Source organism: Bidens hawaiensis, unplaced genomic scaffold, assembly GCF_021521415.1.
Source record: "Bidens hawaiensis isolate Kalapana, Puna unplaced genomic scaffold, B.hawaiensis_p1.1 tig00000055_1, whole genome shotgun sequence".
Classification (NCBI taxonomy): Eukaryota; Viridiplantae; Streptophyta; class Magnoliopsida; order Asterales; family Asteraceae; genus Bidens; species Bidens hawaiensis.
The window spans coordinates 2,176,044-2,248,132 of NW_027491016.1; the positions used below are offsets into that span (position 1 = coordinate 2,176,044).

At 36.5% G+C, this 72,089-nt stretch overlaps 4 protein-coding genes and 3 pseudogenes across 6 annotated transcripts in view; 6 read left to right on the forward strand and 1 right to left on the reverse strand.

Moving 5' to 3' along the window:
* Positions 1-338: 338 nt before the first annotated feature.
* On the forward strand, positions 339-1,649 carry LOC143635119 (malonyl-coenzyme A:anthocyanin 3-O-glucoside-6''-O-malonyltransferase pseudogene; annotated as a pseudogene).
* An 8,780-nt stretch (positions 1,650-10,429) lies between these two features.
* On the forward strand, positions 10,430-12,637 carry LOC143635213 (GDSL esterase/lipase LTL1-like). The gene is made up of 5 exons (XM_077103122.1): positions 10,430-10,678; positions 11,314-11,451; positions 11,551-11,793; positions 12,079-12,331; positions 12,408-12,637. The coding sequence occupies exons 1-5, from the start codon at positions 10,430-10,432 to the stop codon at positions 12,635-12,637; spliced, it is 1,113 nt and encodes a 370-aa protein (XP_076959237.1).
* Positions 12,638-14,705: 2,068 nt separating this feature from the next.
* On the forward strand, positions 14,706-16,272 carry LOC143635312 (uncharacterized). Its single transcript, XM_077103202.1, has 2 exons — positions 14,706-15,050; positions 15,796-16,272. Exons 1-2 carry the CDS (start codon positions 14,706-14,708, stop codon positions 16,270-16,272), a joined length of 822 nt encoding a protein of 273 aa, XP_076959317.1.
* Positions 16,273-18,858: 2,586 nt separating this feature from the next.
* On the reverse strand, positions 18,859-29,701 carry LOC143551163 (ubiquitin C-terminal hydrolase 12-like; annotated as a pseudogene). Its single transcript, XR_013138458.1, has 31 exons — positions 29,638-29,701; positions 29,273-29,342; positions 28,480-28,627; positions 28,242-28,399; positions 25,753-26,018; positions 25,452-25,670; positions 25,267-25,375; positions 25,077-25,192; positions 24,870-24,968; positions 24,559-24,668; positions 24,043-24,117; positions 23,195-23,506; positions 23,033-23,113; positions 22,824-22,943; positions 22,021-22,143; positions 21,724-21,801; positions 21,496-21,584; positions 21,270-21,378; positions 21,119-21,187; positions 20,920-21,030; positions 20,765-20,820; positions 20,493-20,670; positions 20,307-20,408; positions 20,146-20,217; positions 20,007-20,072; positions 19,858-19,923; positions 19,653-19,736; positions 19,450-19,566; positions 19,284-19,358; positions 19,107-19,193; positions 18,859-19,031 (listed from the first exon to the last, which is right to left on the reverse strand). The product of XR_013138458.1 is annotated as a ubiquitin C-terminal hydrolase 12-like (transcript).
* Positions 29,702-49,436: 19,735 nt separating this feature from the next.
* On the forward strand, positions 49,437-52,862 carry LOC143623938 (fasciclin-like arabinogalactan protein 17 pseudogene; annotated as a pseudogene). The gene is made up of 4 exons (XR_013152006.1): positions 49,437-50,239; positions 50,345-50,820; positions 52,421-52,525; positions 52,802-52,862. The product of XR_013152006.1 is annotated as a fasciclin-like arabinogalactan protein 17 pseudogene (transcript).
* An 8,055-nt stretch (positions 52,863-60,917) lies between these two features.
* Positions 60,918-64,848, forward strand: LOC143624027 (calcium-dependent protein kinase 1-like). The gene is made up of 4 exons (XM_077094808.1): positions 60,918-61,611; positions 61,869-62,012; positions 64,436-64,588; positions 64,661-64,848. Exons 1-4 carry the CDS (start codon positions 60,918-60,920, stop codon positions 64,846-64,848), a joined length of 1,179 nt encoding a protein of 392 aa, XP_076950923.1.
* Positions 64,849-69,055: 4,207 nt separating this feature from the next.
* Positions 69,056-72,089, forward strand: part of LOC143635403 (calcium-dependent protein kinase 1-like) — a 3,079-nt gene continuing 45 nt past the window's right edge. The window contains exons 1-7 of the mRNA XM_077103274.1: positions 69,056-69,926; positions 70,346-70,489; positions 70,593-70,745; positions 71,087-71,202; positions 71,274-71,441; positions 71,551-71,772; positions 71,995-72,089. The exon at positions 71,995-72,089 is cut by the window's right edge and continues 45 nt beyond it. Coding sequence (XP_076959389.1) covers positions 69,167-69,926; positions 70,346-70,489; positions 70,593-70,745; positions 71,087-71,202; positions 71,274-71,441; positions 71,551-71,772; positions 71,995-72,089 — 1,658 coding nt within the window. The 5' untranslated portion in view covers positions 69,056-69,166. The remainder of the gene's footprint in view (positions 69,927-70,345; positions 70,490-70,592; positions 70,746-71,086; positions 71,203-71,273; positions 71,442-71,550; positions 71,773-71,994) is intronic.

Here is a 72,089-nt window from a genome sequence, read left to right on the forward strand (position 1 = left end):
CAGAAAGTTCTGCTCTTGTGGTGGTATAACGATTGTCAAGTGGCAGTCGGCAGTATGATTTCTGGGGAATATAGTCTGGCCAGAGTGGAGCATCGGGGCTCTTCAAATTTAGAGAGTGCGGTAGCCTAAATAAAAAAAAGTTGTCGTTCTAAAAAAATAAAATCAAGGCACATAACCCAAAAAACAGTGAAAGTGTGTCTAATAACCAAAAGGTTTGTATGATTAAAAATGCAAAAGCAAACCATATAAAGATTCCTATCCATTTATTTAATCTTTATAAATAAATTATGTTCTTCCTGGTCATTTTAGGAAGAAGCAACAACATACCATACCATACAATGACTTCCTTTCCCATCTTGACTGTTGTTGAAGAGTCTCAAGTATCTCCACCTGCGGCCACTGTAGGGGACAGCTTGTTGCCGCTTACCTTCTTCGACTTCCAATGGCTAAAGGAACCTCCTATTCACTATCTATTCTTTGATCACACTCCCATCACACAAACTCAATTCATGGATAATATTATTCCCACTCTCAAACGCTCATTATCAATCACCCTTCAACATTATTTTCCTTTCGCTGGTAACTTGTTTGTATATTACACTTGTTCCCAAAAGCCAGAAATCCGTTATGTTGAAGGTGATTCTGTCACGGTCACTTTTGCAGAATGCACCCTTGATTTCAACGAATTAACCGGGAACCACCCCCGAGACTGTGGAATGTTTTATGACTTTATACCTCTATTGGGTGAGGCTGACAAAATGCCAGATTTCACAAAGATCCCAGTCTTTTTTGTTCAAGTGACACTTTTTCCGAACCATGGAATCTCTATTGGAATGACAAATCACCATTCCCTAGGTGATGCTAGTACTAGGTTTAATTTCATCAAGGCGTGGACATCGATTGCTCGATTTGGTAACGATGAGTGGTTTCTAAGTAATGGAACGTTACCATTTTATGGAAGAGTTGTCGAAAATCCTACGCTAGATGAACGTTTTCTTAAGCGTGCTAATGTCGAAAACTTTAAACAAGAGTATCAACCACAGAGACTATGTCGACCAACGAATAAACTTCGAGCGACCTTTGTATTGCCTCGGGTTGTACTCAATAAGTTCAAGAATGTGGTTTCAACACAAGTGCCAACATTAGCATATGTATCATCTTTTACGGTAGCGTGTGCTTATATCTGGAGTTGCGTAGCGAATACACACATTAAGGATGAACTAGAACAGTTTGGTTTCGCAATCGATTGTAGGACACGTATGAATCAAGTGATCCCAGCAGCCTACTTCGGCAACTGTCTTGGAGGGTATGCGGCTGTTGAAAAAACCACACGGTTAACTGGAAAAGAAGGGTTCGTGACGGCTGCAAAGCTGATTGGAGAAGGTCTACATAAGAGGTTGGCTGACAAGGATGGCGCGGGGAAAGAAATGGAAGCATTGGAGGCCTTGTTTTCTAACGGGGTTCCAACAACAATGATCTGGGTTAAGCCCAAAAAGATAGAGACGATTTCTATTGATTATAATCATGCGGTATCCATCAACGCCTGCAAAGAAAACGATGGCGGTTTGGAGATTGGCGTTAGCCTTCCGGGTAAGGAGATGGAGTATTTTGTCCGTGTCTTTGGAGATGGGTTAGGAGCATACGTTTAGATCAATCATCCATGTAGTGTACGTACTATTAGTGGCATGTGCTTGATGTGGTTTGAACGAGTACTATAATTTGTCGGTGTTCTTTGTAATATAACTTATTCTCAACCATTTGACATAGTGGCCTACAAGTAACAATTTCATGACACCACCTACATCTACTTTTATAGCATTTTACCACTTTCAATCATTAATCGTTTGAATAATAATTGTTCCACTATTTTAAGAGCTAGGGGTTTTCTACAATGATGGGTTTCTCTCTTGATGGTGTTCTTGAGTGAGGAGCCATACTTAAAGTATCAAAATTAGTAGAATCAAACCGATTCTCGAAATGCCTTTCTGGATATTCCTCAATGTCCCGGCTATTCACGGAACGTGAGAAGCAGATGATTAATCATATGCTTCCGGAAGAAATCGAAGAATTTATTGGGAATCCTACAAGATCCGTTCATTCTTTTTTTTCTGGCTGATGTTTGGTAGCCTCTTAACAGTCATTAAGAGGCCACCTCTTAATGGCTCATAGCCTCTTAATGGTTAAAAGATATTCTTAAGTCTGAATGGTTAAGAGACTACCTCTTAATGGTTAGGCTGAGGGGTGTGGGGGGCGCGAGAGGGGGCGCGAGTGGGGGTACCGCCAATAATATTGTGACGTGTGGCAGAGAGAGAAACTTGATAAGATGGGTGTTGGTTGTGGTGCTCGCGCCCCGAGCCCTGGTGTGGAGGGGCGCGAGAGGGGGCGCGAGCGGTTTTTTTTTATTTTTTTATAAATGTATTAAAAAAACGTATTATTAAAAAAACTCATAAATTATTTAAAAAAACACACATTAATTAAAAAAACACATTAATATCTAAAAAAAATTAAAGTACTAAAAAAAACATTATTCTTATTCTTCGGCTTGGTCTTCTTCGATCAACCTCTTCCGGATACGTTCCTTTTGTTTTTCCATCAGCATTTGGTCGACCGGATGTAGGTTACTGAAGTCTCTTGTAAGGAAGTCCAAATCTCTCATTCTTTTTTTTTTCCTTTTTGTCATTAGAGACCACCTCCATGGTTTTGTTGAATTTATTGAGGGATTCAACAAGATCGGTGATGTTTACGGCTTCCCCCTCAGCCGGTTTTTTCCCCCTGGCGTCCCTTCCCAATGGCCGCCTCCTCGGCGGTGAAGACATTTCCTCCCCCGCAACGTTTAGGTCGAATCCAACCCGGCAATCCGACCCAGCGGAAGTGCTATACGCTCCAGACGAACTAGTTTTAGTCCGTTTCGGCCCTACTTCTGCATCAAGGTCCGGCGCCACCAGCTCAACCCACTTAGAACACCTTCTCAACCTCTCCCACACCTTTACATCGTCCCACGTCTTCACCGTCCCATACCTCCGCAGGCACTCCTGCTTCCACTCTTCGACAGTGAAATTATAAACCGCCAAATCGTCACTGCCACTTGGTCTCATACGACCGGCGTTCCTGTTGAACAGATTAGTAAACAAGCCGACAAATTTTCTGATTTCGGTCCACCGACCCGAAATCATATCGGCGTTCCGCTCTGTACTCCCAACGACCCAATAGAACGTCTCCCTAACCTTTGTCCAAAAGACCTTGCTCTTTTGGTAGTCCGCTGCAAAATGCATAAATAAATTTGTAAGTCATTTAACTTTTTTATTTAACTTTTTTATTAAAAATCATTTTTAAAAACGTTAAAACAATTACCGCAACGCCGATCCTCAGAAATGACTATCCAAGCCCGACACAGGGCTTCCTTCTCATCCGATGACCACGGAGTGGTTTTCCGTTTCGTCCTTCCAGTCGAAGCCGAACCCGACCCGTCCGTTGCAACTAGTTTTTTCCGGTGGACGCGTCTTCTTTGTCCCGCAGCTTCACCTTCTGGTTCTTGTGTCTCCGGAACAACAAAGTTAGGAGACGGTTGTATGTTGGATGGTTGAAAGCCGGATGATTGTTGCGACCCCGAATAAAACATCGGTTGGTCCGGTGCCGACCATAAATCGTCGTAACTGTAATCTGAATCTAGGTTTGGGTACCAATTTCCAGTCATGTTTTTAAAAAAAAGTTTCGAAGATGGGGTGATTTTGGGTTTTTTTTGAGGTTGTGGTAAGTATTTTATGTGATTTTGGGTGTGGTATGTGATATTGGGTTGATATTGGTTTATATAGAGAAAAAAATTTTTTTTTTTAATAAACTTAAAGAGCCAACGGCTCTATTTATTAAAGCCCCAACGGCTATGCACGCATTCCCAAGCCACTTTACGCCCATTTTCAGCCGTGATCCCCCTTGCGCCTGCCTTGGTCTGCGTGCTCGCGCCCCTCTCGCGCCTCGGTGGTGTGGTGCTCGCGCCCCGGGGCGCGAGCGGAAGGGCTCACGCGCCCCCTCTCGCGCTCCACACCCCTCAGCCTTACTTCTTAACCATTCAGATTTAAGCATATCTTTTAATCATTAAGAGGTTATGAACCATTAAGTGGTAGCCTCTAATTAATGTCCGTTAGAGACTACCAAACATCCCCTAATAAGTATAAATGGTTAACATTCTAAATGTTGTTTAAAGGGTAAAAGAATAGGGAAAATGGAAGATGATAAAGACAAAAGGTTAGAAACAAACGAGTATTTGTGGTTTAAATTAAACGGTTGGCCGGTGGCCAAGGGGAGTAGTTATGTGGAGAGGTCAACCGAAAAGAAGTTACAAAATTGAGAAAATATTTATTTATTTCGATAGAAACAAATGGGGCATTTTTGAATTCTACAAGCATACAAAATTCTCAAAACGAAAGGTGAAGTCGTTTCATGTGATTTGTCTTATCACTTTATCGTGTTTTTGAAAGGCTGAAAACGATATGGTGTACGATGGGGTGGCGGTATCTATTGGAAGCGTGATGGTGAGTGTTCAAACGTTAAGTTTCCTTTGGATCAAAAGTAGCCCGAGTGGGGCTGAAATTTCATGGACACATTGGAGTCGGTTTGATTTGTAATGTTGAGTGAATGTCTTTATTTTTTGTGTTTTCTGTGCTGGGTTTAGCAGCTTGCTAGGCTGGTCGAAATGTATTATTGTTTTTGTCTTTTGATGGTTAATGTTATTTGCTTTTTGTTTACCGTTTAGATAAGAAAAGAATAAGATTTTAATAAAATATTTATTTCAATATAAATTTAGAAGTAAAGCACACGTATCTTGACTCATTATCCATTTATGTGTCATGCCTAGCACGTTGTTTTATGGATTAATACAGGGGCGTGTAAGAAATCGAAAAAACCGTTTCAAAACCGAAAAAACTGAACCAAAATAAAAACCGACGGTTTGGTTTTATGTTTTTGTGAAAAACGAACTAACAATTTGGTTTTAGTTTTCCACGAAATAAAAACCGAAAAAAACAAACCTAACCGAATTCTTAAATTTTTACTTTTTTATCTTTTATTTTAAATAATTTATAAAAATTTAAGAAATTTGTAACTCAAATATATTTGGTCAAATATATGATAGTCTTATTAGTTAACAGTTAACAAAATTATTATACCTAAATTCACTATTTTTTGCGATTTTTTTTGGCCTAACTTTTCAAGCACAAAGGCAAAAACCGAAACCAATAAGAAAACCGAAACCGAACGGTTTCAAATAATCCATCACGCACACCCTTAGATTAATCCCAGACAACTTTGACAAATTGGTCTAACAAGTTGTTTGACTTTATTACTATCAATCTTTGACTTTGCCGTATGTTTGACTTTATGTATATAAACGAATTTGACTTTATTACTAACAATCTACACTCATTTATCATGTATGTGTGAATGACCTTTATTCATTTTGTTGGTTTTAAGTATAGTTTTAGGTATGTTTATGCATGTTTGGTCGACCCAACATCTTTTCTAGCTCATGTCGACCCAAAAAGCTACATAAAAAGAATTCAATTTACATGAATGGCCCCTATGTCAAAACAGTTAATACAAAAACAGATAAAATGGTCACTTAATAGGTTGACTGTATAATCAACGTTAGTATGGGTTTCGTCAAAAGTTTAGATTTCCTTCACCCAACAACATTTACTATAGCCAACGATCTTGACTCTCCGTCTCCCCAAATGCAACAGTATGACCTACAAAAATGAAACAAGGCCGTACACATTTTGATGAACATTGCTGTAAGGATCGACTAAAACAAGATTCCGTTATCTTACCAAATTAAGAATGCGAGTGAAGAAATTGTAGAAGGGAGCAATCCTATTTCACAAAGTCTCTCTAAATTAACAAGCTCAGGAATCATAAACGAGATCTAACCATGCATGCTTTGAAACTTCCGATAAAAAATGTGAATTCTTATTTAATACCTATGATGTATTATACGAACGTATAGTGTACTACATGTTGGAACTAATTGGATTAGGTAACATCGATAATTTTATGGTAACTCGCTACAATTCTTCAATATTAACCTAAATCTCTATTTATACTAACAATGACTTATATCATACTCTAACTCTAGTTCCCAATAATACTCAAACAAAACCGTTGATAAATAAACTTTATCTCTAACTCTAACAATGAACTCTATATCTTCATCATTATCTTTTTTCTCTTTCTTGATTATCTTGATCACTAACTTTTAGGTAGCTTTTGGTAATCAGAAATAACAGGTGGAATGAAATCAATCGTTATGAGAGAATTGAAAAAAAAATGTTTGATTGATCAATTTGATGGGATGAACGATTACAAAAGCAATCTCGTTCCACCGTCTTTCATTTCCACCTCTATTTTTTTTCATTACTCTTTCACCTTATTCTCTCGACTCCGTCACCAAACACCACTGTCGCCACCACCACCATTGTTACCATCGCCAACACTAGCACCATCGTCATTGCCACCACCACTGCCACCACTAGTCCACCACTACCACTACCATCGCACCACCACCGTTGCCACCATTGCCATTTTTTTATTTTTGGTAAATTTTCTAGGTATTTTTGCCATTTGTATTTCATTTGCGCTTCTTTATGCGTTTACTCAACATAAGCTCATAAAATAATGACTCATTACATTCTCAGGTGTTAACTAAACAAGACAAATAAATGATAATGATCCACTTCATTTACTTGTTTATTCCATTAATTCCCTTCTTCATTCTATTCACTTTCCGATTCATTACTCCATAACAAAAAGATCCTTAATCTTTAACCTTCTTTCTTGTTTTAACCACATAGTCCTTTTACTTGTAAACCATTAGAACTAGCCCTTCAATGCTCACATATAAAAGGAAACAATTGTCGACTTTATGCATGCCTTTAGGTGTAACACTAACACACAAAAATATTTAAATTTTTTTAATCCCTAGCTATCACTTAATCACCATGCATGCATTATATATGTTCATCAGTTCATGTATTAAGCATATACAAAACTAACCAACTGTTTTATGTTGTACTCGATGTGAGGTATTCATCATTCAATGTTGCATTTTTTTTATCTTGAGTTAACTAATAGCTAGCTATATATTAGTTGTTTTTAATTTTTTATTAACATGAATTAAATCTTCCAGCAACTGTCCACCAATAACCAATTGTATACATTTGAACCGCCACGCTACATGCACATAATTGATGGTAATGCTTATTTATAAGTTATAACTGTGCTAGCTCATGCAGCTAGCTAGAACGTACTGACATTATTTTTAATATTAATATTCAATAGCAATCAAATAACTAATTGCAGATGCAACATTGAATGTCTTTGTGGACTGCAAAGCTAGAAAGCAGTAAATTTTGTACCGCAACAAAAGGAAGATGCAAGTGTTGAAAGTTCACTTTAATTTAGTTTAAATGCAAGGACTTCGTAGTAATCACTCCATGTTGAAAGTTCGAAACCGGCAATTGTTGCATGTGCTTTCCCATGTGCCTTGACTGGCATGCTCGAAACTTGTAAGTACTATACGCATCATCTGGCCTTGTTAGACCACCTGTGGTGGTCATGCTGTAGGAGCAAAATTAGCTTCAAAACTAGATGAGTACTGCTACGCTCCTTCGTTTTGAGGTTAATTTTGGGTGGGTTCGTTGTGTACACAACGAAGATGTGTGTGTGTGTGTGGCGGGGGGGTTGAGTTGTTCAATCAGTTGTTTTTAATTTTTAATATACTTACATTAAAAAAAGTAAAAAGTAATAATTGTGTAATGATTGAAATGGGGTTATGGCGTAAGGGCATATTACCACGTCACTTTTTGTAAAACTAGTCATTGCTAACTGAAACGTTACGTGTCAACACCCCCCCCCCCCAATGTGCTTACTTGCCATTACGTGTGGTCTTAGAGGTGCGCATTCACAAGGTTTGAGGATCCAAAACGGGTTTTCGATTAATCTAAAACTGATTTTGAAGCTGGTTCCAATCCGATCTGATCCACCATTTTGAAATCAAATTTGATAATATATCGGTCAAAAGCGATTTAACCAGTCCGGATTTTTCCACTTGTAAACCGGTTTTTAAAAGGATCCGCTTTGAGCTGCATTGGTTTTGACTTCGCTTGACTTGATCTAAACCAGTTTTAAAGTTGATCCGGTTTTACCCAAAAATCCTATTTATGCACCTCTAAGCCATGTTCATAGACCATCCTATGGCTGGCAATAACTAGGTAGCTTGTTTCTCCAATATGGGGCTAGGCCCTGGGGTGTCAATGATCACCCAATCTACAAAGATTGGCGATTTAAATTTTAAAAAAAAATTGCATATAGGTCTACTCAAATTTATATAGATAATATAGATGTGAGGGATGACCCTGCCAGGGTTCGAGTCCTGATCTCACCCGTTTTTACCGGCTTCTTGCTGTCGTGTCGTTTGGCGGGCGTGGGGGTCGGGTTTTATCCAGGGAATCCCTCAATTGGTGAACCGCTAGGGGCTCTATCCGTCCGGACTCGTGGCCGGCCCGGGCTACCTTTAGCCAATGGAGACCGCGTACGAAGTACCCGGCGTTACTTAGTTGGTCGTTCCAAAAAAAAAAAAAGAAAACAAACCGCTCTAACAAAACTTGCTTACTTAAAACGGTCAAGGGTCTCAACACCACCAACAGCCATTTCTTGTTGCCACAACCCTCGCCATCGACATAATCGGTTCCACTACCGCTGAGACCCGCCATCACCGGCACTAAAAAAAAATTTGACATAAGGCAACATTTATTTTACTAAAACAGTTGCATCAGATGAAGTTACATTAGACCTAATTGAGGCAATATTTTTGTTACATAATGCAATTATTTTTCTTTTTCTTTTTTTTTGTAAAATAAAGAGTTGTAATAAATGTTGCATTAGGTCTAATGCAAATATAATTGTAAACTAAAGGGTCATTATGCCAATTTTTTTGTAGTGGCCGTCGCAACCTCCACCACCACTATCACGTACTGCCTCTACCGCAACAAACACTGTCACGGCACCACCACCATCCCATTACTGCCATCGATAAAACCGCCATTGCCACACCATTGCCCCATTCATCGCCGTCTCCACCTCATTGGCCCCGCCATTATTTGTTGCCTTCATCTTATTCCTCCATCGCCTGCCGGCCCAACACCACATTATCATCACCACTATCATTGAAAACACCACAACTCCGCCATCACCGTCTGGGTCGCTCTCTCCTTCGTTGTCGTCGTCACCACGCTTCCCACCTTGAAGCCACCCCCGTCGTCACCATTTGTCTTTTTAAACGACCATTTGAATCACTAACGGAACATTTATTTTTTTAGTATTAATCATTATCTTATAACTTGTTCGATTGGTTAGCTTTTTGTTACGGGTCATAATGACAGGGGTCTTAAATGTAACTTCTATAAGTGAGGGACTGTTCGTGTAATTGTGTAATAGATCTTAGTTAGTTACAGTTGGTAGTTGATAAGCTGTACTTAACCGAACGAGATTCGGTTAATGAAATATTGATCAGTGGAGCTTTCTTGTTATCTTTCTCTCTCTAGTTTCTCTCACTACAACTCTGTATGTATCACTTTTTCTGAATTTTAAATAGGTATTGGATGATATCAACAACTTGTGATGTCAATTCTATTAGCTACTATTTACTCGATGTAATTTCCTTTCATTTTGATTAATCAGATATCTGAGTTTTGTTTCTCGTTCTTCTTGTCTTGTGTTCTTGGAGAAGTGGTTCACCTCGAATTAGAAACATAACATTGAAGCTCAGGTTGTCACAAGGGCCGTTGCAACTATATTGTGACTTGCCAGGGTCATCTTTGAGAATCGTTAAAAATTTTTGTGCCTAAGGCGAAATAAAATTGGGCTTAGTAAAAAGGTTTTTTATTGCGTTTATACAATTAAATTTTTAAATGAGTTTACTTGGTCATAATTTGGTTTGTACCAAAAAAAAATTATAAAAAAAAGCTTAAATGATTTAAGTAATTGGGTTTAAATATTAAAAATACATACATACATATATACATACATACATGCATAACTTTTATCCTCTATTCCACTCAGGCCAATGCATCATTTATTAATTTATGGTTTGGAAATTTCGACTAAATGTTACACTTTATAAGGATTGAACACATAACCTTCTATTTTACATCTTAACCACCTTATCATCCTATTAGATGGGAATGCATGGAAAGTTGAAATAACTTTGGCATACACGAATAATCATATATATATATAAGTACCAACAAGCCCAACCATCAAATTAAATCACCTTCATTTCATTTACCATCTTTTGGGTCATTATTGGTCCTCATTTACCCCTATAAAACCCTGCATTTGTTTCATCCAGAAACCAACCATAACACTCTTCTTCTCACTGATGGCTTCAGCTAGTATTGGTGTCACTTTTACCATATTATTGTTAGCCTTAGGACTATTTTTTACTCGACCTGAAGCTGCAACGCCAGCATTTTTCGTGTTCGGAGACTCGTTAGTTGACTGTGGCAACAACAATTACTTGGCTACCACTGCCCGAGCCAATGCACCTCCTTACGGTATTGATTACCCAAGCCATAGAGCCACGGGACGATTCTCTAATGGCTACAACATTCCTGACCTTATCAGTTTAGTTTCATGTTTAATTAACGATCATATTAATCAATAAGCATGTTAGCCGAATTTACTATCTATAAAATATTCTTATTAATTTGATTATCATTTTTCTATAAGTTTGTTTGTTAGTCATTATTATATCTCTACTCAAAATATTAGTGGCACTCAAACAATATTTTAGATTTGAAACCAAACAAAAACCAATGCTTTGGTTTCATGTTCTCATAAAAAGCAAATTTTCAGTTATGTTTCAGTTTTGCATGTAATTAAAATCGAGAAAATTGAACCGAACAAAATTTATCAATTTTATTTTAATTTTAATGTAAACTAACTTATTAGAACTTAACAAATAATAACCCAAATTAATTATTTTAGCACAAATTTATAATAATCAATTAGTCAAAAAAAATAATTATGCCCAAATTCATTATTTTAGGTCGATTTCTTTTTTTCCCACCTAAATTCAAGCCCAAATGGTAAAAGCGTAACCAAATGAACCTAAATCAAAACTAAAAAGACTGAAGCCGAACAGTTTCAGAAACGTAAAAATTAAATTTTTGATTTTTGGTTCTGTTTGAGCCATGCACACCTTAGTATAGTTATTTACGTTTTATCACTATCTTTAGTTTCAAGATATTTACTTGACTTAAGTTAATCGCAAGTCAAAGCATCGGATCCGAAGCCACATTACCATATTTGAGCCCCGAGCTCAGCGGGCAAAAGCTTCTCATCAGTGCCAACTTTGCGTCTGCAGGAATTGGAATACTGAACGACACGGGGATACAATTTGTAAACTTTTTAATAACTTAGCTTGTTCTACTACTATTAAATTCAAAACATTCTAATTATCTAGTTAGGATGATGATGTGTGCCATGTTTTGTTTTTAGGTGAACATAGTTCGTGCACCGGTGCAACTCGACTACTTTAAACAATACCAAGACCGTGTTAGCGCACTAATTGGACAAGAAAAAACAAGACAACTAGTAAACACTGCGCTTGTGCTTGTGACACTCGGTGGCAATGACTTCGTTAACAATTACTACTTAGTCCCATATTCTGTTCGCTCTCGTCAATACAGTCTTCAAGATTATGTTCCTTTTATCGTATCCGAATATAAAAAGCTTTTATCGGTATGCATGCAACTCCGGTTCATATATTATATTGTTAGCTGAGTTTATTATCTACTATAGTTATTATTTTATTTTTATCATTTATCTTCAAGATTAACACCTTTAATGTATTAATTACTCTTTAATTTTTTGTACCATATATCCTTAAACGGTCGCAACTTGGTTTTTTTGTTATTCAACGCGTAAGAAATATTATTCACAATACGGTTTTTCAGTTCTATTGAGTTCTTTCATCCACAATGCTGCAATTTTTTTATTTTTTTACATATTTTTCATTTAATGCAGAAGCTGTATGACTTGGGGGCAAGGAGAGTGCTCGTAACTGGAACCGGTTCACTAGGGTGTGTGCCAGCCGAACTGGCTCAACATAGTCGAAACGGTGAATGTGAGTCCGAGCTTCAAAGGGCTGCATCTTTGTTCAACTCTCAACTAGACTATATGCTTATAGGTCTTAATGAAGAACTCGGTAGCCATGTGTTTGTTGGTGTAAACACAAGGAAGATGCACAATGATTTCCTGAGCAATCCAGGAGCTTATGGTGAGTTTGAATATAAATTACTTGTATGGATAATTGTTTTTTATGTAAATAGCATACTTTTTTTGTAAATATGTAGGGTTTGTTACTGCGAAAATAGCATGTTGCGGACAAGGGCCATACAATGGGATCGGAGTCTGTACACCATTGTCGAAAATATGCCTGAATAGGGATGTTTATGCATTTTGGGACGCGTTTCATCCATCCGAGAAAGCAAATAGACTTATTGTAGACCAGATTATGACCGGAACAACTGAGTACATGAAACCTATGAATTTAAGTACCATTCTTGCTTTAGATGCTAATTAGTTGTACTCGATCTCTAGCTATGTTCTTGTGTGTCTAATAGATCGTTACTCCAAATTAATGTCTTTATTTTCTTGAGTTATGTTTGATCCGTATGTACGTGTTATGATATGAGTTGAAGATCCTTGTATTTGTTGATTTGTTCCTATCTTTTCGAGTGTAATAACTAAGCTTAATGGTTGGTTTGGTTTGATATTATATCGATCACATTTTATTCTACGATATATATTGATCTCCTTTTAACATTTGTATGAACGAGTTTGTGTTTGGATTTATGTTTGTAAGAATTTAGGGATTTTTCGTTTTAGATAAAAAGAAAAAGAAAAATGAAATAAAAGTGTTTATTTATATTGAATTTTTTTTAGAAAGAGAAGAGATGGATGAAAGGAAAATAAAACTAAACCCAGCCCACCCAACCATCGAGTCGCCCCCTCATCACAAACACAAACCATCATGTTACTCCATCACCCGCCTCTCTTATGGATGTTCTTGACCAGGGTCAGCCAGTTAAGTCATGAGGTGAGGGCGATTCTTGTCGGGAACCAACCTTGGTCTGAACGACCCAACAAGTGGCAATGTATATATCTCATGTATCTCCTGGGACTCGAACCCACAATAATGTTCTCAATGAAGATTTAATCTTGATTTGTTAAGTGATTAAAGTTTGGGGTTTGTTTTGTTAAATTTTATATTAATATTTGTTTAGTATGGTAAGAATATTATGGATTATTCTATAATAAGTTTGTCTTGTTTCCAAGTTAGGTTTGTCTTAGAGAGCAAGTTTAGTAATCTATATAAATAGGGGTCTAGGTTATTATTTTTGGTGAGTCAAGAAGTCTCTTCTCCATATAAGTTTGATAAGTTCGTGAAGTTCGTTTGTTATGTTTGTTTGATTATATGAAAAGAGTCGAGGGTTGTCACCCAATATCTCGCGTTCGTTTGTCCGTTTGTTTGTTTGATCTGATTATTTGATCCGTCTAGGCCAACACTCAAACATTCTAGATTTGAACTAATATGACTTTTAATCAATGTTTTAAAAACCGGTTTGAACCGGCCGGTTCAACCGGATTTTGGTCACCAACCCGGTATTTAGTGCCCGCTTTATTTTGTGCGGTTTGAGGGAACATTAAACCGGCCGGTTTTAATAAAAAACCGGTTCATACTGTTAAACCAGTTTAAAGCCCACCATATTTTTAAGCTGTAGGCCCAATTTTTTTTTTTTACAATTACCATTAACCTAGCATAACATTTACCAACGGCAGTTTCATTCGATTAAACAAGAATTGCCATTGAAGCTTCAATCTAAGGTTAGTTTCTAATATGCTATTAAATTGATTATGCCTTTTCATTCGTTCCAATCATGCTCCAGTACGTACACATCATCACATGCTAGTTGTTTCTTTTTAAGTATTTCACATTCTAGTAGGTTTATTAATTTCATGGGTAAGTTAGTTTATTAAATCCATGGCTTAACTTTGTTTAAAAATCAAGTGCTTTGGTATTGTGTTTTGAATAGGATTGACTATTGCATGATATTTTATATGGAATTATGTATTTTGTTTGTTTTTTTAGCCAAAGTTAGCATTAATATGAATTACAGGGTAAACTATACAAGCCGCTGGTTGAACCTTCCGGTATAACCCGGTTCAACCGGTTGTACCATTTTTATGAACCGGTTGTACCATTTTTAGTCGGATCCGATACGAATAAAATACCGGTTTTTAAAACATTGTTTTTAATTAGGTAGTGAAAGTTTTGTTTGTTGGAAATATGTTGTTTTCGTAGCCACTTTAGTTTGATCCTATGTGTTTAGTTATTAATTACTCTTTCTTTGTTTTTTTATCTTTCACCCGTGGGAAACAAACATGTCCATTCATTTCACTTATCCATGAATTGGCACACACGTAGGAAAAGTTGTATCCACTGATTTATATACACACTCAAACCTTAAACTTGGCCTACTCACAATCACAAACACAAGTTTATTTCTTGTACTCTCACGTCTACTTATATAACACATTAATATTATAGGTGGAAAAATCCAAAAACTTTGAGGAAAAAAAAAATAATAATGGTGATATCATTCTTGACAACGCTCTTATTTCCGCCACCGTCTTCCTTGTTCGTAAACACAATGTCGATAATAAGCAGTCTTTCTCTCGCAAATGCGGGGTACAAAGAAACCAAAGGCAAGCACATGCAGTATTCCAAGTTCGTTAATATTAATGTCACAACTTCGAAGAAACCAGCAAAGGATCAAGAAGTTAAGTTGGCTGGTAGAGATGGGATGTTGTTATTCTATGCACCCGCGTTCCTCATAGGTCTTGTTTCTTTTGTGGCTTTTCACGATGGAGATCTTCGGCTTGTAATGGTTATATCTGCTCTTACCGTTCATTTCTTCAAAAGGGTCATTGAGGTAAAGTTGTAATTCTTGTTTGAATCTGTCAATTCATGCATACTGTTTTCACTGCTTCTTTTGTGCATCTACACCGTTATTTCTAGTAAAATATAGGCCTTTTAAAAGTTCTTGGCTCGTGGCTTGCTAGAAATCGGCCTGGTTTGTAAATGATCTAAACCCGAACTGGGGTCAGCTCGCTCATTGGCCCACATTTTGGCTCGTTTAAATTAAGCACAAATTTTAATATACGCGTATACACACATATATACACATACCTATATAACCCGAAATTATAACTCACTTTTTAATATATGGAAATTATAATTTCTTTAGTTTATAAAGTATGTATTGTTAAAAATAAAAAAAAAAATTTGGTTTTTATACGTGTAAAGATAATAAAAAATTTTATAACTTTAAAACTACTATCGAGCCGGGGGTCTCACCGGAAGCAGCCTCTCTATCCCTATGGGATAGAGGTAAGGCTGTCTACATCTTACCCTCCTCAGACCATACTATAGCATTGCTATTGGTGGGATATACTGAGTACGATGATGATGATGATGATGATGATAACTTTAAAACTAAACGAACTCGCTCGAGCTTTTGAGAGGCAAACTAGTTAAGCTCAACATTTCAATTCATTAAGATATATGATCCAGCTGTAACTACTAGCCTGAGCCCAACCTGGCTAGGCTGAGCTCGGAATATTACAGCCCTAGTAAAATAATATACTTCTTTACATTATTGTTGTTTTTTTTCATAGGTCCTTTTTGTTCACAAATATAGTGGTTATATGTCACTTGAAGCTATAATACCTATCACTCTAAGTTACACCATCTCCACCGCGACAATGATTTACGCACAATACTTATCCGGAGCATTTGCTGAGCCTTCGGTCGATCTCAAAAACGCTGGAGTTACGTTGTTCTTGATTGGAATAACCGGAAACTTTTACCGCCATTGGATTCTATCTGATCTAAGAGAGAAGGGTGATAGGGAGTATAAAATCCCTAGAGGAGGATTGTTTGACTTGGTCATATGCCCACACTATCTCTTCGAGATTCTCCAGTTCATTGGAGTCGCTTGCATATCACAAACACTGTACTCGGCTTCTTTCACTTTCGGCACCATATGCTACTTGACGGGGAGAAGTTTGGCCACGAGAGAATGGTACATTTCAAAGTTTGGAGAGAAGTTTAACAAGGATCATATCAAGGCTCTAATTCCCTATATTTTTTAAATAATTTGAAATTTTTGACAGAAGTTATTCTTTTAGTTTCTACTTTGTTTGTGGTTAATATGAATTGTAATTGACACACTAAATGGGTGTAAACTGTGTTCTACAATGGTACTTCTTCAAAATAGTGCAAATCGTTTATACTTCATCATCCTTTTTTATAAACAGCATGTTGGAACCTGAACCCGAAATGACCCGTCAGCCCGCCTGACCTGCTTAGTCTGGTATAAAATGATGGTTCACACTTCTCAACAAAAGCATCATTTGCAACGCTTAAAAATCATCTGTCACGTTACCACATTGCCACAAATTTACAACAGTTTTGATCCTTCTTTAAATTATTGAATTACAACGGCTTAAAATCATCTGTCACGTTACCACAATGACCCAAACGACAAATTTGCAACAGTTTCAGTTCCACTTAGCGACATACTGGACAAGCCTATATCAGCAACCGTTTGCAACTAAATTTGCTGCGGTTATTTTCTAAAGGAGATTAACAGCATTAGCTACATGTTCCTAAAATGATGTGTTCAGACATGGGATATGGTTTTTTAAAGCAACGAAGTTCCGAACAAAGCCACCCGTGGCGCACATGTACTGCTTTAAACTAAGGTCAGATCCTTGAGTACTTGTGTATAGAGCTGCACAAATCGGGTACACCTTGAAAACCCGAACCGGTTCGGAACCGGTTTTTTTCAACCCGGGTAGAGAATGACACCGGTTCCAGTCAGGAACCGGTTCGGTTCCCGACCCGAACCGGTGCCCAGATATGCGAACTTTTAAGAACCGGGTAGGGTATGAACCGGAACCGGTTTTTACGTAAAAACCGGTTCCACCGGTTTTTTTTGAAATTTAAAAATTAGAGCCGTTAGGAACCGGTTCCAACGGCTATATAGCCGTTTTTGACCGTTGGAACCGGTTTTTTAACTATAAATAGGGTATTTTCTTACTAAGAATAGCAAGTTTCAAAACTATCAAACACACTCCAATTCCAAAACCATAAAACACACTACAAACCACAATTAACCTTAAACCGACCACAAATGGCATCCAATGATGACGTTGTTATGGTGATCGAAACAACAAGATGCCCCGATGTTTGGGTCCATTACGATTTGTGTCTCATGACCGACTCACATGAGTTGGCACGTTGCAAATATTGCTCGAAGTTTCTTAAAGCAGGGTCCAACTCGACATTACGAAAACATACGAATAAGTATTGTCGAGAGAAAAGAAGATTGGAAGATAAAAAAAAGGAAGTGGGAGAGTCGTCCGGCTCTACAACCCAAAAATAAGTATTCCCGGATTAAAACGACGGACTTTGTTTTTTATGTTTTAGTTGTTATGTTTAGTATCGTTTATGTTTTAATAATGTTTGTAATAGTTAGTTTTTAAATAAATAAAATGTTTTGATGGGTGCCATAATAATATTTTGTTGGATGGTCGGGTAAAGGAACGGGTTTGCTAAAGGAGTAGTATTTTAGTTTGTTTTTGAGTTTGGTGGTGAAACAAGTAATGGAAACAAGTTATATATAGGTTTGGCCCAAAAACCGGTTCCAACGGCTATATTACCGTTGGAACCGGTTCCAACGGCTAGTTTGACTTTTTGTTTGACCCTTGAAAAAAAACCCGTCGGAACCGGTTTTTCCGGGTACGACCCGAACCGGTTCCAAATAAGAACCGGGTAGGAACCGGGTAGGAACCGGTACTGAAATATATATAGTAGAACCGGTCCCGATTTTCGGGTACAAAAATACCCAAACCGGGTATTGTTCCAACCGGGTTGGAACTGGAACCGGTTCCAGTTCGGTTCCACCGGTTAGGTTCCGGAACCGGTTTTTTTTGTGCACGTCTACTTGTGTATACTTGTGTATACACATGTACTTGTGTATACGACTGATGCAGGGTGTATTCATGGATGTTTAAAACGAAAGTGGCTTGTAAAACTCATTGATCCATGGTTTGCGTAATACAAATACGTGGAAAGATGGGATTGAGTAGTTCACAAGATATTGATTCACTTCACTTTGTAAAGAAGGGAAGGTCAAAAGGGCTGCCAAAATGGTTCGAGTCAGTGATTCATAACAAATGAATGCTGATGTTGTAGACCACATTGATCGATGGTTATCGTTCTTAGATTGATCGCCATCAAGTGTTGAGCCAAATATAAGAAACAGACGTGATTTACTAAAAAGTGTTTCGATTAAATATCTCAATGAGCCTACTTGCTAGTATCATCGCATACACCACAGGCATCATCCATGTCTCGTCACATACTCAAATCTTTAGACAGAAATCTCATATATCTAGTTTTGTATAATAAAATCACAATATAGAACGGGTAAATTGAAGTCAAAGAACACAAGCTATACCTCTATACAATTGGAACCCAAAACTTATGCATGGTGGTCTAAGATACAGAAATAAAAAACGGGTGAGGGGAATATATAACCTAAACTACATCACCTGAAGGAGGATGCTACACAGTACGCACTTCTATATGATCTGCTACCTTTTTTCACAAAGAATTACACAACTACCAGAAGGATCATTGTCTGATTATGCTTGCATTCTCATGATCTGCTACCTTTTTTCACAAAGAATTACACAACTACCAGAAGGATCATTGTCTGATTATGCTTGCATTCTCGGTTCATGTAATTTGATTCATTCTTCCCCCCATACACATAACTTGCCCACAGTCCTCACCATATAACTTAATTGTAAATTCTAACCGGTTTCTCAAATGTGTGACGGTTCTGCAAAAACCATGGTTGCATTAGCAACCGAAACAACTAAACCAAGACACTAAAACAAGCAAGCAATATATGTACCTGATTTGCAGCATAAGACCTCTTGGGTGAATTGTCAGAGTGCTCCAATCCCAGGTATTGTTCCCAAGCACCATAGACGTCTCTTCTCTGAAATTAGAAGGGGGCAAATATGTCCAGTTAAGACATAAAAACGCCAAATTATTTTGTAACTGTTATTCTTGAAGGAAATATACAGACCTGAAAACGACTAGAGACGATATCAGAGTCCTGAAGGTAGGTGGGTCGTCCCAAAGACAGAAATGCAAACTTCCACTGACGTGTTACAAGTTCCAAAATGAAATATAAAGTTAGAAATAATATCAAAACTGATTAGAAAGGATAAAAAGAATGGTGTATAGTATACCTTGGAAAACTCCTCATCTGGAACCTGTAACTTCTTCTGTATCTTTACTTTAACTTCAGCTAATGTTTCACCCTCACGAATTACCAGGAAGAATGGTTCCCCAAAGTTCTGGACCTGCTGCTTAAAGCAATAAACATGTAAGTATTAACTATTTAGTATTAACTGCAAATATAACTGAATTTGTAGCCATAAACGCAAACCACCTGATTCTGAGTTGTGTCTTTCGTAAAATGGTAAACGTGAATTAGACGATCCAGAGGACCTAGATCCTTTTCTTCTTCTGGAACCTGTAAGTAAACTAATCTTAGAATGCTTGCAGAAAACAATCATTATAACACCAAAAACTCAACAGTATAAACTCAAATAACATGTGAAAAACATAAATATGGTGCAACATTTAATATATACCTCCTCAGCTCGTAACATCCAGTATTGATCATTGATATTCTCAATTTTTTCGTTCAGAGGGAAAATCTGCATATATGGTAACATGTGGTAAGAAATTAATAATGAGGTTCATATACCCAACTCCCTATGAACATGGAAATATCACATACCTTGTAGATTTTGTGGTAGAAAACCTCAAGTAGGCGAAGTTCTGCATTTGGATTAGACAACTCAACCTGTTCCACAACAATTAACGATTAACCATTATTTAAAATATATAGCAATCTGAAAAAAGTTTTCTATACTTACTTTGGTCTTAAGATCATTGATTACATCCCCTACTGTGCTTTGCTTTGGGAGTCTAATAGTATGAATTACCACCTACCAATTAGTTAAAAATCATCACATGTCAGCAAAAAGATAAAAGAATAGTTAAACATAAAAGAGAGAGACTGGCTGTAGCTAGGTACTTCATCTTTAGTAGCATGATGAAAAGCAACTTTTAGAGTTTTTAGGCCTTGAAGTTCTGGCAGAGGGATATCTAATACTTCATAATACAAAATATCAGAAGTCTGCAACAAAAAGATAAGGTAAGATTACTAAGTAACTGTTTCAAATGCCAATTGATTAGTCCTTTTGGAAAGCAATAAATATACCTGATTGTAGTGAGCCAGCATGTCTGATAGATGTTCCACTCCACGATACTTGATTGGCTGAGGTTTAGGTTGTTGAGAATAACAGTTGTGAGATGTAAGCCTGATTTTAGAAGGATCATCTAAGTTTAGATGGCGAGCAAGTCTTTCCACCACATTATCATAATTGTTGAGTTTTGACCTGAAATAAACACAGAAAAGGTCAAGTCAAGAATGAGAACTGAAACTTTGACCAGGGGGGATGAAGTCAAAATCAACAATATCAAGGGACTCACAGTTCCAGAGAAAACTCATCCTCCTCGGGTTTCTCCAGTGAACGAAATCGTACAACCTATGCACCATACATAATTATGTAATGTACCAAATTGGGTTGTAACATTCTTCTTAATCATACACACAAATACCTATAAAAAGAAACATTCAAATATACCTGACGATTGTGAACATACTCCAGAAAAGAGGGAACATCAGGATAACGGCATGCTTCTGCACTTTCAACCTTAAGAGGTTTCTGAAAGCAAATGATATCTCCATCTTCAAGCTATAAAGCCATAATAAAAGAAACACATGCTTGTAATGAGATACGAAAAGCGCGATAATGATATCAGACACAGCTTCAGAAAACATACCTGGCTTCCCCTAAAAGTTAGTTTCTTGTCAACATGTTCACACATAACATTGGGCTCAAACTTAATTTCCTGTGTTCAAGAAAGAATATGAAGGCAACAGCCAAAAAGATCTACAAGAAAATAAAACTTTAACAAAATGTGAAATAGAAACCTCAAATAGTTCAATTTCTTCATCAGGTGGGAAGCCCGCCACCGCATTTAGCTTTGCCAGTATTTCCATTGGCTTTCCAGTAGCCTTCACAGAGAGTCGCCCAACAAACCTTGCATGTGGATGAGATAATTATGATGATGTAATATACAATGCTAATATGGTCAGTAACATTTGAGGTAGAAATGTCACTGAGAAATAGACAAATTCCCACAGAAAGAATAGATACCGAAGTTCTTCCTTCAAAGGATCATAAAGTTTGAAGAAAAGTAGAATCTCCTCTTTACTTTTCACAGGTGGAGAGACAGGGCGTAGATCCTATATAGATAATGCAGACCATCATGCTTGAGAAGTAAACAAAAAGTGTATATAATATATACTGTATGCTACAATGAGGTGTTGGATCATTAGCATCTATCAACAGTTCAATAAGAAAGAATTCGCCACAAGGGTATACCTGTCCAAGTTCTACTTCCAAAAACAACTTAAGCTCAGCATTGTTAGCCTTATTTGACACCTCTTTCAAATGTCCAACCTGAACCAAAATCAATTTGCCATGTCAATACTCACTGATATAGCCCAAAGAAGAGAGAGGGAGACTACAAACAAAAATAAATTACTAACAAAGCTTTTCCCAAAAAAGAAATTGTTAACTTTATCTAGCTAGTTGTGAACTTGGTATGCCATAAGAAACAACAATTAAGAACAAAAGAAAAGGATGTAGAAGGTAACATGCTAAATAATAAGTACATACAGACTGAGCTTCTTCTTGAGGTGTCAGTGGACGATTGGGACGGTAAGTGTGATTTTGGCGCTTTGCCCATAGCCAGAAACGTTGATATTGCACGGGAATACCCAATTCTTTGGCTACATCTTCCTGAAAATAGAAATGTATGATGAAATATAACTAAAAAGTATCAAGATGATGCATGCATAGTTGGTGGTGGTTTCCGTTTAATATACATGTATATATATTTCCATTAGACATTTACAACAGTGTCAATCAGCTTAATTACAACAAGACATTTTTTAACAAAATGAGAACTTCAAATAACATCACAAGTAATTCTTAGATAACTATGATAATAGCCTGTAAACTCCAACTATACCAACTTGACTTATATTTACAATTGAAAATTTTCGAACATAATGAGAGCTTCACATAAAATCACCAATAACTCTTAGATAACTATGATATATTAATAATCTTTAAACTCTAACTATGTCAATTTGATGTTTTAAACTTTTAATTGACAAGATCATTTCAATCTAATCCATAACAACGATCACAATGTAGGTAATTGAACGTGTTCAACAATTCAAACATTTCTAGTAATGGATGTTGCAATTTTTGTGAGACAAGAGCATAATGATATTGTGTCTGTAACTATAACTTACTAGCACAAGCTAATTTTAACTTTTAAATTAAACAAACAGACAGGAGACATGTAGAGTTCAATCCATGTATAACTTGTTGCAGCAACCACTGGTGATGATTATAGCAATCAAAAAACGGTACTAATTCTGCTATAAAGAAATATAAGATAGATATATTACCTTGAAAAGGGCAAACGATGTTTGTTTTTGGATACGGAAGCTACGAACTTTGTCATGATCTACTAGATCAAAATAAATATCTTTTCCTATCTGTTCATGAAGGTCCTGATCTCTAGCAACCTAATCATGTTAAGTTACAAGGTAGGTTAAGAAAATGGTTTTCTGAAAAACAATGTAATAATTCAAAAAGGGCTTGGTAAACTTTTAACCTTTATAACTGTATATAAATGAGCCTCTGCTTTCTCTTTTCTTTTTTGCTCCTTTTCTTCTTGTTCCTTTTTCAACCTTACCTGAAAGAGGACAAAGTTTAATATAGTTTGTTGGGTACGAAGGCAGAAAAAGAATCTATATTAAAAGCTTAAATATTTTACTCTCAGGTGCTCTGCAATATCCTTTTCGTCCACATTACAGATTATTTTCTCCTTGTCACTTTCACGTATATACACAAGCATATATGCATTTGAATACTTCGTAAATTTAAATGGAGAATTGTTGAACCCAGGGTTTGCTTGAGGTAACTGTAACACACAAGATCTTCTGACATGAGTTCACATTAAATAGTATAGAAACTTTTGTATAAACCATAACAAGTTATCTGTCAAGTCACCTCTTCTCCTCCATACTGTTCATCCAATGCCCTCTTCATGTCTTCTTTGGTAACACGCTCATCATCAAACTTAAACCTACAGTAAAATCAACTTCTGTAAAATCAAAATAAAATACGATAACCTATAAACTAAATAACAATCCATACACTCATATCATGATAAAATTACAGATTGTATCAAACTTGACTTTAATGAAACAGTGAAAGAACAGATGATGACTGAAACAATGACTTGGTAAACAGAAAGGGATTAACAAAAAAACATCATGGCTGCAAACAAACAAACTATTCTCTCTTTTTCAGATAACTTCATTCAGAGGAATATGTAATCTACTTGATTTTAATGAAACAGTGAAAGAACCCATGATCACTGAAACAATGACTTGGTAAATAGGAGGTTAACAAAAATACATCATGGCTGACAGATTATTATCTCTTTTTCAGATCACTTCATTCAGATGAATATGTAATCAACTTCACAAAGAACGCATGCACGTAAATGAGCAAATAATAACAGAAGTAAATGGAAGTATGTGGGAAAAAAAAGACAACACGGATGACAAACAACACAAGCTCACAAATAATTTGGTGAATGTGATAAACTTTACATACCATTGATCAGAAAGCGTTGGCCGAATGTAAGCATAATAATGCCCGCCATGTACCCCACCGCTGTGAACCAACACACTGCATAAAAATGATATTGGACCAAAAATCATCAGAAAATTAGTATCAATAAAATGTGGAACATAAAAAATGAGAATAATGTGTCCAATTCGTTGGAGAACTAGAAAGTGTTTCCCTCAAAGCAATTTAATGTTGCGTTAAGCAATTGATTGTAATTAAAGAAAATATAAAAATAGATTGGAATAAAGAACACCCTTTCATAGTAACTTGCATTAAGGAATCATCTCCCCAATTTTAATGTTGATTTTCATTTCAACATTAACTCACAAAGCACAATATGCTTTTTTTTCAAAATTGCCTCAAACCACATGCTTTAGATGAAAAGTGAAAACATATGATTTTAAAAGTTCAAAATAGCATATGGCTAATGATTTTGTATAAAACAGAAAGGCCAACTTACTTCTAAACTAGGAAGGAAATAGTGCAAATAGAAACTGGTACCTGTGAAGTGTATAAAGGTTGCGAACACTTCTGTCTGCCTGTGGTGACAAATACTTCCCATTTTCTCTGTCAAGATCCAGTTGCAAGGGGAATTCATACCGGTCATTTATCTGGATAGTCGACAGGTTTACATAAAAAAAATCCCAGAAGAGATAACTGATTTAGTAATTAGCCTTCTGCTATAATCCTCATTGTAAATGTGATATAAACAAAATTGGGGCACCATCGATAGTACAAGTACCATAAGTTGAATCAAGCTCAAAGTCATTATACATATATGGCAAAATAAACTGTTATTATGAGCGACTGACCTTCACCATTGTGTCTCGCATGAAATCATATTCAAAACGTTTTAACTGGAGTTGAAGAACAGGTGGGAAATCAATGAACAGAACACCCTTCCTTGCATCCTGAAAGGCCATATTCACAGGATGACTTGTTAAAACCAAGAAAATAGTATACAGAAAACTAAAAGACAAAAAAAAATGCAGCATCATAGCGCATGTTCTGCATCCAACCTGAAGCCCATGTTGTTCAGCATGATATTTGTTGTCGCCTTCAAGACTTTCTACTTCAACATACTTGTCAAATGAAGCATACACGTCACGGCAACCTTTGACATCAAGCTGAAGATCTGACATAATATATAGATTAGTACAAAATCAGAAGTCTATACAGAAACTGTCAACTCTTAAGTGAGATTTCTACCATAAAAAGACTCCTTTCTTGTTGACTTGTAGTCAACATTTATACATTCAATATAGTTCATATGGTGTCCTTCAAATAACTGCTGAATTGTACCCTCCACAACAGTTCCCTGTACAAGTACAATATGTGTTATCAACAAGAAACAATATTCAAGTTTGGTAACAACTAATGAAATAAACCTATACCTTCATTTTGTCTTCAAGTTTCTCACAGAGAACTCGATTTAGTTCTTGAACATCATGCTGCATAAAAGAATCATATGTATCCCAGCCAAAAGACTTAGTCAACTCTTTTGTGGCAACACTTGTGTCACTATACTGAAGCTTGTAAAATAAGCTCTGCAAAGCAAGAGGAATACTCCCTGATGGCATATCATTTTCAGTTGTTGGCATATGATACACAGCCTGGATAAACAAGGTATAATGTAAATGTTTTTCTTCAAATGCTATATGTGATTGAATTGATTGATTTACTAAGATCACCAACCTTCCTGAAATACGGGATATGGTATAATGTCTGTAGCAAGGAGTTCATATAGCAAGTTGCACCTTGATTTTTAAGGCCAACATAACCAGTCTCCTTCTTTGAATCATGTGCCCAGTAATCAACAACCTTCCGGACTGCCACATCAGCTTCAACTATGCATGTGTCATTCATAAGATAGCCTTTGCTGGGATCATAAAGCTCGCTTAGAGGCATAAATGAAGTGAAACCCCAATCACTCTCTCGTGAATTAAACTGGTGTTGGGTATCTGCAGTATGAAGAAATTCCCAAATATCAGTATGTTGAATACCCAACAATGCAGGATATATAAAAACAAGAGAATACAAAAGAGACTGAGAGCATCTGAAATAACAATAATTATGTTTTTGAATATTACAGCATGCCACAAATAATAAACTGATAAAAAGTGTCCATTTAATCTGATTTTTCAGCCCAGAATAATATCAACGAGAGACATTCTTTTTTTCATTTTAAGTAGAAGAATGTATGCCATATCATAACTCGTCAGAAAATCAAATACAAGTAAATATATGAACTGTGTGAATAAAATCATAAATAGACCTCATATGTTGTACTATTTTCTTCATTCATTAATAAAAGCTTTTAAGACCAGAAATTTTATAAACAGATAATTTGGTTGATTTGTAAACCTAGCACATGCGTCAGGTTTTTTTCCTAGTAAAGACTTACAAAGTCAGTTTTCAGACATGTGGACCATCTATGATCCACAAAATGCATAACTAACATCGGTGATAGCAAACGCCAACTTCTTCAGCTAGAAAGTAATTACAGTCATGTGTCCATCTTTGATGCCATTGTGCATGAAAGTTTAGCATATTATGCAGAGTGTGTTTCTCTTGACTAGATGTAGCTAATGTGGGCATTAAAAGCAGCAATGTTAGCAACAATATTATAACTTCCTTTTCCCTTTTATTGGATGTGTTCACTTTCATGCATATGTTCTTGCTCTTAAAAGTGAATAGGTAAAAACTAACAGTTCATCATAAACCCAAATTATTTGGTTTCTTAATGATAGCCAAAAAGTCTTCTCATTCTGAATGAGTGAAGGCAACACACAGATCTTATATCACTTAATCTCTTCTCAAGCTTGTTTTGACTTACCAAGCATATAAAAGTGCTTGCTGCAAATGATATCCTAAAATTATAAACTATGAAATCAGGAGGGCATGCAAACATGATTAATTTCCCCTTCAAGACTTTGTAAAGCTGCAAAAAGAGCCCCTCATTGCATTAACATGACCCTTTAAATCCAAAACAAGACAAAAGAATCTTCATCCTCACATGATTCTCACAACAACCGGCGAATGCATCAAAAGATTCAGCATGTACACATAAGATTGTTTACCAAAAACTCTCCTCTTGGCATGTTATAAAATGCCAGAATGGCTTCGACACGGCATGCCATACGTATAAACAATCATTATCCAGGGGGTTTTCAGCTTCCCAATTATTCTCCATCTGAAATAGCTCTTGATATAAGTGAGAAGATGTTTAAATACACCTTTCTAAACAGATGTTGGGACACATAGCCTCGATCTCCAAGGAGAACCTAGTTGGTTGTGCTCTCTAGATACCGTGTACCTGACATGATTCAAGACCTGCAAAAATCACTTACGCTATGCTAGAAATAGAAAATTTGTCTTCTTTGTCAGTTTTTGCAATCTGTGCAATGAGTTAATGCCCACTTTCATGAGGGTAAAGGTCTACCGACATACCAATTTTTACAATAATTATAGTAACTTATTGAGCATCAAACCCAGAAGTCAACATCCCAATCCATCTCTGTCCATTTCTTTACCACAGTCGGCCACCCGATTTATTGGGCTTCACAACCTAAGAAGACTGATGAAAGGGTACACAATTTCTGTAGAAATTATGAGAACTTACACATCATAAAGAGCCGCCGGTGGGCTAGGAGAAGCCAGGATTTTACATGGAGCTTGTTAGACACTTGTCTGAGCAGCTGCTACAAATATACTATAGCCATTCCAACAATCCAGCCACATGGAAAAAACGCTGATGCGTCTTACCCAACTTATTCCTTTTCCTCTAATCTCCTGGGGTCTGTGTATATGCTTAAATCTTTAAATGCGTATGGTTATTTTCTAAACAAAACAGCCACCGTACTACTGGAAGCGGATATGTAATGCCATAACCACCAAGAGTCCAAAACAGACAAAAAATTACTCAAAAAGCACAATAAGACCAAAGGACCAAACTACATGACTGAACATTGTATGTAATTTCTCTGGTATATTGTGCATAGCATTTGAACAAACAGTCTGGAATTGTCTCTAAGTTTCATATTATTGACCAATTTCTACTTTTACAGCTTTATATTTGCTTTTTCCAGTTTTGTATTTTATACCTATATAAAGAATATGTAGAAAGAAAGAGAAAAACCATGGAAGTCTGCTTACATAAAAAAAAACTGTGATAAAAGCTTTACCTTTTCTAACTGTGAACTTGTTATGTATTTGATTAACCACAGCCAAGCTGAATTGAGCATATCTACTCCAACCATATGGCAGCGTTGAGGAATCAGCAACATCAAGGTACATCGACAGATGGTCAACATTGTTTCCTTTTGGAAATATGAGAACTCGCCTGTCCATTAAAACACCATGTCACAAAATCAAACTACAACATAATAACATATTACATTAAAAACCAAACAATCAGCATACCATTTATAGCCTCCAACAAAGAAAACATCTGAGTATATCTTTTTCGAATTCAACCTCGAAAAATTTTCTATAGTCCACGTGAACCGTGCTGACGGTGGATCATCAACAGTTGGTGCATCAACAACATTGGGAGCTTCTGCTGGTGTAGCTGGAAAAAAACAACATTACTCTGTTTAAGGCTGTAAACAAACCGAACGCTCAGTATACTGTTCGGCGGGGAAGTTTGTATTTCCGTTCATTTAGTAAATGAACGAACATGAACAAGAGATTTCGTTCGATTAACTAAATGAACGAACACAAACAGAGGCGATGTTCATGAACGCTCGATAGCGTGTTCGTTAATGTTTGTTCATTAAAGATTTTTGTTAATAAATTTTTCTAATCTTATCAAACATGTTCAAGCAAAATGATTAACTATATAACAAAATTAGATATGAGTATTATGTGATCAACAAATATGTATACTAAGATATGAATATGAATGTATGTTAAATAAACACCACCAACACAAACTGGTAGCCAGACCGAACCATTGGCACTGACCATTCTCGGTTAAGCCAAATCAAATAAAACATTGTCTTTGTTTATTTATGTCCATTCGTGAACTGCTCGGTTAGGTAACCGTGAACTAGCGAACCGAACAAATTGTTTGGTTCGTTTCGATTACAGCCCTACTCACGTTAATAAGATTTGAAAAACAAACCAGCACAGCAATTCACTATAGCAATTTCCATATAGGCATCAACAATACACACAGCAAATTCAACAAAAATAAAAATAAAAAAACCTGTACCTTCCATCGGTTGTGGTCCATCCGGTGCAGCGAAATCGGAATGCGGAACTAGCATCTCGTCCTCCTCAGCCTGCAAAAGCAAATCAACGAAACAAATTAATTAGATCTGGCACCAATTTCTAGAACCTTCCAGATCAAAACCCTAGAAATGACGAGTTCCCCCAAAATCACAAAATCGAAGCCACTTAACATCGAATTAACGTATATTAATTTGATCTTCAACGAGATCACAGCTCGATTGAGTGAGTATGTGGAAGTAATTATTAATAGTTAAAACAGTAGGTATGGATATTAAGATGTGTGTATGTATATATGTGTGTGTGTGAGGAATGAATAAGTGAGAAAGATGTGAAATATTATTATACATCGATGGGAGGAGGAGGAGTCATGAGCGTCATCGGCGGGAGATTGAAAATGGTGCTGAGCGTATCGGCGGTGATGATAGCTGGATGTAATTTTGAGACGGACACTGTGTATAAAAAAGTGGTTTCGATTTCAGATTAATAGATTTTGGATTTAGACACAATGGGGCAACGTTTTAAAAACCCAGTATGTACGTTGAACCGGTTATACTGAATTTTTGTAAGGCAACCGGTAGAGGTGCGTGCACAAACTGGTTTAAAACTCAAAACCGGTTTGGGTTAAAAGTTAAAACCGGTTTGGTTTGGTCAACAAAAGTCAAAACCGGTTTATGATCGGTTTTGATTCATGTTGAAGCCGGTTTCTTACCATGTTACGATCGGTTTCGGTTCGGTTTTGGCCGGTTTTTGGTAGGTTTTGGCCGGTTTCGGTTCGGTTAACCGGTTCAGTAAATCGGTTAATGATACAAACAACCAACATAGTTAAACAACTAAAGAGTAGTCAATTGTGTCTTAATACAAGGAATTTGTTACATAATGTTCCACCAATAGCCAATAAATAATTTATTGTCATTGTTGGACTAGCCCAGATGAAAGATCGAGGTGTGAAATTCTTAGATGAGAAGTCTTAGGTTTAATCTCAAGCAAGGAGCAAATTATTATGATGTAATTTAAGATTTAAGCAGTGTTTTAAAAACCGGTTCAAACCGGCCGTTTGAACCGGTTAAACCGGATTTCGCACAAGAGGCCGGTATTTTGAGTCCGGTATTTTTGGCCGGTTTGCTAGAATATCGGACCGGTGGTTTTTTTTTTCTAAAATACCGGTTTCTACCAGCAAACCGGTTTTAAGTCTGAGAAATTTTCAATATTTGCGGCCCATATTTTATCAACATTACTGCAATTAGCATCAAGCGTGTAAACTTTAGGACTATTTTTTTAAAAATTGAGTGTTTTTGAATTATTTTTTTAGTATGGATTAACTTTTAGATTATTTTTTGTTATGGAATCATTACTTTAAGGTAATTTTTGGAGTTGAAGTTGCATTTATAGGAAATTATAAGGGAAACTATTCAACCGGTTGAACCTCCCAGTATAACCCGGTTCAACCGGTTTTACCATTTTTAAACCCAATCCAGTACGAGGAAAAAAACGGTTTTTAAAACATTGAGTGGAGGTAAAGTAACATTTGTCATTAAAAAAAATAAAGAAATAGTTAACAAATTGTATTTTGTCAAATGGTATCTTAATGTGTTAAATGGTGCCCTCCTCCCTAGTGGTCGACTGTTTTGAGTCGAGTTATTAACTGATAACTAACATGCATATTGATATTATCATATAGTTTCTCGTAATGCTAATATCATGAATTAATAACAATACTAATCATGATAAAGGGAATAACCCATTGATCGATCAACAACAATGTTGATTTTTAGTTTCTTTTCAACGTACATGCAAGACAAAATGCAATGGAACTCATTTAAATGATAAATACTGATGATAATAAATTAATAACTTATGGACCATGGATTATATTTTCTAAAATGATGGCGAGTGGGTCACTGGGTTGGTATAAGATGCTCCATGTTGTCTTTAGCATTAATAATATCCTAGAGGTGGGAAGTGGGAACTTTCCATTTAGATAGATATTTTTTATTTTATAAAATGGAGCACGTTTATAATTTAGGGAAAATTATCATACAAAGTAAAAAAAATGATACTAAACGTGTGAACTAGTGCGGATTGAGCAAAAATTAAAATTCGGGCAATGGCATAGTTGTAAATAACAAGAAATTGATTATTCACTCTTCACAAAAAAACATCACTCAGACATCTTCATCACATTTAATCACTTCCATCAAATTGTTTCCCAAATTCCATTAAAATTGTTTGGCATCTTCAACAAATTAATTTGATTTTAGAATCAGAATCATGAGCCATACACTTCAATGTGAGTTTTGTGATCGTTCAATTGAACCCACATAATGCACTAACCAGTCGATTAAAGATTATGAAGTTTTTAGGGTTTTTTAAGAATGTTCAAATGTATAAGAAGATATGATAATTACTCTACTAGAGTAATTATTTATATAACTATAGTAGTTATGAAATCAAACAAACTATGAACCCTCTATTTCACAATTACTCTACTTATAAATGTTGATTACTCTACTTGTAATATATAATTACGCTACTTGAAAATGAAAATCACTCTATTTGTAATAAAATTACATTACTTGTGATTGAAAATTACTCTACTTATAATATAAAATTACACTACTTAAAATTGAAAATTATTCTAATTTTATGTTTACTCACAATACCAGTTACATAATTACTCTACTTATGATAAAAATTACTCTAGTTATATGTTTAGGTCATAATATCTAATAATATATTTACTCTGCTTAGGAAAATATTTACTCTATTTATCATTTGAATACCTTTGAAGGGTAATATCCTGCAACATTTCATACTCAGTTTTTTGAATTTTTGGTTATTTTGAAAATCTCAGTTACAAGCTTTAAATTATTAATCAATTCCATTTGCAAAAAAACTTTAGTTGCTTAATTAGTTCAATTCACAAGCTTCAAATTGATGGATTAGTACAATTTGCAAGCATCAATTCGTCTCTGTTGTGAACTTTGTTCATGATATTGATTTCTTTAACTGATCGATTGATTACGTATTTACAATTGATCGATTGATTTGGTATTTACAAATGATCGATTAGGTGTTTTATAATTGATCGATTGCTTTGAAAGCTTTACTTGTTCGATTTGTTTGTAGCAGGATGATGAAAGAGATGAAACCATTTAATTACAAAAGGCCACCGCCATAAATTTGTGAAACTTTCAATTCGCACGTTTTGTGCAATATTTTAGTTTGTGTTTGATCCAACCCCTATAATTTAAAAGTGTTAGCTAGATTAAAAAAAAACATATTTTTAGACTTGATACGTATGCTAATTATGGATAGCAAAATAAACCCATAATTTTTAATGAACCAATTATACAAAAGTTAACACTTAGAGCATAACAACAATATAATGCATAACCTTCACAAATCTCGATCTCACAACATATTTCAAATTTTTCTTAAAATGTTATATGTTGGAATGAAAAGTAACATTACTATGTCCATTTTAATAAAATAATCTAAAAAGTTGTATGCTAGAGCGAAAATTTAATCAAAAAACTTCGTTTGTTTTCAAAGGACATCCTGGCAGTAAAGTGTATTTTCTTTGTTCAAAATGTGAAGGGTTTAAATCATTCAGAGTGCATGTATAGGTGGTTAATATAAGTAGATTATGATTGTGGGTCGTTCAAAAAAAAGTAAACTTCTTTATGTCTTTATGCAAAGAATTAATACACAAATTTGTATTTAGGTCACCCGATAGTCCAATATATATATATATCATTTTTAGTCAATTTTAATCCATAAAGTAAATAAAAAAATACAGTTTGTTACACATAATTACAATAAATGACTCTATACATATAACCCGTTAAGAAATTGTCAAATTTATGATCCATTCGTACTTTATTACTCTCCTTATGAATCTGCTCAAGGGCCTACCAGTTTAGGTAAATATTTAATGTGTTTTCCAACCGGATAAGTCGTTTTTTGAGGAGAAACTATGCGTTTTTGGGATTTGCATGCTCCATTTCAATCAAGCTTCTTTCATATTAAGCCGGAAAGTCTTATCAGGTACAAGAAAATGATTCAGTTCCAGAGCTAAAGATCGAGTTCTCGAACGAACAACCGAAAAGATTATGGATCATCTTCAGGAGTCAGCATTCTTCCTCCAATAATATAGTACCAAGTACTTCTTGACAAGCTCTAATATGGTCAAGTTTATAATTATGAAAATATAGAATTCAGATTTCAAGTTAAACGTGATGCAATTATCAAAAAGGCATTTGACCTAGCCGTATCATTGAGTTTAATAAAGTTTTGTTTTTTTAATGAGATGCGAGTTCAAGTCTTATTGCTAACAAAATAGATGTAATTTAAAATTAGTGTTCGTGCTTCTGAGTTACTGTTAAAATTAAAAGCATTATGAACTAATTGAAACAATAAAGAAAATATGAAAAAACATGTTACAATTAAAAGATAGGGCACTGAAAAAACGTGAAATGAGTCTGACCTGATCCATGACGATGTTCCCACGGATTTTCGAGATGAACGAACCACGTCTTGATCTTCTTCTCCGGTTTTGTTTGAGATCTGCAATGGCTTTTCGGGGGTGTGGAGGTGACTGCTAAGAAATCTCAAGGATCTCTTGTTTACAGACACAAAAATAGTATGATGGTGGCTCTTATTGAGAGCAACAACCCAACCACCAATAAGGAGGTGGAGACCTCCTTATATAGGGAGCCTCATGGCTACAATCATGGTACCCTAATGGGCCTAGCCCAGTTAGGGTTACCTCCACAAAACCCCCTCAGGCCAATAACATTGTATTAGTCCATATAACAAAATAAGCCAAATATAATAAATTTAGGGTCGTAAAACTGGGTTTAGTACCATACGCATATTACATATGCTTACGCATCACATGCTCACGCATATCACATCAGCGCATGAAACATCTGCGCAGGACACAGCCTATGCGCAAGCGCATAAAACATCGGCGCGTGGTGCATGACACAAAGCCTATGCGCAAGCGCATGAAACATCTGCGCATGACACAAAGCCTATGCGCGAGCGCATGAAAACATCTGCGCATGACACAAAGCCAAAACCTATGCGTAAGCGACACAACAAATGAGACAATAGTCTAATCCAAATCAGGATAAGGACAACCTTATTTAGCAGCAATGAACTGGGGGACTATCGATACACGTTTGTGATTAAAACTTTATTAACAAGTTTTTATTACAAGTTCAATGGACTAAGGGACTATTGTGGTATACCACCACTACATTATCGCGATGGAAGACATCCGAATCTTAGGGATGGAGCCTAATAATATCCCAAACGGCCACTCGTCAACGTAGGTTGGGCACACCTCATAATTTGCCCGAGGATGGGAACCTTGTAATACATCCACTTTTAGTTGATATGTTTTTACAGGTTCGGCTACGAGTTGCACAAGCACCTATGACATTATTATTATCTGGCCGATTGTGCCTCCGTTATTATTTTGAAAACAAGTTGGGATAGTCATCCTGCGTAGAAGAGGCCCTTGTGGGCCAGTCATTATCATCATATTATAGCTCATAAGCCGCAACTCGCGCATGCTTCATTATTTTATAGCTCGTAAGTCGCCTCGCGCGCAAGCTTCATTATTTTTATAGCTCGTAAGTCGCCTCGCGCGCAAGCTTCATTATTTTTATAGCTCATAAGCTACCTCGCGCGCGAATTGCATTACATTATTATCGAGATGCGCGCTCTATCTTTTATCAGGACCCGCGCCACTATTGTTATGATGCGTGCTATATCTTATTCATGCCAGTGCACCATTATTATCATAAGGATCACAACATGTCACCATCATGGAGAAAACCTCTAAAAACTCAAAGACAATAAAGACAAGGCCGAAGAAAAGGGAAAAAGCCGCCTCATATCCTAACACACCTTACGAAGTCCAGTGCTCCACCTAAACGCTTGCACGCCTAGGAGCAACACTGGACTTGGGGGGCTTGTAGGGGTATGGTACTAAACCCGGTTTTCCGACCCTAAATTTATTATATTTGGCTTATTTTATTATATGGACTAATACAATGTTATTGGGCTGAGGGGGTTTTGTGGAGGTAACCCTAACTGGGCTAGGCCCATTAGGGTACCATGATGGTGGCCATGAGGCTCCCTATATAAGGAGGTCTCCACCTCCTTATTGGTGGTTGGGTTGTTGCTCTCAATAAGAGCCACCATCATACTATTTTTGTGTCTGTAAACAAGAGATCCTTGAGATTTCTTAGCAGTCACCTCCACACCCCCGGAAAGCCATTGCAGATCTCAAACAAAACCGGAGAAGAAGATCAAGACGTGGTTCGTTCATCTTGAAAATCCGTGGGAACATCGTCATGGATCAGGTCAGATTCATTTCACGTTTCTTCATTGGCGCCATCCGTGGGACGGCAACGAGCTACCCTTCGATTTTCGTCTCGGTCCTCCGATCTGTTCATCAAATGCTTTAGATCTATGATTTCTTCTTTCAGATCTGTTCTATGGAAGTCCAAAATCCGCAGATCTAAAAATATTTCCGGATCTAGAAATATGCAAGGAGAAATACCACCAAACTTTGGGGAAAACCTTTAGATCTGTGCTTTTCTAAGTGGAATATACCAGATCTAGTTATGGTTTTTTCAGATCTGGGTTCATTTGAGCAATAGTCACATTTTCATTTTCATAGACCTATAAATCCTCTCAGATCTGTTGGTTTTTACATAAAACCTACCTGATGTGGATATTCAAAATCTCTAAATCTATGAATATATCTTTGGAGCATCTTCATAAACAGCTTCAGCAAGCAAAGCTCCCCGCAAGGCGTTATCAAAGCCTTGAGGGTCAACTTCAGCTTCCACAAAGCTAAGTTTCCGCGAGCCGTAAGCAAAGTTCCCGCGAGGCGCAATCAAAGCCTTGGGGGTCAGCTTCAGATTCTGCATGCGCGCTCCCGGCGATTACTCTCCGCCACAGCTGGTCGCATGCGCGCTCCCGGCGATTACTCTCCGCCACAGCGGGTTGCATGCGCGCTCCCGGCGATTACACTCCGCCATGCATGCGCGCTCAACTCCGCCATGCATGCGCGCTCAACCTCGCCATGCATACGCGCTATCCCCGCCATGCATGCGCGCTCAACTCCGCCATGCATGCGCGCTCCCGGCTACGCGCCAAACTTAAAGGTTGGGAATCCTCATAAACCCATAAGGCCACGCGCCAAACTTAAAGGTTGGGAATCCTCAAACCCATAAGGCCACGCGCCAAACTTAAAGGTTGGGAATCCTCATAAACCCATAAGGCCACGCGCCAAACTTAAAGGTTGGGAATCCTCAAACCCATAAGGCCACGTGCCAAACTTAAAGGTTGGGAATCCTCATAAACCCATAAGGCCACGCGCCAAACTTAAAGGTTGGGAATCCTTAAACCCATAAGGCCACGCGCCAAACTTAAAGGTTGGGAATCCTCAAACCCATAAGGCCGCGCGCCAAACTTAAAGGTTGGGAATCCTCATAAACCCATAAGGCCGCGCGCCAAACTTAAAGGTTGGGAATCCTCATAAACCCATAAGGCCGCGCGCCAAACTTAAAGGTTGGGAATCCTCATAAACCCATAAGGCCATGCGTCAAACTTAAAGGTTGGGAATCCTCATAAACCCATACGGCTTCGTGCCAAATACAAGACAGAACGCGGCTCCGCTCCGCTCAACCGCCATCATAATTAAACCTCTTATAACCCGAAGCACCCCTAATAAGTCCAGAACTCCAACTAACCTCTTGCACGCCACGCATATCACATCTGCGCGTGGCGCACATCACATGCTCGTGCATCACATATGCTCACGCATCACATATGCGCTCACGCATCACATATGCTCACGCGTCACATATGCTCACGCGTCACATATGCTCACGCCTCACATATGCTTACTGTAACATCTGCCCGAATCCGACCCGACCCAGATACCCGTTTTCTGATCCGATTCTTTTTATGATTTAAAAATTTATTTATAATCTTTATAAATCTAACCTTTAATAAATCTTTATGTATATATGTATATATATATTTAAAATGTTTCTTCCGCCTCTCCTTCCTCTTCTTCTCTTTTCTTTCCGCCCGTCCCGTCCCTCTCCTTCTCTCTTTCCGCCTTCTTTTCCCTCTTGTCGCCGTCCCGCCCTTAAGCCTTGTTTCCCTAACTCCTTGCTTTTCCTTTGGTTCTTCCCGCCTAAGGATGTCTGCGCGGCTCCACGCGCTAAACTCCTTACAAGGAAGCCTGCGTGAAGATTGACTGTTCCTGCGCTACGCGCTAGGTACTATAGTTCTTCCCGCGGCGCGCTAAGAATGATACTTCGCGCGACGCGCTAAGAATTGTAGATCCTCCCGCGGCACGCTGTAAATTTGTAGTTCTTCTCGCAGCGCGCTAAGAATTGTAATTCTCCCCGCGACGCGCTAAGGATTTATGTTCTTCCCGCGACGCGCTAAGGATTTCAGTTGGTTCCGCGACGCGCTAAGAATTGTGGTTCTTCCCGCAGTGCGCATGGAAATGTAGTTCCTTCCGCGACGCGTTAAGGTTGTTTGTCTGCCTTCGCGCTCACGCTCTCTTGACCTTCTGTGTCTGCCTTCGCGCACTCAGCTTTCTCGCGCTAAGTCTTGTGTCTTTTATCTTGATTTATCCAGCCGTTTACCTTTGGTGATATCTTATCTTTGTGCTGTTGACCTAACTTGCTTCGTCTGAAAAGTTGCTTTCGGCGCAGCATGCGCGTCAATCCTATTGGTTGACAGAAAAAGGTGACTGACAATATCTTTTGAGATCTTCTTTTCCTTACCTTGAACAGTGTTTGCCTGACATATCCCATGTGCTGTGAACAGTAACCTGACAGCTTTTTCTCCTTTTCCTGCTGCCATATCTTTTGCTTAGATTTGGTGAGATATTTTCCCCTTTTTCCGGGATTGTGTTCCCTAGGGTTTGCCTATTTATACCCAGCCTTTTCTTTAACATTTCACACACAGACACTTAATCTCTTCTCCTTCTCCCTGCTGAAGACCTTCGCAGCGTAGCCGTCAACATAACTCCAGCTCTCCTTGCCTCTGTTTTCTTTCTCTTCTTTTCTGCCCAGATCTCGGTTAGTAAATGTTTATAATTTGTTTAAGTAAATCGATGCATATTACCTATGGTTAGTTATAATCAAGACACTAAAATCAATCGTTGAACCGATAATCTTATTTATAGGTTAACCTTGCTTGTTTGGTTCTTGCTTTATTTATCTTCATCGCACCGTTTATCATGTGAGTTATCTCGTACCTAATCCCTTTTTATTTTTAATGTTTTGGGATGTTCATGTGTTTATACATACTTAGAGTCTTAAACTGTTTATGAACTTTAGTCGCGCAGTGTCCCATGTGTTGAGGATGTTTACTTGGCTGTTATTTGTATGTGTGTATCATTAACCGCTTTGTTCGGCCTATTCCGAAGTTTTCATGGATCCATTGGATGAACACGGGAGACCAATCGTTTACGGTTTTCTTTGTTTACACTTGCACAGTATGTTTTCTCGTTTTTGTGCTCAATTGGGAGCACGGATTGAACTATGAGCTATGATCTATCTTAGGCTTGATCACAATCTGATTTCACCCTTGCTAAACTCTAGACATACACATGTTGTGCGCAGAATTTACTGTATTGCATTAAACTTGATTTCTCACCAACACGCAAGTGTTTGACGTTTATTTTAACACATGTTCAGGTTTGCAGTAGCTGTTTTGGAGCTTGTGGACACGTAGGAAGTTTTCTTTTATTTTGGACCTAGATTAAAATGTATCAAGACAAGTTTATGTTGATCAAATACTTTGCTTTATTATATAATGATTTTTGTTGATTTATGTTATCTGGTGTTGCGCTGCGCTGCGCGCGATAAATGTGTATTAATAAATATTGACACCCAATAGTGTCACGGGTAATGAAACAAAATGTGGCGCCCCGATGTATAATCCGCCTTTGGTCGGGGTGTGACAGATTGGTATCAGAGCTCGTTGACTTTAGGATAGGTGGTTAGACGTAACGGCCTAGAATACCTAAGAGTCCCTTCTCGCGCATGAGAGAAATCTCATGTTCGCGCGCTTATTGTTAATTACTCGTTATTTATAAATATGCTCGCGCCTGCGCAGTATATGATTTTATGTTTTAATTCCGCGATCTTTCGATTTTTATTTATGTTCGTTTGTTGGAATTGAAAATCCGAGAAGTCATGGTGATACATGAATAGTTGACTTTCAATTCCCATTTACTTTATATTTTTTTAAGTTGAAGATTGAAAAGTCATGGTGATACATGAATCGTCAATCTCCAATGCTTATTTACTTGTATATTTTATATTGAGGATTGAAAAGTCATGGTGATACATGAATCGTCAATCTCCAATACCCGTTTGCCCGTATATTTTAAATTGAGAATTCGGAAAGTCATGGTGATACATGAATTGTCGATTCTTGATTCGAATTTATTACCTTTATTAAGTCTGCGTATAAAGTCATTTACTTTGCCTTAACTTTTGTTAGCAACTAACTTCGCGAAACAAGCTTTAACAAGGTTATACTTTGCGCTAAAACGGTTTCTCATAACATGATATTAACTAAAACTAGAACTTTTATAGAATGCCTCCGATTTCTGCTCGCCGTCTACAGAGGAGAGAAGCCGCACGCAGACGCTCGCAGCAACGTTCCCAGGAAATGGCCGCCGCGATAGCCCAAGCCTTAAACCAAAACAATATCAACCGCTCTGGGTACAATATTAAATCCTTTAATGCGGGTAACCCTCCAAAGTTCACAGGTCTTGAAGGAGCCACCGTAATGCTCCAGTGGCTCGAGAAAATTGAAAACACTTTTCTCCATACCCATTGTCCTCCAAACCAACGAACCTTATACGCCTCAAGTGTCCTGGAATCTAGAGCGCTTACTTGGTGGAACGGAGTAGCTCATGCGCGAGGCGCAGAGGTTGCTTCTAGCATGCTCTGGGAGGAATTCAAGGAACTTCTGACGCGAGAATTCTGCCCTCCCAACGAAGTCAAGCGCCTTGAGGAGGAATTCTGGAACTTGAAGCAGTACAGTGGCGAAGCGCGCGAGTACGCGACGCGCTTCCACGAACTAAGTTTGCTTGTCCCTCACCTTGTTACCCCTTCCCGCCGAGCCATCGAAAAATTTCTTGGGGGTCTTCCCATGGAAATTCAAGATTCTGTATGGGCGAGAAACCCAGTAACCCTCTCTGACGCCATCGAGTTGGCCGCTGTGCTCAGCGACAACCATGTCAGAGCAGGAACCCTGTTCCTGCGGGGAACTGAAAAGACCAAACCCACCAAGACTGACCCAGAACCAACAGAAACCAAGCCAGAACCCTCAAACCATAAACGAAGGCGCAAAACCAATCATCAAGCTTACGCGCTCACTAACCCACTCGTCCAGCAACCCCTTTACCAACCTCCAGTATACGCGCCTAACCCACTGTCTACCTACCCAACTCCCCCTGTAGTCCATAACTATGCCTTAACTAATCCTGCACTCCCTACCCCGCCAACTAAGAAACCCTACACAGGAAATCAGCCCTTCTGCCCAACCTGTAAATTTCATCACCCAACTCAAGCCTCGTGTAGGCAATGTAACCAATGTGGCCGCGCTGGTCACACTGCTGAGTACTGTAGAGTCCCTCCCGCCAACCCAATTGTGCAAACACCACCAACCTACCCGCAGAACCCGCAACCAACATACCAGAATCCCCAACCAAGATCATGCTTTAACTGCGGTGATCCCAGTCATTTCCGGAACGCGTGCCCGAGACTACAAGTACAGATTACGCAAGCAAATCCGGTGAACCAAATTTCGAACCAAGTGACGCGATGACAAACTTTTAATATAACCGCGCACCAAGCGCAAGCGATTAATGACGTAGTTAATGGTACATTTTTTTTATGCATCTATACTTTTTGTTACTGGTGCCGATAGTTTTATTTTTCACGCGTTTGAGCAGAAGCTCGCGCGACCGCGCCTCAACTTAAGGAAAACTTGTTGAATTGGCTAATCACAACTATTTTAATAAACTTTATAATCATGGATTGCACGCTTAACCTTAAAAACGATTTTGATCGACCTTATCCCCGTACCTTTTCTTTACGCATCCTACTTCGAGATAAATTTCGGGACGAAATTTCTTAAAGTAGGGGAGACTGTAACATCTGCCCGAATCCGACCCGACCCAGATACCCGTTTTCTGATCCGATTCTTTTTATGATTTAAAAATTTATTTATAATCTTTATAAATCTAACCTTTAATAAATCTTTATGTATATATGTATATATATATTTAAAATGTTTCTTCCGCCTCTCCTTCCTCTTCTTCTCTTTTCTTTCCGCCCGTCCCGTCCCTCTCCTTCTCTCTTTCCGCCTTCTTTTCCCTCTTGTCGCCGTCCCGCCCTTAAGCCTTGTTTCCCTAACTCCTTGCTTTTCCTTTGGTTCTTCCCGCCTAAGGATGTCTGCGCGGCTCCACGCGCTAAACTCCTTACAAGGAAGCCTGCGTGAAGATTGACTGTTCCTGCGCTACGCGCTAGGTACTATAGTTCTTCCCGCGGCGCGCTAAGAATGATACTTCGCGCGACGCGCTAAGAATTGTAGATCCTCCCGCGGCACGCTGTAAATTTGTAGTTCTTCTCGCAGCGCGCTAAGAATTGTAATTCTCCCCGCGACGCGCTAAGGATTTATGTTCTTCCCGCGACGCGCTAAGGATTTCAGTTGGTTCCGCGACGCGCTAAGAATTGTGGTTCTTCCCGCAGTGCGCATGGAAATGTAGTTCCTTCCGCGACGCGTTAAGGTTGTTTGTCTGCCTTCGCGCTCACGCTCTCTTGACCTTCTGTGTCTGCCTTCGCGCACTCAGCTTTCTCGCGCTAAGTCTTGTGTCTTTTATCTTGATTTATCCAGCCGTTTACCTTTGGTGATATCTTATCTTTGTGCTGTTGACCTAACTTGCTTCGTCTGAAAAGTTGCTTTCGGCGCAGCATGCGCGTCAATCCTATTGGTTGACAGAAAAAGGTGACTGACAATATCTTTTGAGATCTTCTTTTCCTTACCTTGAACAGTGTTTGCCTGACATATCCCATGTGCTGTGAACAGTAACCTGACAGCTTTTTCTCCTTTTCCTGCTGCCATATCTTTTGCTTAGATTTGGTGAGATATTTTCCCCTTTTTCCGGGATTGTGTTCCCTAGGGTTTGCCTATTTATACCCAGCCTTTTCTTTAACATTTCACACACAGACACTTAATCTCTTCTCCTTCTCCCTGCTGAAGACCTTCGCAGCGTAGCCGTCAACATAACTCCAGCTCTCCTTGCCTCTGTTTTCTTTCTCTTCTTTTCTGCCCAGATCTCGGTTAGTAAATGTTTATAATTTGTTTAAGTAAATCGATGCATATTACCTATGGTTAGTTATAATCAAGACACTAAAATCAATCGTTGAACCGATAATCTTATTTATAGGTTAACCTTGCTTGTTTGGTTCTTGCTTTATTTATCTTCATCGCACCGTTTATCATGTGAGTTATCTCGTACCTAATCCCTTTTTATTTTTAATGTTTTGGGATGTTCATGTGTTTATACATACTTAGAGTCTTAAACTGTTTATGAACTTTAGTCGCGCAGTGTCCCATGTGTTGAGGATGTTTACTTGGCTGTTATTTGTATGTGTGTATCATTAACCGCTTTGTTCGGCCTATTCCGAAGTTTTCATGGATCCATTGGATGAACACGGGAGACCAATCGTTTACGGTTTTCTTTGTTTACACTTGCACAGTATGTTTTCTCGTTTTTGTGCTCAATTGGGAGCACGGATTGAACTATGAGCTATGATCTATCTTAGGCTTGATCACAATCTGATTTCACCCTTGCTAAACTCTAGACATACACATGTTGTGCGCAGAATTTACTGTATTGCATTAAACTTGATTTCTCACCAACACGCAAGTGTTTGACGTTTATTTTAACACATGTTCAGGTTTGCAGTAGCTGTTTTGGAGCTTGTGGACACGTAGGAAGTTTTCTTTTATTTTGGACCTAGATTAAAATGTATCAAGACAAGTTTATGTTGATCAAATACTTTGCTTTATTATATAATGATTTTTGTTGATTTATGTTATCTGGTGTTGCGCTGCGCGCGCGCGATAAATGTGTATTAATAAATATTGACACCCAATAGTGTCACGGGTAATGAAACAAAATGTGGCGCCCCGATGTATAATCCGCCTTTGGTCGGGGTGTGACACTTACGCATCACATGCTCACGCATATCACATCAGCGCATGAAACATCTGCGCAGGACACAGCCTATGCGCAAGCGCATAAAACATCTGCGCGTGGTGCATGACACAAAGCCTATGAGCAAGCGCATAAAACATCTGCGCGTGACACAGCCTATGCGCAAGCGCATAAAACATCTGCGCGTGGTGCATGACACAAAGCCTACGCGCAAGCGCATAAAACATCTGCGCGTGGTGCATGACACAAAGCCTACGCGCAAGCGCATAAAACATCTGCGCGTGGTGCATGACACAAAGCCTACGCGCAAGCGCATAAAACATCTGCGCGTGGTGCATGACACAAAGCCTACGCGCAAGCGCATAAAACATCTGCGCGTGACACAGCCTATGCGCAAGCGCATAAAACATCTGCGCGTGGTGCATGACACAAAGCCTACGCGCAAGCGCATAAAACATCTGCGCGTGACACAGCCTATGCGCAAGCGCATAAAACATCTGCGCGTGGTGCATGACACAAAGCCTACGCGCAAGCGCATAAAACATCTGCGCATGACACAGCCTATGCGCAAGCGCATAAAACATCTGCGCGTGGTGCATGACACAAAGCCTACGCGCAAGCGCATAAAACATCTGCGCGTGGTGCATGACACAAAGCCTACGCGCAAGCGCATAAAACATCTGCGCGTGGTGCATGACACAAAGCCTACGCGCAACCGCATAAAACATCTGCGCGTGGTGCATGACACAAAGCCTACGAGCAAGCGCATAAAACATCTGCGCGTGGTGCATGACACAAAGCCTACGCGCAAGCGCATAAAACATCTGCGAATGACACAGCCTATGCGCAAGCGCATAAAACATCTGCGCGTGGTGCATGACACAAAGCCTACGCGCAAGCGCACAAAACATCTGCGCATGACACAGCCTATGCGCAAGCGCATAAAACATCTGCGCGTGGTGCATGACACAAAGCCTACGCGCAAGCGCACAAAACATCTGCGCATGACACAGCCTATGCGCAAGCGCATAAAACATCTGCGCATGACACAGCCTATGCGCAAGCGCATAAAACATCTGCGCGTGGTGAATGACACAAAGCCTATGCGCAAGCGCATAAAACATCTGCGCGTGGTGCATGACACAAAGCCTATGCGCAAGCGCATGAAACATCTGCGCATGACACAGCCTATGCGCAAGCGCATGAAACATCTGCGCGTGGCACAAAGCCTATGCGCAAGCGCATGAAACATCTGCGCCTGACACAAAGCCTATGCGCGAGCGCATGAAAACATCTGCGCATGACACAAAGCCAAAACCTATGCGTAAGCGACACAACAAATGAGACAATAGCCTAATCCAAATCAGGATAAGGACAACCTTATTTTGCAGCAATGAACTGGGGGACTATCGATACACGTTTGTGATTAAAACTTTATTAACAAGTTTTATATTACAAGTTCAATGGACTAGGGGACTATTGTGGTATACCACCACTACATTATCGCGATGGAAGACATCCGAATCTTAGGGCGGGAGCCTAATAATATCCCAAACGGCCACTCGTCAACGTAGGTTGGGCACACCTCATAATTTTCCCGAGGATGGGAACCTTGTAATACATCCACTTTTAGTTGATATGTTTTTGCAGGTTCGGCTACGAGTCGCACAAGCACCTATGACATTATTATTATCTGGCCGATTGTGCCTCCGCTATTATTTTGAAAACAAGTTGGGATAGTCATCCTGCGTAGAAGAGGCCCTTATGGGCCAGTCATTATCATCATATTATAGCTCATAAGCCTCAACTCGCGCATGCTTCATTATTTTGTAGCTCGTAAGTCGCCTCGCGCGCAAGCTTCATTATTTTTATAGCTCGTTAGTCGCCTCGCGCGCAAGCTTCATTATTTTTATAGCTCGTAAGTCGCCTCGCGCGCAAGCTTCATTATTACCTCGAGCGCGAATTGCAATACATTATTATCGAGATGCGCGCTCTATCTTTTATCAGGCCCCGCGCCACTATTGTTATGATGCGTGCTATATCTTATTCATCCAGTGCACCATTATTATCATAAGGATCACAACATGTCACCACATGGAGAAAACCTCTCAAAACTTAAAGACAATAAAGACAAGGCCGAAGAAAAGGAAAAAAGCCGCCTCATATCCTACACACCTTACGAAGTCCAGCGCTCCACCTAAACGCTTGCACGCCTAGGAGCAACACTGGACTTGGGGGGCTTGTAGGGGTATGGTACTAAACCCGGTTTTACGACCCTAAATTTATTATATTTGGCTTATTTTATTATATGGACTAATACAATGTTATTGGGCTGAGGGGGTTTTGTGGAGGTAACCCTAACTGGGCTAGGCCCATTAGGGTACCATGATGGTGGCCATGAGGCTCCCTATATAAGGAGGTCTCCACCTCCTTATTGGTCGTTGGGTTGTTGCTCTCAATAAGAGCCACCATCATACTATTTTTGTGTCTGTAAACAAGAGATCCTTGAGATTTCTTAGCAGTCACCTCCACATCCCCGAAAAGCCATTGCAGATCTCAAACAAAACCGGATAAGAAGATCAAGACGTGATTCGTTTATCTCGAAAATCCATGGGAACATCGTCATGGATCAGGTCAGATTTATTTCACGTTTCTTCAGGCACATAACTTTTTTAGTTGTTTATTAGGAGTTTGATTTTCTGAAAACCAATTGCTGGACAAGTGATAATGGAGAAACCAATCAACTAAATAAAATAATAAGATACATTAACCCCTTTATAATTTAGTATTATATCATCACACACCGAACAAACTAGCAAGTTTTAAATGCATCTACAATACATCACTGTATGGCTAGAGAGCCCTCTACAAGAAAATATTTTCTTGTAACCCATTTTTTACGTCACCGTAGACCGGCTAATGCTAATAAAATAAGGATTTGAGGTCCTTTCGTTTTTTAAGACTTATTATTTTTTTTCAACCACACACGTTAATAAACATATAGTTTGTTGTACCCCTCTTTTACTTTCACATTACTTAATTTTACTTTAATTACCACAATGCTACAAGTCGCTTATAGACAGGATTAAATCATGGCAAAGGTTTAAACTATGCGTGTGTGTATAAATACAAGTGAAACAATATGTCAAAATTTAATTCGGTTGAGTCACAAGAATTTTTACTGATTAACCAGTACACAAGTTTGCAACCGATCTAACAACCAACAAAATCAGATGAACTTACTTGATCCTCGTTTTGTATGATTCAACGGGAATTATGCCACTAGCTTAAGAATCAACTAATTGCCTAATTGGCTTAACTAACTCAATGTTAATTTACTACGGTTATAATTTAGTTCACACGAGTTATTTGGATATGGGTAAAAATACACTCTAGTTAAGAGCGCATACGGAAAAATATTGATATATTATTCTAACTTCACACAATAAAAAACTTATTCACAATTGTGATCACTAATGTCTGGTAATAAGTAATAATATTATCGCAACCTAGTTATTATAATGCAGACATAGAACTAGCCCAGTTAGTAGAAGTTTTTAGTGAGAGGTTATGAATTCTAACCCAGACAAAAGACAAATATATATATATACTAGATGGAAGCTCGCGCGATGTAGCGGGAAACGCGGACTTTGGTAATCACATTACAAGTTTGTGTGTTCATTGTTCGGTTTGAAACCGTGAAACTGTTCAAACCGGTCATTGGTTTGATTTCATGAGTGATTTTTTTTCTTTAACTTTTTGCCAGCCGATTTCAATTTTCAATGGGGTGTTTTCAGTTTTCGACGACACGGTTTGGCTCACGGTTTAATTTAAAAATGATCAAACCAGACCGCAAACACTCATACGTAAAATGTAGTTTTTTTAACTGAAAAAAACTATAACAATATGATACTCAAATTAAAGATAATAAAACGCTCATTTTTATAGTGCAATGTTTTATTAAAAATATTAATGTATAAAAAAGTTATGATCGTTCAAATTTTGTGGGGTAAGTTGGGTTAAAAGTGAAAATAAGAAGAGTATATAGGTAAAAGATTAAGGTCATAGTTGTAAATATTGTTAAAATTTACTAAATTTAAGAGGACAAAATTGTAACTATGTTTAGTGATTTGAAATTGCACGTGAAACTAATCATTCAAAAACTATGTTACCCTTTCCAATTGTTGTATTGTAAGCTAGGGTTATATTCAAATAAGAAGTTTGATTTTCTTAAGAAGACTAGAAAAGAGGGTATTTTAGTCTAACACTTTAATATCAAAACCCAATTACTTTAATCTCAAAACCCACTTGATACATTAATTTCAAAAACTCACTTACATAAAACCCAATTACATCTTAACTCATCTCCTACAACCACTACCACTCCACCGCCACCACAACCGTCACCCACCGCCACCACCTCGCCAGAAAAGTCTGAAAAAACACAATGGAAAACACTATGAAAAACACAATGAAAAAAAATACAATAAAAAACACAATTGTATGACACAATGAAAAATACTATTGTATAACACAATTTTGTAAAACACAATTTGTAAAAAACCCACCATTTTTTTTAATTTTTAGATAACAATATGGTACTCATATAAAAGATAAAAAGACACTCGTTATTGTGGTGAATTTGTTTTTCAATAAAAACGTCGTAAAAAAAGTTATGGACGTTTTAAAATGATGGGGGAATTTGGTATGTGTCTTGCATGTGGAGAAAGAAAGTCAACAAATGTGTTATTCCTTTTATGCTATTCCCCTTATGTTCACAATTGATTTCCTCCTAAACTAATCTTAACCCTCCATATTCAAAATCAATGGACACGATTACTTCTTATCCTTCCTATAAAAACTATACTTCATATTATAACATAACCTTTGTAAGCTATGTATTAAATTTTGTAATTTACTAAAAAGCAAACGTCTTAATTTGTCCATCTCTCTATCATTATATATATATATAAAAGGTTTTGGGAGGGTATAATTTTTTCGTTCAAAAGTGTTATTAAAATAAACTAAAGATCAAAATTAATTTAAATCTATTTTGAGAGAACCCTTAAGTGCTCACTAGCTTTATTCTTCTTCTAAATTAAAAAGTATTCAACAAAAACATCTTTAAATCAAATTTAGAATAATAATAATAATAATAATAAATACCATATGAAAACCTGTAACCAACCGATCATCTATTAATCTAGCAGTATGATGTCTCTTAGTTTAGCAGTATGATGTCTACCATTTCTAAAATAAAGATGCTAGGTTTAAATCCTTGAAAATACAATACTAAATTTAAAAAGATTTTATGTGAAAATAAATTTACATTAAGAAAAAGAATAATAAATAATTAAAATGACCCAACTAATGTTATCTTATGGTAAAATAAGGAATAATTTAAATATATACAATTTTGAAAGATAGTGTTTCAAGGGTTATATCATGTGGTTCACAATACTATTATTTAAATTGTGGTTCACAATTTATGTTCCCCTTTTAAAATGAAAAAAAGTTATGGCAGTGGGTTTCTCATTTTATTTATTTATTTTGAATTTGACTTTATAGCTCTTTGTTTCACAAAAGAATCAAAAGGAAATATGAAAAATTCTCAGAAATAATAATAAACTTAGATCATGGATAATGTGATCTGTGAAGGATGACTTTAGACACCGGCAACCAAAACTGAAGTTACCTTTCACGTTTTCACCTGACAACACACACACCCACCGACGGTGTTTTTCACCACAACAACAACCGTACAAGTCAACATCCCCAAACAAATATATAAATAAAAACACACACACACCTCGAGAACTCAACCTCCACCCGCCATACTCGCCGACACTTCTAAATGGCGTTGGCACCAAGTTACCTTATCACCCTCTTCTTCCTTCTCCTAGCCACCACCACCACCACCACCACATTGACCGCAAAACCAACGGCTCAGATCAACTCCAATTCAGTCCTGGTCGCCTTACTCGACTCGCGTTACACCGAGCTAACCGAGCTGGTGGAGAAGGCGTTATTGCTACAAACCCTTGAAGTGGAAGTTGCCAATCACAACATTACTATTTTTGCCCCTTCAAATGAGGCTATGGAGCGTGATCTTGATCCGGGGTTCAAGCAGTTTCTGCTTGAACCCCGGAATCTTAGATCCCTCCAGACGCTGGTCCTCCACCATGTCCTGCCTATTAGATTTGGCATCTCAGGGTGGCCGAATGAAACTATACAACATAACACATTATCCGAACACACGTTACATATTTCGGGCTCGGGCTCGATAAGGCTTGTTGGTACCGCGGAGCTTGTTCGGGCGGACGATATTGTGCGTAACGATGGGATTATTCACGGGATTGGTCGGTTGCTAATCCCGAAATCCGTACAGCAGGATTTTAATACCCGCAGGAGTTTGCGTGATATTTCTGCAGTGAAACCGGAAGGAGCACCAGAGGTGGATCCGAGGACGAACCGACTAAAAAAACCGGCTCCTCCGGTTCCTGTCGGTTCGGCCCCGGTTCTTCCGATTTACTCAGCCCTAGCGCCGGGTCCATCTATTGCCCCGGCACCAGCTCCTGGACCTGGCGGTCCTCACCATCATTTTGACGGGGAAAGCCAGGTCAAGGACTTTATTCACACTCTAGTAAAATATGGAGGGTAATTAATTACACTACACACTATTTTTTTTTTATTTTCACTTCATTCAACAATTCAATTCAATTACACATTATTGATGATAGATCATTCAATCTGGGCATTCAGGTACAACGAATTAGCTGACATTTTGGTGAATTTGACGAATTTAGCAACCGAAATGGGCCGATTAGTGTCGGAGGGCTACGTACTAACCGTACTAGCGCCAAACGACGAAGCGATGGCGAAATTGACAACCGATCAACTAGCCGAACCCGGTGCACCCGAGAAGATCATGTACTACCATATAGTACCCGAGTATCAAACCGAAGAGAGTATGTACAATGCGGTAAGACGATTCGGTACGGTTCGATACGACACGCTTCACGTGCCGCATAAAGTGGTGGCTCAGGAAGCCGACGGGTCGGTAAAATTCGGTGACGGTGAAGATACGGCTTATTTATTCGACCCGGATATTTATATTGACGGGAGGATATCGGTTCAAGGGATTGATGGGGTTTTGTTTCCGGTTGAGAGGAGTTTGAAGACGACTGGGAGTGTGAAGGCTGTTGATGATGTTAAGGTTGTGGCTAAACCTCGTAGAGGTACGTCGGTTGTTTTCTTTGCATTGAGTTTATGTTTTTGCCGGAAAGAGTGGGTTTTGGGTGTTTTGTCGGTGGGTCAAAGTAAAAAAGTCAACTGGGATAGTTATGTCTTTTTATGATTAGTGGTCAGTCTAATCATCGATTTATCGTTTACTTTAACCTTTTTTTATGTAGTGGTTTTAACATATAATTAAGTTAAAGAAAAAAATATATAAAATAACAAAATAAAAACGTATAATTGGTTGATTGGGGATGGACCCCACCTCTCACATGTTGGCGCCCCATTTTGGCAGTCACGTAGTGGCTACAGCGCCCCTCGACGCTTATGCAGCACTCCTTGGCAACCCCCTTGCTCTCCGTTACACAAGCTTAGAAAATTTGCTCTCCGTTACACAACCTTAGAAAATTTGATTATATTAGGCTATGCATTATGATTTAACAAGAAAAGAGTAGATAGCGTCATGTCACGTAGGTAATCAACTTTAACTCCCTCACCATTTAACAAGGACGTTGTTGTGGTTATGGATGGATCCCATCTCAATGTTTCCTTTACCAGAGTTAATGGGTTGGCGCTCCCCTTTAATTCTCGTGGTGTGTGTACTTGGACACTAATGTCCTGCAATACATAGACATGAGAGCTAACCCACAACGCGTGCTCTTAATGCAAATTGTCTTAAATTTTTGTTTTCAGCGACAATCTCGTATAAAATAAATAAAAACCTAGTTACATTTGTCCCTGAGTTTTTGTATGTCGTTTCGAAACAAGTAACCAAACTTTTACTCGATTATAAATTAATTAATAATTGTTTATTTGGGATGTAAGAAAGTTCCTTTTTTTTGTCACCCATAACATTGGTGAGAGTTAAAATGTTATTAACCAATACTTGATGATATGATTTATTAAAAAAAATAATATTTATGATTATAACATAACAAACATGTGCTTTAGTAGTTGTACAGTACAAGGGGTAGTTGCATCTAGACTTAATAAAAAAGAATATCAATAGAGCAGTTAGGGGGTCCATATCATTGAAGTGCTTCTGTCGGTTGCGTTTGACCCGACTTGTACTCTACGTTGATTTATTTGTACATGTGTACATCGTGCGTGTACTTGCATATTGGATGCTGAAGCATGCATAGTTGGTGGAATATGTTAAATCCAAATCATATTTTAGTTATGAACATTAATTTTTTTTATATAACGTCAATTCTGTGCTGTCAGCAGAAAGAATTCAATTCCACCGTATAATAAGAATTTGTCATAACTCTTTTGTTTTTTATAATTATTAATTTGTTTTATTGTTATTTATATTTAGTGTGGTGCTTAGTCGTTGTTATTGACAATTATCTATATTATTAAGGGTGGATTTATAATTATAAGTTTATATTATAACAATGTAATATGTTTTAACATTTTTCAGAAAACCAGATCTTTCAGCCCTGTAGTAATATACGTAGTCAAATTGTAAGAAATCATCTTGTTAATAGAAAATTTAGCAGACTGAAAGATCAACAGACCTTGTCGTTACTTGTGAGCTATTTAGTTCCGACTGTGTTTTATTAGTCGCGTTATATTAACACATGATAATATTAATTGCAGGAAAGTTGCTAGAGGTAGCATGCAGTATGCTTGTTAGCTTTGGGCAAGATTCAAGGTTCACCACATGCCATCATATTTGATATACAAACTTAATATCAAGAGAAGGTTCATATCTTCCTCTTTCTCTCTATTAACATGGATATATGTATAAACTTGTACACGATTTTTTTTGAGCATATCATGACTAGAATAATTATTTTAATTTATTAAAAAATATAACAAAAAAACATTGTCATTGTCACACATTTTTAGCTTAATAACAGTTGAAAATCTCCACTTGAGTTGTCACGGACATGTTATGTTAGGTTAAGATTTGTGCATACAAAATATATACATATAATAAAAAAGATAACCTAATGTTTTCTACTTAAAATATTGCAGGCATTGTTTAAAGACATAAAAGCCCCTCAGTAGATAAATATTTGCAAAAGGAGGATGATGGGTTTGGCTTTTGGAGTGTGTAGTTTTTTCTTCGTTTTTTCTTTTGTAATTGGAAGAAAGGGTAAAGGGTAGAAACGACATTTTGAGTGGGATCCGAATCAGATTTTTTGGAAGGAAATAAGTCAACTCAGAATAATATGAGGTGTGTATTGCTGGCATAAAGAGGTGGGGAGTTAAGTGTGTCTTGTACGTGTAGGTTGGTCAAAGAACAGCCTGCCACTTGGAAGCGGTGACCACCAAATGACACCCACAAGTTTATTATAAATAAAAAATAAAAATTATAATATAACTATAAATATTGCTATTTCAAATAAGAAAAAAAATTTAAAATAAATATTTTTAAAAACAAGTTTCAAGTTTTAAGTATCATTTATAAAGAATTTTAAAAATAGATATTTTAAACTAGTCGTGACGACTAGATTCTTATGTCAGCGAGTAGTTATAAAACTAGTCGCAACGACTATTTCAAGATAAGAAAAATTTAGGGATGAGTATTTTAACACCCTAAACTTGTCGGGACGACTAGTTTAGGTAAAAAATAGTCTGGACGGGTTTTTATGAATTTTTTATACTTTTCTTAATATTATATTATTATATTTAATTTTACTCATAATTAGTTTTTCTTTATAACTTTTAAAATATAAAGTTTTACTAAAATTCAAATACACCATTGAGACGTGTTTTTTTTATCTACGTGCCGACATAAGATTTATTCAAAACCGAGCCGATAAAAAAACCTCGATATAAATTTGACCAGCTCGGTTTTGAATAAATCTTATGCCCGCGCGTAGATAATAAAAAAAACACGTCTCAATGGTATATTTGGATTTTAGTAAAACTTTATATTTTAACAAGTTACAAAAGAAAAACTAATTACGAGTAAAATTAAATATAATAATATAATATTAAAAAAGTTACAAAAAAATTCATAAAAACTCGTCCGGACTATTTTTTACCTAAACTAGTCGTCTCGACAAGTTTAGAGCATCAAAATATTCGTCCCTGAAATTTCTTAGCCTAAAATAGTCGTCGCGACTAGTTCTGCAAACTACTCGCTGACATAAAGAATCTAGTCGTCATGAATAGTTTAAAATACTTATTTTTAGAATTCTTTACAAATGATACTTGAAACTTGTTTTTAAAAATACCTATTTTGAGAATTTCCCTTCAAATAATAATATTTTAAAACATTTGTTACACGAACTTAATCAAATTCGAAATAAATTAATTTTAAATATATGACTATCAAATTATAATCAGATATAAACAAACTTGTTCTAGCAAAGGTTAAGAGGTAGTCCGCTTTCAAACTTACTTTAATCAATTTTCAAATTATAAATTAACGAAACAATTGGCTGCTTTTATTTTTTTTTTGCCTTGAAGTTTCTCTCAACATTGTCAACTCTATGTTATAATGAATTCAATTACAATAGAGAGACATGTAAGAGTATGTTTTAATATATACATTTTTTTTAAGATACAAATTTGTATATAGTTTCTAAGAGCATGTGTTATACGTGGTGAGGATGACACCTCACTCGCTGCCACCTTAGCGTAACGTTACTCACTCAAATGGTGTTATACAAGTGAGACCTCATATAAATTATAAATGAAGCTCGTAAACATGTCAACCGAATCCGAGCAAAGGTTGTTATGCGGATTTTTGTTGTGTAATCCCGGATGATTACCTTGTTTTCGTTGCTCAGGAATTTCTTCAAAAGTCGGTTAGGTATCGCCTCATCGTGATTTTAATATTGTTTTCTAATTTTATACCGGCCATTAATTTGCGAGATTTTACATGATATGCCAACGTTGCTTCAAGAAACTGAATGCTCATTCAACATCCTTTAATGTTGTTGCTTCTCGAGCCACTTTGAAGTTTGAACTTCTTTTGTTTTTCTTATTGGTAGACATGTAAATGATTTGACGTGTATAGAAAAAAATTAAGATATATCAAGTGACGTCACAACTTCCACATTATCATTAGGGTGGATGATCACCTTTTAATTGTGTGTAATCAATGGTATCATACATTCTAAGAATCGCGCTTTGCTTCATGCGCATCATATAATTGTTAAATGTCACAACGTCGTTGTTAAATTAAGTTTACCTCTCGCATCCACTTTTGTGTGAAAACAACACACCTTTCTTTAAATCGTTAGTTACTCGTAAGATCATTAATTCATCTCCTTAAAAAATGACGCCTCTAAGCATTTCTTCATTGTGTAGGAAATTATTTGAAAAAGTAGTAACATACAGATGACCATTCATGATCCATGTTTAAAAGAGATATTTTTATTCTTCGACCTGAACAGAGGAGAGACTTTTAGCTTCTAATTAGTTTTTTATTTTTTCAAGTGAGTGTTGGTGTACAACTTATCTAACAGTTTATTAAAATTTAGTATTTTCACTCCTTATTTAATTAAATATTTTTTAAAAATTTAAAAGCCATCAATTCTTTTAAATTTATTTTTAAACTAGTCGTTTTTTTTGTTTTATAAATAACTAGGTATAAACCCGTCGCGTTGCGGCGGCGCAGCGACAAGAGTTCATTCGGATACAAAAGAATAACATATTTAAAACAACGCTTATTCAGCCGGTAAAACCGGGTGTTACGGAGGCGAATCGACGCAAATTCGATCAGTATTTAAATATGTTCGCTACCGTATCGAAATAAACCCATATAATAATTTTATAAAATTGTCATAGTAAAAGAAAATAATAATAATAATAATAAATGATATAAAACATAAAAGAAACAAAAAAAAATATTAATAGAACGAATTCCAATCTCCAACTAACCAAAGGAAAAAAAATAGCAAAAAATCAAAATCTTGATTTATTTGTTTTTAGACAAAAACCCAAAAAAAGAAAAAAATAATATAATGAGGACTTGAACTTGGGTTGATTAGTAATTCAAAAATTAAGAAGCATTCCATCAACTATCAAACCAACTCAACAATTTGAGTAAATCTTGAAAGTAATTAACTAAGGGAAAATTCTATAAAAAACCAGCTTACTTTTTGTTTTTCTTTACAAAAGTCCCTCCACTTTATTTTGCATACCAAAGTCCCTTAACATGATATTTTTAAATATAAAAATGAAAATACCTATAAAAGCTTGTTTTGCAAATTGCATGTACTACTTGTGTAATTATCGCTAAAACACAAATCATCTATACACCAACAATTCTTCTCCCAATAACCAGTCATGGCCACCTCCTCTTAACCCCATATAACTTCAAAAAAGAGACAAAATTATCACTGCTTATCATCTCCTTCATATAAATGTTGTCTTTCTAACTCCATATACAAAATTATTTTTGTTTTTAAGATACAAAGTAAGAGGTTAAAATTAAGAACCAATAGATCATACAGATATTCACAAAATGAGGATAAAAATTAGTGATTAACTAGCAATCTTCAATGTTTCTGAAATAACATCAAGTAATTGAACATAGTACATATGAAAAAGAGCAATTTATGCATATTATAACAAATTTAAAGTATGAAAAAACCAGAGACCATAGCATCGATTGACCCCAACATGACCAAACCCAAAATTCCGAAACTGAGAATGATTTCAAACGTACGGACCCTGGGCAACAAATCCTCAACAAAATCACCATTGGTGAGGAACTTATCATCCTCCTCATCCTCAACGTCGTTGTACGGCACATCTCGGAGCGGTTTCTTGGAGTTAATACAAACTGATTCAACAACTCTCAAATTCAATATGAGGTTTGAGGAAACTGACTTAAAAGGTGTAATGGGTCTAGAAGAATTTGGGGGAATTAAAACCCTAGACCTTGATTTTGATGTACCAGAAGAGATTCATGTTGAAAGAAGTTTTGTGTTTTAGAGATAATTAAACATGTAGTACATGTAGTTTGTAAAAAAAGCTTTTATAGGTATTTTTATTTTTATGTTTAAAAATACAATGTAGAGTGACTTTGGTATGAAAAATAAAGTGGATGGACTTTTGTAAAGAAAAACAAAAGGTATGTTGGTTTTTTATGACATTTGTCTATTAACTAAATAGTAAAACTCATAACCTTAAAAAACTTTTGTGGCATCAAATTTTTTTCAATTATCTAATACTAAGTAAATTCCTGACGCATACGCGCCCGTTTGATGCTATTAGCAGTTTTACAACTTATCAAATCGTGTGGTGCGGCTGTGAGTCGATTGGTGCCAGGTTACGAAACTGAACATAAACTTAAAAAAAATATTAATGGCCAAATACAACAAATTAACATAAAGAAAGCCGCGCGTTGTGCTGACAAATCGAAAACACTTCGGTTGGTATCTGGTTATGGCGTCAAAAGTAAAGCAAAAAATAAAGTCATCCTCACCTAAATACAACAATTTAGCGTATTTAAGATATAAAAAAATGCGGCAAATAAAAAAAACACGTGCAGTTGCTAACGAACTGTCGTCGAATTCATTGATTCCTAAATCAATGGACAAAAGAAATGCGGTAAAAATTGCGTGTTGCGTTTGCAAACTGACGCGAATTTGGTCGGAATCGACGTTGTCGGTACTAAATCGTACAAAGAAAACCACGCGTTATGGTGGTCAACTAACACGTGTTCGGTTGGTATCACGTCACAATACCAAAATTAAATTAATAAGCTAATTCATTCACACCCAAAATTAATAAAAAAAAACTGTAGCGAAAACAAAAAATATATGCACGTTGCGGCCGCGACTGATGCGAATTTGTTCGGAGTCGACGGACAAAAAACACTCACGAGAAAAAAACCACGTTGCGACCACAAGCTGAAGCAAATTCGGTCGGAATAATTTGATGTTATTAACAATAAAAAAAACTCACGTTTTACGACAACGAACCAATACAAATATAAAAAACAAAAAGCCAAAAAGTCAACTATGTCGCCAAAGATCTCTTTTATTATATATAATAATTTCATTTATTTTCACGTAGTCTTTTGTAACTCATTGTGGTGTGTTTTTCCAACTGGTTTATTTAAAAATACATGCTTATTTTCTACTGTCTTTATATGTATTGTTAGAGAAACAATGGTTTAAGTTTTCATCAACTTTAATGGTTTTGATAACGACTAAATTAACCTATTATGACATTGTGACATGTATTATTAGTTCATCAATGATGCTACATGCCACACATATTCCTTAACATAATCATCATTAGTTACTAAACAAGCATGATAAAATCAACACAGTTCTTAATGAATAATCTATACTAAACAAGTATGGTGTGTTTTTCCAAGTGGTTTATTTAAAAATGCATGCTTATTTTCTGTTGTCATTATATGTATTTTTACAGAAACAATGGTTTAAGTTTTCATCAACTTTAATGGTTTTGATAACGACTAAATTAACCTATTGTGACATTGTGACATGTTGTATTATTAGTTCATCAATGATGCTACATGCCACACATATCCCTTAACACAATCATCATTAGTTACTAAACAAGTATGATAAAATCAACAAAGTGCTTAATGAATAATTTATACCAAAGATTGAAGATAGCGAAATTACAAGTCCAGCCTATTGAAATATTTATAAAATATAATATGTTGTTTTATAAAAATATGAAAATTTTATAAAAAAAATAAAAATATTTTCTTAAATATATATTATACGAATTTCAAATAATACTTGAAATGATAATTCCACTTATGGAATGTCTTTCCTTATATATACCTCGAAGACTTAACATCGTCTTGAATGGTTAAGTCAAATACAAAAATGAAATGTGTAGAGGTTTAATTGTATAAACCAAATGGTGATTAACCCATTATGTGAAATACTTGAGCTTAGTTGCAAGAGTCAAACAAAGATAAAAATGGCTCTCTACAATATGTGAGGAAACTTTGTTTGAAGACAAAATAATGAGAAAATAACTCACAATGTTCACCTACACAAAGATCAAGACGGAGTGGACAGAGGGCCCACGACTGATGGAAGCGACCGGCGGGTCACCAGAATCTTATCTAGTCATTTCACATGTTTAGCTACAATTGAAGACTTGTGCAAGCTTAGGTGTTGTTTGTTTTTTAAGGCAAAAACTGTTTGCAATCTGATTTCATCTGATTTCAGGTCTGCAACTAAAGATGTGGTCTGAAGGTCTGCAATTTGAAAATATAATACTGTTTGTTTTATAAACTGGGTATCGTCTGCATAAACTGAAAATTAGTCACCTATCATACATATAACAGTAGATAGAAGTCATTTAACGTCTGTAGACTAGTAAAATAGTTGGTGGTGGGCGGTGGACGGTGGTGGTGATGGACGGTGGGTGGTGGTGGTGATGGACGGTGGTGGTGATGGTGATGGACGATGTTGGTGGCAGATGGTAGGTGGTGGTGGTGGGTGGTGGACGGTGATGGTGGTGGGTGGTCGACGGCGTTGGTGGCGGGTGGTAGGTGGTGGTGGTGGTTGGTGGTGGCGGACGGTGGTTGGTGGTAGTGGACGATGGTTGTGGCTGACGGGGTGGGTGGTGGTGGTGGTGGTGGTGGGTGGTGGTGGTGGTGGTGATGGACGGTGGTGGTGGGTGTTGGTGGCGGATGGTAGGTGGTGGTGGTGGTGGTGGCGGACGGTGGGTGGTGGTAGTGGATGATGGTCGTAGCCGACGAGTGGGTGGTGGGTGGTGGTAGTGAACGGTGAGTGGTGGCGGTGATGGACGGTGGTGGTGGTGGTGGACGGTGGTGGTGGCGGCGGCGCATCATGGGTGGTGGTGTTGGACATTGGGTGTTTGTAGGATGTTAAGAAGTGTGACGATGTGTGAAGAAGTTAAACAATAGCTTCTTTTTTAAGACTATAAAAGCAGTTTGCAGATCTTATTTAAAAAAAAAACAGTCTTCCGAAGCTTATGTCTACGCGTCCGCAGACATAAGCCTCCTGTAGATGTTTTAAGCAAAAACAAACACCACCTTAGTCTTCACCTGTCTGCTCTACAATATTCATATATCCTTAAATTTTTATTTACTTGCATTAACTATTATAAGTTATGAAAAGAGTTTAACGAAGTTATTAGCTCATTAAAATCTAGGAAAACCAATAAAGCCCCCATCTCTAGTTTTCTACACACGTATACAACTATAATTTTTACATATAAACAATATGTTATTTAGAGTTTTTAATATATTGTTTTATAAATTCAGGAAGTTTAAAAGGGGAAAGCAGCTATGAATTAACAACGTCTAGCAGTATAGGACTTTTTACAATTGTTTTGCATTGTAATGTTGTAAGGTCTTGAATGTAACTGGTTATCTACCTTAGTTACTTGACGTATATTATTAAATCAACCACTTTAGTTACTTGACGTATATTACTAAATCCTTATAAATGAATAAAAGACCCGTTTATTAAAAATCGGGAGCAAGACTTGAATAAATATGGAGTCCTATAATTGAGGAAGCCTTGAATGTAACCGGTTTAACGAACTTTGTTAATTAGTTGATGCATATATATATTTTTTCGGAATGAGAGTTGATGTATATTATTAAAATCCTTATGAATGAATAAACGAACCATTTACTAAAAATCGTGAGCAATGCTTGAATAAAATATCGGGTCCTATAATTGAGGAAGGGATTAAATTAAAGTCAAGAAGATAAAGTTAAAGCTTAAATTTAAGTTTGTATTTGAGTTTAGTAAGTCTTTGTTTAAATGGTTTTCATGAGTTGGGTTAGGGACTTAGGGGAGCTTTTCTTTATAAACAATAATAGGGTTTGTTGATTTAATTGTATTTGTTTTTTTGCCATATGTGAATCGAAAAAGAGTCGCATATGGGGGTGCAGATATTTGTTTGTTCTTGATTTATCAAGGATTTTCCACTTGAATGACAAAACTGTTGGAATATTCTAGCATAGTTTTTTTCTTTTCTTCGTAATGTCTACCTAGTTAGTATCGTTGATTTTGATGGGTTGTTAACTATAATATGAAGAAGAATGGATTTCGGAATAAACTATGACATGTTTTGATTCATTGTTCAAATAATCATGTTTTATCGTGCACATATCTTTGTTTCAATGAGCAAATTTAGTGATAGATTGTGGGGCTAGATGGGGAATACTTGTGTTGGACTAAACTTTTTAGACAACGGAGAAGAAGCTAAAGAACAACAACGACCATTTTCCATCCAACACAAACCACCTGAACAAATAAAGATCCCAGAACCTGAGAAGCAAGAACAAGAATCGGTCAAACCCACGAAAATCAAAAAGGTTACTGGTGCTCGGCTTTGTACTGATTCGGTCTTGCAAAGAAAAACTGGAAACTTGAAAGATTTCTTCACTTTAGGGGAAAAATTAGGCCAGGGGAAGTTCGGTGAAGTGTTTATTTGTATAGACAAAGGTAGTGGTGAGCTATACGCGTGTAAATCGATTGCGAAAACAAAGTTATTGACTGATGATGACGTAGAAGATGTGAGACGAGAAATTCAAATAATGCACCATTTAGTTGAGCATCCTAATGTTATTTCGATTAAAGGGGAGTATGAAGATGATATAGCAATTCATGTTGTTATGGAATTGTGTGCGGGTGGTGATCTCTACAATAGAATTACCACATATGGACATTATACAGAAAGAAAGGCGGCTGAACTTACTAGAGTTATTATCGGGGTCGTCGAGGCATGTCATTCTCTAGGTGTTATGCATCGAGATTTAAAGCCTGAGAATTTTTTGTTTGTGGATGGGAGGGAGAATGCTCTTGTTAAAACTATTGACTTTGGTTTGTCAGTTTTCTTTAAGCCGGGTATACTTTAACATGCTTGTGCTTAATATATAGCTACTTTTAATATCCATAAGAATTAGTTGAAGAGAAAAAAATGAGAAGGTGACGTAGTTACATAACCACTTTATATATTACTTATTAAAAACTTAAAATAATAGGTTGATGTGTTTATGTGGGTCTCATCTTCTTTACTTAAAATTGTGTTTGTATAGAATGTTCATCACTTTTAAATTACATTAGCTTTCGAGTGATAGACACTAACGATTTCCTTTTTATAGGTGAATTATTTCATGACGCGGTCGGTAGCCCAAATTATGTTGCACCAGAAGTCTTGAAGCAAAGTTATGGTCCTGAAGTGGATGTTTGGAGTGCTGGGGTGATCGTTTACATTTTATTAAGCGGGGTTCCTCCGTTTTGGGCTGGTGAATAGTCAAATATGTGAAGTTATATATGTTTTGCAGTTTGTGACATTCGTTAATTTCGAGTCTTGTTTGTATTCGTTTTTGTATTTGTTTATTATGTAAACCGACCCAATTTGCAAACCGAAGCTTATGTTATAATCAAAATGATGGATATATGTTACAATATTGTTTCACACTTGTTGGGTCTTGAAAACATCCTATTTTTATTTTTATTTATTTATTTTTGTTGTTTTGTGTTTTTGTCTTGATCCATTTTGCATGAAAACTCTTGTGTCTCACACCCATATTTGACCACCAACATTACCCTATATATACACCACCTTTCCTCTTCATTTTCCCTTGCTACAACTCAAAAAAAAAAAAACTCTCTCAAACATCAAATATTTAAGGTTATCTTCTTAAGTGTTCTTGAAGGTTTTTAGTCTTTCATCTTAATTAGTTTATGTAGCCTTGTTAATACTTGTTTATGGTTGTGCAACATATATATAATATACACCCCTTGTTTACCTTTGGTAGTTACTTCTCCGATTCCGGTCGGTGAGGTTTCGGACCTCATAAGGCAAGGCTTCATGGAGGACTTCGTGTCCTTGATATATATACATCTATATAACTTGTTCATACATATTAATCTTGCTTATTTTAGTTTGTTGGTCATGTTTACAAGTTCCATGGTTATGGGTTTTTAAGAGTCTATGCTTCGGTTTAACCGTAAATAGTTCTAAACCGTAAGCCGAACTTTGTTACTTTTTGTTAAATAATTGTTTAAACATACTTATTGTTAGATCTAAGTTTCTAAAATCATTTTTACAAATTCTATGGTTATGGGTTTGCAGGATCTTACCTCGGTCTTAACCCGAAACACGATCCGAACCGAAAACCGAACTTTTGTTTAAAGACTTTATTGTTAACTTTTGGTTGTAAAACTTAAAGTATTTTTTTTATTTGTACATTATTGTACAAGTTCTTTACTGTTTGGACATGTGGAAACCATCTATGAACTTTTTGTGAGATGGAAACTGAACCAAACTGATTCTTACTCGCTTAAGACACACAAGTGTTTTTTTAGCCATCAAGACTTGTGTATTTCTTTAAAAATAGTTACAAATTGATTTTTAAATATTTTCTCAAGTACTTGGAAATGTTGGATCCAACTTGATCTCATAACAAAGTTTTGACCGACAAAACTGAACACTCGCTTAACGTGCGTTGTTAGTTCTAAAACAATGGAACTACATACTTGGTTAAATCTTATTAAAGTTTATTGAGTTATCTCATAACATTCAATATTTTGGAAAGTTGACTTTGGGTTTGACCAATTATCAAGACCCGAACCGACAACCCGAACACTCAATAAAAAAAAACCGTTTTAGTATCTTTATTCCAAAGGGATTTGCATTCTTGCATTTTACCCACCTTATTACTTAACATAGGTTGAGTAAATATTAAGGTTAGATACTTTAACCCGGTTTCGAGCAAACTTACATTTTTAAAGGGTTATTATTATAAATTCTTAAATAGTTACATTTTAAAACTTTGAACTTTAATTATTTACATTTCTCAACTTTTATTTTGTTTAAAGACCTTCACGACAACCTTTCTAAATTCAATACTTCTTTTCTTTTTAGGCATTGTGCGTTAAACTCGTCGTTCCGACAAATCTCCAAATTATCATCTTTCAAGTTTACTACTTGAAGGTGAGTACTTCATACCCCATTTTCCATCTTTTATTTTGGGGGTGACATTTCATACTTATTCAACAAAATGCTTTATACTTGAATCTTAAACCACAAACGTAGTTGTATACTTTACCTAAATAATTGCTCGATTTGGTGTTCTATGCTTATATGCCTATGTGTTTATCGCTTTTGGTTGATGGAACTATAAAATCCTAGACTATTTGGCATCCCCTTATAGCAAGGTGTCGTTAACGTAATGCAATTAACGATAAATATAAAATCCTAGACTATTTGGCATCCCCTTATAACTAGGTGTCGCTAATGTGTTTAGCGATATCTATATATCCAAATTACCACTTTTATTTATCGTTTCGTATGCAAGTTTTGTGGCTATCTTTATTATATACTAATATGATTAAACTTATGAATTGCTCACCAACCTTTGTGTTGACAAACTTTATTTTATGAAATGTTGCAGGTTTGCATCTTGGTTGATTTATGATTGTGAAGAAAACGACATCAAAGACCTTAGGATATTAGTAAAAATGAACAATATCAAATTTGCCATATTTTGTGATATCTTGTTTATGGTTATTTTATGGATAATAGTTATGTTTAATTAGTGTCATGTGCTTATGGACAATCGTTACACCTCGGCATGTTCCGCCGTCTTTGGTCGGGGTGTGACACAGTTTTTATTTAAAAATTTGCAGTTGATTGCTTAAAAAACTATCTTTCTTATTATAGAAACAAAGCAAGGAATATTTGAACAGGTCCTTCATGGCGATCTTGATTTTTCATTTGATCCATGGCCCAACATTTATGATGGCGCGAAAGATCTAGTGAGAAGAATGCTTGTTCGAGACCCCAAAAATCGTTTAACCGCGCATGAAGTTTTATGTTAGTCTTACAAATCCTATGCCTTCTCAAGAAAAAAGAAAAGTGACGCTGTTTAATTTTTTTATTTCTCAGGCCATCATTGGGTTAAAGTTGATAACTGGGCACTGGACAAACCTCTTGACTATGCGAGTTGCGTGATGCAGTTTTTAGCTATGGATAAGCTCAAGAAAATGGTAAACCTCTTGAATGTAAAGCCTAAAATACCAATAAACACACACTCAGAGGCGGATCCAAGAATTTTCGCTATAGTGGGCACATAGTTGATCGGGTAAATGAGTCGGATCAAAGATTACAGCGGCGACAAAACAATTCTGGAGGCCTAGAGCGAAATGAACATTTTAGACATGTGAGAGAGTTAATTGTTCTTTTTTCACACACCATTAGGAATTTAAAAGATATTATACATATAGTTAAGTTGTATTTTGTTAAAAGTTAAACCCAAAATCAAATAAAATTAATTATTTATAGAACTACCCAAGAAAATGTTAAATGTTTAAACTTAATTAAAAAGTAAAAAAGTAACTTAACTAGTGAGCAAATTTATTAAATGCTGTTTTAAACAATAAAAAATTCAAAACTAGAAAAAGACAAGATAGGTTAATAAAATATAGGTTATAATTATATCACCATCATCTTCCCACACACATTTTTCAACTTACGCAGCCATAGCATTTGCTTATCATCGCCGGTGACCGGAAAAGAGTATGAGCCAGCAGATTTTAACTTGTTCACTCTTCACTTTAAGTATTCATCCCTAATGATGGTAACCGACGGTGGGCATTGACTAATGGTGGACTCGAATATACTAACTCGTATACATAAAAACCACACTCTGGCAAGGCGGACGGTGGGCCCTAAGCTTTATATCCACCCCTGTACACACTTTCAGTTGTCTATTCAATTTTTTGATTTTTTTTTTCACTTGTCATTCAAAAACACATTATTTGAGAAAATCTACAAAATAGTTTCATAATACATAAATTAAAAGTTTCATATTAGAGATACAAAATAGTGTAAAAGTTTCATATTAGAGATACAAAATAGAGATAAATTAAAAGTTTCATATTAGAGATACAAAATAGTGTAAAAGATATAAATTATATTACATATTTTAGTTATTATACATGTAACGATTAGCAACTTTGTGTTGCATTGTGGGTTGTACATGGTGTTCGATGTTTTATCAAATTACCACATTAAAAGCTACCAAAAATAACCCTTTAAAAAGCTTTTAATTTACTCAAAATATATTTAGAACAAAAAAATTAACAAAAACCCTGGCAACCCCACACCCTCTTAACTGAACCCTCCTTCAATAAGGGCGGGTATTGCCCTTTGCAAAATCTTTCCACCTCACCTTGTGCTTTGAAGACTACCGAGTAGGTTGACTTCAAAGTTGATAGAAAGATTCTATTTGAGGAATAAGTTACTGAGCTGAAACAAGTGTTTCATATAAATGTTACTGATAAGGTGATAATCCTGGTCACATTAATTTTTGATGAACTTAAGGCTTAAAGCATAATCTATATTTAATTGCTTATTGATTCATCAAAATGACAAAAATTAATATTTACTGAATTATTATTAATGATAACCATTATATTTTTGAATAAAAAAATAATCTATACATGACATCTAATGGACATAATATACGCGCTGAGGTGGAAATGTTATATGAAGACACACATCTATATTGGGTAAAAATTACGCTTGATGTGGCTAATTAAGCGAAAGTTTTGTACCATCATTAATTTTTTGAACTTTATTGGTGGAAATAGTCATTGTTTTTGAGAAACTTCATTCGATATTTGTTTTGGTAAATTTGTTTTGTCAATCTTCTCCAATTTTATGGTTTTCCCAAACATTATTGCATATATAAATTGGACTAATTATTAAATTTCATAGTCTCCCTTGCTTATATGTTGACTCAGGCGTATGAGGACAGTAACAGAACAACTGATTATGGAGAATTCATGACTAGAACGTTGAATGCAAATAACTTATAAAAATGAAAGCCATTATACGACCACTCTACTAGTTACCGCTGACGAATTTCAACATGCTTGCGAGGAGTATGGCATAGATGCTCCCTTCAAAGAGTTGATTCAAATTTTACAGACACATAGGATGGTGTTTGTGATTATAATTTATAAGTCTTATTCAGTGTTAACATCAATGTAATAAGTCTTTAATGTTAACCTCATTAACACGGATAGTAACTACATTAGTAAATCTTAAATAGTAATTTAAGCAATCTATGCTTGTAAACAAATAAAACATTTAGCGTACCGTTTATGAACCATTCGACAAAAAGTTTATTTATTTTCGTTTATTTAATAAACAGACGAACATGAAAAAAAATGTTCATTTAACTAACCGAAGAAACATGAACACAAATCTCGTTTATTCATTTGTGTTGTGTTCGCAAACATTCTTTTAGGTGTGCTCATTTTATATTTATTTAAATTTATTTGTGTCAACAATACAACACATCAAACATCTACCTGTCACCCGAACTATCCAAATCAAATATTTAAAACCAAGTCGTGGGTAATTGATTATGGAATTGTTCAAATGAACAAGAATATAAAGTCTTCTTTACGTTCATTTAAATGTTGCGGGTTTGTGTAAGTCATCTTCTCGTATTAGTTTGTAGTGTTTTATGTGGTGTGTAATAGGTTATCAGTGTCAGCGTGCTGCCACTTGTACATATGGTTTGATGAATGTTGTTTTTTGTGTTGTTGGGCGGAAGGTGGTGCGCACTAAAATATTAGCGTTTGCATATATATATATATATATTGTATGCATCGTGGTTTGTGAAACATTTATTAATAAATAATTGAAGAGAACCCAAACAAGCCATATTCAACATATGAATATATACCTGTGAAGATTAAACAGTTTTATTCCATAATTGAACAGAAGGGAATAACTTGTAGTCAAACAAACCATATTCTTTAACATATACCTGTGAAAATTGAAAAAAAAATGAAGAGAATGGAAAGGAGAATATATATTTATAATGAGCGTAGGAGAAGATGAAAGAAAAACTAGAGAATCAATGGAGCAAATGCCAATCCGTTTCAATTGATTAGGTATTATAATTGTCCAATTCAATTGATGCATATTCTTTGTAATTGAATTGAAACCTAAAAATGAATTGGAAGGTCGCCTTAATTGCAATAAGTGTTGCTTGAGATACTTGGAAAGTCACAGCGCAACCAATTACGCATTGAATTTAATAGATACATGCTTTGTGAATTAAATGAATGAATTGTGTAATTATTATGTTGACCAAAGCATACAAACCTTTTGCATCCCAAAGGAGTAACTATATTAAACATGAGACTCCATGAACTTGTACGATACGCATAAAGAACAAAATAATGTAATGGGTTTCATTTATTTTGTAAGTAACAGGTCAATTTAGATATTTCCTTCAATAACTTAACTTTAATTTCATACTTTATTATATATATAAACAAAAAAACATAAATAAAAACGAATATGCTCATTTTCTCAATTAATTAGTTCATTAAAATGTCCGTGTCTATTGATTAATCATTTTTGTGTTTTATAACAATTTATTTAAATGCAAACCAATAATCACGTTTTAGCAAGTAAATAAAGTATGAAATTAAAGTTAAGTTATAGAAGGAAAGATCTAAATTGACCCGTTAGCTACAAAATTCAGCCAATAATAATAATAATAATCAAATCAATCCAATCCAATCCAATCCAATCCAATCCAATCCAATCCGACGTAATTTCTGGGATCGCAGACAAATCCGTGAAGAAGAAGATTCAACATTCATTTTGATATTATTCCGTCAGTCTCCGCGTGAATCAAAATTCAACATTTGGGTCTTTCTTTCTTTCTTCCACTTCCTTCAACTCCAATTAAAAATAATAATAAAAAGAAGAAGCTAAATAAATACCTGGTTAGTATTCTTGATTTGCTCGTATGACTTTGAATTGATCTGAACAGATTTGGGTTTTTATTATTTGGGTATATTAACAAACACCCAATTGCTCAATTGATCGATGCTATTTGCTTTAGTTTCTTGATTCCTGCTAGCTAATTCTAATCATCTGTTCATAACCGTAATGGGCTTCACTTATTTAGTTTTACGCTCGAGTTTGGCTCGTTTGTAGCTTTTTTTTTTCTAAGGCTCGAGCTAGGCCTAGGCTCGGTTGGTTTATTATTAATTAATTAATTAATTTATAGACATTTTTAATTATTTTTATAAATTATAAATTTTAAGGAAAACCTTGAATGAGCCTAAGCTCAGCTTGAGCTCGTGTAGTCGTGTGCAATACCTTAAACGAGCTAAAGCTCGGCTTCTAAAAGAGTAAAAACTTAAGAATACACAAGGCTCGAGTTCGGGTTCGATAGCTAAACGAGCTTTATTTGAGGTTCGAGCTTGGCTCGGCTTGTTTTGAGTTTTTTTATCGATCTGATTCAAGTAGCTCGCGAGCGGCTCGGTTAGGTTGTACCCTATTTAATTTGTGTTGTTTTTGATGATCAATTGATCTTTGTTTCATCGAACAAGTGCAGTGAAATCGGGTCTGGTCTAGATGGGGAATGTTTGTGCTGGACCGAACTTTTCAAAAAACGGGTTTTTTCAATCGGTTTCAGCTGCGATTTGGACGACCCGATCACCAGACGAACCTCCACCAACCCCTAATGGAGAAGAAGCTAAAGAGCAACAACCACACAAACCACCAGAGCAAATTAAGATCCCAAAACCCGAAAAGAAACAAAACCAAGATCAAGAATTAGTAAAACCCAAAAAAATGAAACGGGTCACGAGTGCGGGGCTCCTAACTGCGTCGGTCCTGCAAAGAAAGACCGGAAATTTGAAACATTTGTTTACATTGGGGAAAAAATTAGGCCAAGGGCAATTTGGTACAACGTTTCTTTGTATAGACAAAAGTACGGGTGAACTATACGCTTGTAAAACGATTGAGAAAAGGAAGTTATTAACCGATGATGACGTGGAAGATGTGAGGCGGGAAGTTCAAATAATGCATCACTTAGCCGAGCATCCGAATGTTATTTCAATTAAAGGGGCGTATGAAGATAATGTAGCGGTTCATCTTGTTATGGAGCTGTGTGCGGGTGGAGAGCTTTTTGATAGGATTCTTGCGCGTGGACATTATACGGAACGAAAAGCGGCTGAACTTACGAGAACTATTATGGGGGTCGTGGAGGCTTGTCATTCCATGGGTGTTATGCATCGGGATTTAAAGCCTGAGAATTTTTTGTTTATGAATAAGAGAGAGGATGCGGTTCTTAAAACTATTGATTTTGGATTGTCGGTTTTCTTTAAACCAGGTATACTTTATAACACAATTAAGCGCAGTTTTTAAAAATAACCCTTTTAGTTCAATAGTTTAGCTTTGGCTTTTTTTGTCCATTAGTTTCATTTTCTTTTCTATAACTCCATGTTTTTAACTCTGTTAAATAGAAGGGCATTTTAGTCTTTTCATATATAAGAACTGTTTGTGAAATTGTAAGACAAACTAAAAGTAGCTTTAATTGGTAAAAAGACTAAAATGCCCTTATTTGTAACAATATCACTTAAGAGTTAAAAACGTGGAGTTGATTGACATGACTAAAGGACTAAAAAGGCCGAACATAAACTATCGGACTAAAAATGTTACTTTTGACAAACCACAGATACTAAAAGTGTAGTTTACTCTAGTTTGTATTACATTTTTATTTAAGATCAAAGTTTTTTTTTTTTTTCGCAGGTGAATCATTTCATGATGTGGTTGGAAGTCCATTTTATGTTGCACCGGAAGTCTTGAAAAAGAATTATGGTCCCGAAGTGGACATTTGGAGTGCCGGGGTGATTGTTTACATTTTACTATTTGGTGTTCCTCCGTTTTGGGCCGGTGAGGAGTTAACTATGTGAAGTTATATAATTTGCAATTTTATATAATAGTGGGAGTATAAAGTTATAGTTGATTATTAAAAAATTTGTCTTGTTGATTATAGAAACTGAACAAGGAATATTTGAACAAGTCTTGCATGGTGATCTTGATTTTTCATCTGACCCGTGGCCAAGCATTTCTGATGATGCAAAAGATCTAGTAAGAAAAATGCTCGATCGAGACCCGAAAAGGCGTTTAACTGCACATGAAATTTTATGTGAGTCCTACGAATCATTAGTTATGAATACTTTTACATTTTTAGTAATTATGCATCAATTTGCAAATAATTTTTAGTTGTTACATAAACTAGGCTCACAATGTATCGTTCAAATTAGTCAACTTTTGACTCGCTGAATGGGTCAACATATAGTTGTTGAGTAGTTGGATTATCGGGTCTCCTGTTTCATTGTCGGTTTCGGGGATACAAAAACATAATTAATTTGGGTTATCATTATTATTTAAATAATAGTTTCTGTAACTGAATTTAATATATTACTTATACAGTTATACGCACCCTCGTTAGAGAAGTTATTGTTTTAAGCTTAAATTTTTTTTCAGGCCATCCTTGGGTTCAGGTTGACGGTGTGGCTCCAGACAAGCCTCTTGACTCTGCAGTTTTGAGTCGAATGAAACAATTTTTAGCCATGAATAAGCTCAAGAAAATGGCAGTTAGAGTAAGTTGACTTCAAAAGTCAACACACGCCTTTGCTATATAGTGTTTATTAAATGCTCAAACTCGATGCAGGTCATAGCAGAGAGCCTATCAGAAGAAGAAATAGCCGGGCTGAAGCAAATGTTTCAGATGATAGATACCGACAACAGCGGTCACATTACTTTTGATGAACTTAAGGAGGGATTAAAAAGAGTTGGTGCTAACCTTAAGGAGTCGGAAATATATGATCTAATGCAAGCAGTAAGACCTAAAACCAGTTACTCATTAGTTATAAAATGTGTTATTTTTGCAAATATTAATTGGAAAAATATTGACTCTCATGGTCAAACTTGCTTAAATGTTGACTCAGGCAGATATCGATGATAGTGGAACGATTGATTATGGAGAATTCGTGGCTGCAACGTTGCATATGAATAAAATAGAAAAAGAAAATCATTTGTTTGTGGCTTTTTCTTACTTTGATAAGGACGGAAGTGGTTATATTACTGCCGATGAACTTCAACAGGCTTGTGAGGAGTTTGGTATAGATGTTCCCTTTGAAGAGTTGATTCAAGACATTGACCAAGATAATGTAAGTTTCTTATTCGGAGAATCCGAAAATAGCCTCGTTAACCACGTATTTTAATAAAATAGTCATTAACTTTTTAATTTTCGATTATCATTTTGGCGCACAAATAATATTTGGCTATTTTCATGATTTTCTCTTAAAATCTTATTATCATTTACTATGCGTCTTTTCATGATTTTCTCTTAAGGGAGTACTTGCTCACGATTTATTTACATGGTATAATAGGATGGACGCATAGACTACAACGAGTTTGTGGCCATGATGCAAGGGCCTGCCAATGCCGGTGCTAAGAAGAGCCTCGAGTCTACCTTCAGCCTTAG

Coding starts and splice junctions, on each gene's coding strand:
- LOC143635213 (XM_077103122.1), top strand. CDS start 10,430: ATGGCTTCAGCTAGTATTGGTGTCACTTTTACCATATTATTGTTAGCC. Junction 11,452..11,550: donor ACGACACGGGGATACAATTT/GTAAACTTTTTA, acceptor TTTTGTTTTTAG/GTGAACATAGTTCGTGCACC. Junction 11,794..12,078: donor AATATAAAAAGCTTTTATCG/GTATGCATGCAA, acceptor CATTTAATGCAG/AAGCTGTATGACTTGGGGGC.
- LOC143635312 (XM_077103202.1), top strand. CDS start 14,706: ATGGTGATATCATTCTTGACAACGCTCTTATTTCCGCCACCGTCTTCC. Junction 15,051..15,795: donor TCTTCAAAAGGGTCATTGAG/GTAAAGTTGTAA, acceptor TTTTTTTCATAG/GTCCTTTTTGTTCACAAATA.
- LOC143624027 (XM_077094808.1), top strand. CDS start 60,918: ATGGGGAATACTTGTGTTGGACTAAACTTTTTAGACAACGGAGAAGAA. Junction 61,612..61,868: donor GTCAGTTTTCTTTAAGCCGG/GTATACTTTAAC, acceptor TCCTTTTTATAG/GTGAATTATTTCATGACGCG. Junction 64,589..64,660: donor AACCGCGCATGAAGTTTTAT/GTTAGTCTTACA, acceptor TTTATTTCTCAG/GCCATCATTGGGTTAAAGTT.